Source organism: Plodia interpunctella, chromosome 16, assembly GCF_027563975.2.
Source record: "Plodia interpunctella isolate USDA-ARS_2022_Savannah chromosome 16, ilPloInte3.2, whole genome shotgun sequence".
NCBI classification, from domain to species: domain Eukaryota; kingdom Metazoa; phylum Arthropoda; class Insecta; order Lepidoptera; family Pyralidae; genus Plodia; species Plodia interpunctella.
Window position 1 is genome coordinate 5518933 of NC_071309.1, and position 57168 is coordinate 5576100.

The 57168-nt window shown below is 32.7% G+C and overlaps 1 protein-coding gene across 1 annotated transcript; it reads left to right on the forward strand.

Moving 5' to 3' along the window:
* Positions 1–10550: 10550 nt before the first annotated feature.
* LOC128676667 (uncharacterized) lies at positions 10551–43565 on the forward strand. The gene is made up of 8 exons (XM_053756937.1): positions 10551–10662; positions 14736–14897; positions 33973–34085; positions 35727–35822; positions 36669–36804; positions 36974–37107; positions 38434–38650; positions 38919–43565. The coding sequence occupies exons 2-8, from the start codon at positions 14834–14836 to the stop codon at positions 39053–39055; spliced, it is 897 nt and encodes a 298-aa protein (XP_053612912.1). The 5' UTR covers positions 10551–10662; positions 14736–14833; the 3' UTR covers positions 39056–43565.
* The last annotated feature ends 13603 nt before the right edge of the window (positions 43566–57168 follow it).

The following is a 57168-nucleotide window of genomic DNA, read 5'->3' on the forward strand; positions in this document are numbered from 1 at the left end:
ACTTTGCTCGGGAAGGGAGTGTCTATATGATAAAATGATGCGATGTATGTATGTAGGTATGAGAGAAGCGAGGCTTCCTTCCTGTGTGAGGCGAGTACCCTTTACCTTATCATTTTGAAGAGCTGCAAAAGAACATTTTGAATTTACGTGGCTTAGCTGATGTTTCAGCTGGTTTTACCATAAGATTTTATGTATCAATTTTCAGTAAATTTGTTAATTATAAAAGCATTCTTTAAATTATTAGAAAAAATATTGACACTATTGACATGAGCAAGCGAGGCGTAGAGATCTTTTGTACTTTTTTTACGAGCATTTTCTTCCTCACCTATTGGCATTTTTTACTGTGTCTATAATATTATAATTTTTGCAAGTTCGTTTAATTTTTGTCAATTTTGCATGTGGTAATCCACATGAAACGAAAACACGTCAGAAATCTCAGAATAAAATAAATATTTAAGGTGTGTTAGAGGGTGACGCTGTCTGTCTCCCACCTGGTGAGGTGACTCACCATGAATGGCGTAATAAGATCGTTAAACGTATGCTAATATAAAAATAATCTAAAGTTGTGCTAATTTTAGTAATTACAGTAAACTATAAATTACTCCATGTAACTGCATTATAATACTGTGTTGGGATCAAATTATTTCTTTGATAGGACTTTTTCATGTGAAATTATACGCGATATCATAAAGCGCGGAATTGGAACTCATAGCGATAAGAGAATTTGTTTGAAATTCAAATATGCGCTAGCGAATCGAAAAACTAAAACTAACAGAATAATATCCCAGGCTCACTGGTCATATCCAATACAAATCTTCAACTTCGAATGATAAATCATACCGAAATATCACCGCATTTATTGAAATTTTACAAAGGTTTTGAAGAAGGAATTGAAGTTTTACAAAGGCATACCTTTGTAAAATTACATTTTACTTATTCTTATGCACTATCTCGTCTATTGAGGCAAAAATTCAATTGACACGTTGTTTATTTTTCCCATATCAGAAATACCGTGCAAAGTTGGACACTGATTGGCGTTGAATGTGTTAATTGGCATAGTGATAGTCAGTTTGATTAATGGCTCAAAAGTTTGCTAAATCACGGTGATCCAATATATTCAACGTGGCGGCACAATCATAAATAAAACCCATTTTTACTAAATTCTAGGCTAAACTCTTCTAGGAATAAAAATGCAAGTCTGAATTGAATAAGAAGTAACAGTTGATTAATTAAGCTTATCATAGACGTTACAGGTAATTTTAAGGATTTTTTTTATGGAAAGTCATCGCCAAGACATATCTTATAAAGACATATCGTATACTATCGCAATAAACACTATCGTTCAAAATATAGTTCTTGAATTTTCAAAGTTTTATTTAAAACTTTGTCTGTTTTCAATGCTCCTCATTTTCTCGGATAAAATTCTCTTACTTTTTATGGCTTTATCTGCGTTTTGGCTGGCAAATATCGTAAAGCTTTACTGTTTTGATGACACGACAGAAGATTGTTATTATCAAGATGCAAAGTTGATCATGTCTTGCAACGGTTGGGTTGATAACAGAGATAAAACATACAAACTCGCTTTATTACGATCTCCGTCATAAATATCACAAAGTCATCGTTGTATATATATTGCTCATCATAGCTTTATTGCTAATAAATTCACCAAACGTATAAATTGGCTGAGAATATTGCTGACTGATGTTATCAATTCGCTGATATGAAAGAGGGTGAATGCGTAAGGTGAGCCCGTCTTCAAATCTCCCGGGACCCGAAAATGTGTACGAAGCTTTTCTTTTTATTACTAGGACCGTGTACGCACAAAACTAAGTTTACTGCTTTCGTTGATACTCTATGCTAAAACAAAAGTAATATTTCTTACTTGTTAGTTTTGATACAGCTGTATTCTATCTGCTGCTTCATTATTATTAGTGCTTTTGTCCGCGGCTTCGCCCAAGTTTATTTCGTGCATTTGCTCATAACTTTTTATTGTAGACCATCCGCTATACAACTATGAAAACCGCATCAAATTGTATCCAATAGTTAGTGCTGTTCTGTGATGTGTGAACAAACATACAAACAGACTGAAAAAAAAATGGTAATTTTTTTCTTCAATATCTAACTATAATTATTTTTCTATATCTTATTCATAGAATATATGTAAGATAATAAATTATTTTGTCGGTTTTATGTTTTAGGACTGATTTAACTAATAATAAATTAACGCACACTTAGTTTTTAATATATCATGTTAACGAATGCCACTATTAAATAATCAATATTAAAAAACTACAAACGAAACAAAAATTATAAGTATTGACAAGAAAGAACTTTTTGGATTGAGCGATATGTTTAAAAAAATCTTATTTTAATCCTATAAATAAATAATTCCAGATCACTGTTCATATCATACACTAATAAAAAAAAACTTTAGTTAAACAGTATTTTGACCGATAAAGTTATTTACAAAGTCATATTTCGGCGAACTTAATCATTGGCGTGATAGATTTATCAATCAAACATATATTAAAACTTTAGATTTTTCAAACCTATAAAGAAGTAGTTATGCAACCGATAAATTATTTATAGTTTGTTGTTCCATCCAGCTGCAAACTTTTCGCACTGTAAGCGGAATTTCGACCGCGTCTGGTTCAGAATAAGAATGCGATAACTATAGTCACCTTATGCTTCCAAATGTGCTTATTTCAGCTTAACTACAGTTGTAAAAGTGGATGAACATACGTGGAATGTACGCAGGCTGTTCTCGAAAATCGATCAATATCTGTGGTACTCCAGATAAAATAGCAAACAGGCACTTCTTCAGAGTCCTTTTTAAAAAACTACCCGTTCATATAAATATAATTCCCATGTACTTAACGTCTACCTTTTGAAGATCGTTTGTGCGTCTCTATGAGTTGATATATTTATTCGCACATTCTCACAGCTGTGTTCTTTTATTTTGTTTATTTAAATTTATCCGCGAAAATAATATACAATGATTTACAAAATTCCAGACATTTCTAAATACCATTTTTGCGAAAATCAAACGCGTAAGAACGGCCGTTACGAATTGAAAACAATAATTCATTTTCAATTTTAGATTTTGCTGCAAAGTACTGTAAAATGCAGACTATTCATTAGATAACTTCTCATTTATGTAACCTACCATTCAGTAATGAACAGCAATTCTATTTGTACCTTAGTTAGCGGTATAAATTTAATTAACCGATTCCACATTCTCAGTTCAACGGTGCCTAACCAGAAGACAATTGCATTGACTGGATCCTCCCGGGATATTATACACTCCAGCGGGATTCTGTAGCTAGTACTAATTAAACGAGATTGCATGAGGACGCGAACGCCTTATAAAATAAAGCCTAGAACAGCCTGATAAAATGAAAAGTATTTTTTTTATTGAACTGACTTCCAGATACTGTACAGTAAGGGGATATGTGATTGATTAATTAGGCATTTTATATAAATATAACTTGGCACCGAACTCCATTTAAGAAGTAGGCAGCGCATGCCTGACGTTATTATTTCATGACTTTAAGTGACATGGACAGCAGTAAAATTTAAAAAAAAAAAATTTTTTCACTTAAATTATAAAAAATTTCAATGTTTGTATCTAGTAATACAATAGAGTCACTAATTAACTAATAATAGTTTATTAAGGGATGGCAACAAGTGGCGAGGGATAAAAGTGGTTGAAAACAGAATGGGGAGACTTTCAGGAAGTGTTCTGCAAAATTTCTTTCTAATTCTATATTCTAGGTGTCACAAGTCTCAAGTACAATATTTATACCTATTATAACGAGAATCTTGTTCATGTTAGATAAATATCTATTTGTGGTCAGTTGTAAAAGGAATAAAAATTTAGATATTTTCAGTTACCTTGGAAACAATTTTACAGAGGTCTATCCACACCTTTACTTTTCTATATATCGCAGCTCTCTCTTGTAACTACAGCCTCCGCACGATGTTAAATGTACTTAAGCTGCACTTCTCATTTAATATAGATAATATATATTTATAATCTTAGGTAAAACACACATTGTATTTTAACCGTAAGGCGTTTATAATAATAACAATGGCGAGCAACAGTCATCATACAATTTTTGGTACCTACAATTAATTGCATTTAAAAAAATACATTATGTGAGCACAATAAAAAATGCACAGGCAATATTTAGATAAAGACTATTCACTGATATAGAGGCAACTCACGAACTGTTGAGTCTTAGTGAGATACGAATACAACAAACCAATCACATCACGGAATTTTGACACGACGACAGCCTCAATGATAAGTTTTAATGCGATTCGATAGTGAAAACAAAGCACTATCTCAGAAGGGATCCAGGTATCGGCAAGCTAGTGATCCAGTGAATTATAAAAGAGTCAGCTGGCCACTGGCCTTTGATGTTATGGAAAATGAAAGCCGTGTCACCAAATGAGCTATTTTGAACCTTAGGGCTTTATTGCAAAGATCATTTTCCATCGATATTTAATAGTCAATAGTAAGCATAACACTAAGGAACTGTACCTAAGTAGGCCTCTATTTAGGATATGGGGATAATAATAAACCGTTATGCTTGTAATAGAATTTTACATGGTTAAGAATACCTTACCGAACTGTCAGAATAGAATATTTTGTTACAAGTACAATCAGATATTTTTTTTCTCAAAAACAATATTTTTCTTTAAACTTGCATTATTACCGCTGCGTGCTGGCCAAAAACATTTTATATTCTAAGGTTCACGACTCTAACTGCTGGCAAACCACACGTGTGGAATGAAATACTTGATGTTATAGTGACGTCACCACTTCGGACTTGAAAAGCATAAAACGTTCTGAAAACGTTCAGCATCTAACTATAGCAGCGTCTAATCCAATTTTGGATGTAGGCCTCTTCCAGTCTTCTCCACTCCTGGCGGTCTTTGTCAGTCGACATCCAATTTCGCCCTGAAAACGTTCAGCATATATTAATTAATATATGAGAGACTAAAGACAGTAACCAATAGTTTAATAAAAATGATAATAAAATTGAATTATATCTGTTATCTGTACCTTCGTGTAAACACCTTTATACATTTTATTTTATACAAGTAATATACCCTATTGAGAGCGTGTCGTTACCACGCATCAAATAAGTGTGATTTTGCGTTTATATCAGATATATATACTGTCCTCGGAAGTGTGCCCGCAAGGGTTACCTATTGACTAGTTATATTTAGTGACATCCCCTTATAGCGGTCGATACCATAAAGAGCCCGTGGCGGAAGCTGTTTGAATTTAATATTATCTACGGTACTTGTTCAAAGAGAGATACTAAATGGACATGACAAGTGTCAAATATTGAACATGTAAGGTGGCTGCTTCTTAAACCTGTGACGGCGGTCATGACATTACAAATATTCGAAATTATGTTTGAAGGGTTTGTTAATATACATAGAAGTATATGTATGAGTATCGAACAAGGTACGTTCGTTGCCAAAAATATACAATAATATTGTAGAATGTGTATCAATAAACTAATTTTGCTACTTTCGAACGATCGAACTTTATGGGAGAGTCGATTTTTGCCCATGGCGTCAAGTGAAATAATTAGTATGAGGCGTATAGGTAAGTCAAGAAATCGCCAAAAAAATGCGATTTGTTTTTATTATGGCTTGGGAGATATTTTGAATATTGAAGTATTTTCACTAATGAATCTATATTTGTGAGTTCCATCAAAATTTAGTCCGGTTGCCTATTCGGGGAACCCCCTTATCATTGTGTTATATTACAACATTGAAACCTTAAATTATTTCGAATTACATAACCTGGCAAATGTAACATATTAGTTCCCAGACAACTGAAGCGGAAGACCAGGGGTGAGCGGTGACGTGGAAGTGACTTGCCATCAAATTTGAAGCTCAGGTTGTAAAGACGGTCTCCTGTCACGAGGCTCTAATTCATTATGTTAACGAGACCTGCCCCAGACGGTGATGGATTGCTTACCCTTCGTGTGCAGATTAAAAAATTATTAACATAGACGAAAAACTCTTGGTTTTCGAAAAATAAATGATCTTTATCTTTTGGTTAATCATTGAACATGATCGGTAATGTAAACATTTTATCGGTTTTGGTCTATTTGCCTATGTATGAATATCAAAATATACATGGTAAGTGGAAATGCCTAGTCTCTGTCTACCCACATGGGAAACAGGTGTGGTAATATGCATATGCAACTTCCAGCGAGGTTTGTCTTTCATCCATTGAACTTATTCTTGTTAATCCGACAAAAACACTTAAAAGCTGTTGTTTACCATCATTGTTAGATCAGTGCGCTTGGCCTCTACCCCCTTCTCGACCCCATTCGCAGCACAAATCCTCATCCCAGCTTCAAGGACTATAGAAAACAGCTGCCGAAAAACGAAAACAAGGTCAAGAGTTTTAAGTTCCTCACCGACATAGTTTCAGTAGGTATCATAAATTTCGGTTTCATTCAACCTAATTTTTACGTCTATTTTAATTATGACCTTTCATTTTCCTTTTTTAATATTTCAATAGAAACTTAGAACAAATAAAAAACAAAACTAAATTGTGACGTTATATCCTATCCTACAATACTACGGATTGTTATGAAATTAGATACACAGGTATAATATAACTTAACTTATAAAACATACTTTTTATCCCGAAATTCCCACGGGATCAAAGCACCGAGGCGTAGCTAGTTTTATAATTATCTACACAGTCGTGCTTCCGGATAATTATCCATTATATCACTTATTTCAAATCAATTCAAGATTTAAAATGTTATTAACACTCAAAATAAAAATAGTCAATGTTAACTAGTTAAGACTATACTTGAATAAATTTCCTTTAAAAAATGATGATTATGGAAACGCCCTGAAACCTGTTTTTAGGTACTAATACTATGTTTCTTATTACATAAGAACAATTCAACTGATCTATAAATAGCTAGATTATTTTGTGTTTGTGTAGCCTGCATTGTTTGTGGTTCGGATGAAATTATCCCCAACCATTAATTGCAATGGCCGAGAACGAGAGGAAATCAATACCTTAATCTCTAACATTTATTTGTCTCTAGGGTGCTATGGATGTCAATTAACTCGGGGAAGTACGCGCCATTACTCTCTGGTTTCTATTTTATTTAACACTAGCGACTCACCCCGACTTCCCCCATCTGGTTTAATAGCCTATATTAATAAAGCTGTCAAACGGTAAAAACATTCAAAGGGTAAAGATAAAGACTCATTTTTCACGTTTTTATAAAAGTTTAGACTTAACTTTTCGTGGGAATTTTAGAGTTAAATATCCATCTTTTAAGAAGTCGCGAATCATGGGATCTGCGTTAAAAAAAAACCTTGAAATTTTTAAGATTCTGCTGTGATTTTACAACCGGTCGCCTGCCTGACGTCAACCCTCCTAGGGAATGCTATTGTTACCTATCAGCTACGTAGGCTCTGTGTCCTTTAGTCGCCTCGTACGCCTTTTCTAGGGCAGAAACACACACCACAATAAAAAATTGTTTGTAAAAAGCTTTAATTAATTTTTAATGAATATTTATTTGCCAATAGTTAAGGGGATAAAATTTACAACGTAATTTATGCTGGAGACTAAAGTATCCTGAAACTACCAAACTGCTGAAACTATAAAGATATTAAATATCATCGAGAAGCCAGACTATAATTACCTTCAACGCCAAAAGCGGAAGGGAAGTTGATTAAATTTCTAACTGAAAGCAACTATTTATCTGATAATGCTCCTACCTACCTACACTCATTGTAGATTCAGAAGATTTATGCGAAGACTCTTTGTATTGTTACTTTTTTCTTGGCTTTAGAATTTTGTACCGCGTCTGTCTGTTTACAATAAACTCAAAAACTACTGCACGGATTTTCGTGCGGTTTTCGCCAATAGATAGTGTCATTTATGAGGAAGGTATAGGTGTATAATTCATTATATTTTACCCGAGCGAAGCCGGGAAGGGCCGCTAGTATAAACAAAATAATGGTCGATCTAGGCCTCCGCTCAGCATATGCACTGAAATAACACATCGATACATCATGGCGCTGGCATCTGCAGATACCAGTGAATCATAATTGAGTAATTTTTCATAATCATACACAACAAAACTTTCAAATTTACAATAATTATAAAGAAGGATTTTATCATATTAGAATAATATAACAAGCCCTTCTGGCATAATAGCAACTGTTTAAATGGGTTTCTTTTGGCATTTTTTCTCAGCAGATTATTAAATTTAGAATGTAACGAGAAAAAGTGCCTGTGAAGGTCTAATTTCTTAATAATGTGATTTGAATTTGAATTTTTTCTTCTGTTTATTTAATTTATCATGCCAGACACATAGATCAGATATTTTTTTGTTGAGGACTAGTCGAAGCACAATCATTTTATTTTTTCAGCAATTCTTTTTTCATTATTCAGAAATTTGACCTTGCATCTAGAAATTTGAACTTTTTGTAGCCTTATATACTTAAAATACACTTAAAATTGAAGTGTATTTTAAGTATATAAGGCTACAAGCTACTAGCGTTGTTACTGGCATAGCAACAAACTACAGCCTAGGATAGTAATTTTATCGATTCGTCGCATTGTGTAAATATAGACCAATGGAGTACAAACACTGCCGCCAGTATTCAAATAGAGTCAATATAACGCAAACGACACAAAGCTCACCAGATTGTACTCCTGTATTTATATATTTATTTAGCTGAATAAAACGCTTTTTGTCATTTTTTAGGGTTCCGTACCTCAAAAGGTAAAAACGGAACCCTTATAAGATCACTTCGTTGTCCGTCTGACTGTCCGTCTGTCAAGACCTTTTTCTCAGGAACGCGTAAAGGTATCAAGTTGAAATGTATACACATTTCAAATACCCAGGTCTACGATTACTTTCAGTATCTTAAAAGTCGAATCTTAAAAATTTTGTACAGAACCCTCGGTGCGCGAGTCTAATTCGCACTTGACCGGTTTTTTTGTCATTTGACATACAATAAATTTTAAATTCGGTTGCACCGTAAACTTTGACATTAACTTTAATCTGCGCAGAAAAACGCAAAGTACGCCATTTTGTCTTAACATCGGTAACGCACAGCTTAAAGTCAACGCCAAGTGACTGGTGCTACTCACTCTAACAAACACGTAATCTTAGATTCTGGTTAAAACCCGTATACTATTTTGATATATACGTTATAACCTATTCATTAACTGCAATTTTATAATCGCCATAATTTCGCCTACCTATTTCATAATGACGAACAACAACAATTAATTTGTTATAGATTTATTAATTAAAATATTAAATTTGTAAAAGTAAAATAATAAGCCCAGTAATAATATTCATTATCAATATCATTTTACAGTTAATACATATTATGCCAAGGCCAAGTACTCGCACATTTTAGTAATAATAGAAATATCTAGTATGATGTTTGATTTATTATAGTGTACAGTTTCGAGCAGAGTTCATCTCGTGTAAACTTCATAAAATCGTGAGGGTATTATCCGGTTATGAAATATATGTAAGTTTCAAAGCTAGTCTACACCTAGATTTTGCATATACCCGAACTTAGTTCCGAAACACCGAACACTCATTATAAAAGTTTTGATATGTATCTTTATCCTGAGGGAAACGGCTTCTAGTTTAAAAATATATTGTTATTCCAGCAGAATTAGGCGCTTCGTCGTGGGCAGGTGTCCACAGCCATTTAGCAAAGCACTTATTCTGGAATCGTACGCTGAGGGGCACGATTTTTGTAAAGATAACATTGTCAATAGATTTCAAAAACCTATGTAATACACCAATATTGGAAAGATGGATCAAATTCGATTTGATTATGGATTAAAACCAACGGCCATTAGGATCAATTTTAGAACCGCTACAGTATCGAAATATATTATTAACGTAATTGAATAACATTTTCATAAGAAACGTGAAATGTATAATGAATCACCATACTAAATAGGTAATTATTTTTTATTTTTCCTATTGTATTGAAATAAATTTTGACTTGAAATATCTCCACTCCCACACATATAGGAGAAAAGATCTCTTGACGAATATACAGAAATAAAACGAATCTTGACGGATAAAATGATCTGAATTATAATTTACCTTTTGAATTGTGGAAAGTATTTTAAGTTTTAATTTTCTCAGTATTGGTCTAACTTATCCTTCGAACTTTTTTATTATCTCTCATCAGAGCGTGTTCCCGGTTTCTTCCTAAGCCATTCAGCGTATTTTATTATAAAGTATTTATTTTCTAGCTCTAAGTAAAATATTATCTAAAGTTTAAATAAATAGCTCAATTATTACAGGTGAACTAATATAGCTCTTTATAGATTTCCTCACAACTTTATAAGACAGATGTTGTGTAAATCTCAGTTGAAACAGATACAGAAGACGGAAGTTACTTGAGTACAATTAACTTGTTCATTGTTAGTTGTCTATTGAAGTTAAATTGTCTATGGTACGCGCTTATAGATCGCGGGGTGCGACAGTGAACACCGAAGAGCGGCCTCGCGCGGTCGCCTCTCGTCAGCCCATTTTCTTTCCACGCGAGATGCGAAATACGACATCCATAGCGTGCGAGTGAGACGCAACAAGCAACATACGTCTTCAACAGGTCGTTATTGTAACTTCAACTTAATGTGATCCTGTGCAATAATTCTCACTTTTATTGTTCCTTTATTACATTCCGCGAACGTTTTATAGAATCCACTGGATTTACATAATTATTGTGTATTTTTAATTAAATTTTGCCACGTAATCAGGAAAGTTTCGAAAGTTTATCAGTTTTTGATAACTATTTCGTAGGAAATTAATTACTGGAATAAATATTGCAACTTTCAGCCAGCCCAGCTCAATGTTGTATAAAATATTGATGTTTTTTATGTAATTTATGCAAAATTAATTGGTTTCATCATATCTCTTAAGTGCTACCCATTCATAAAAATGATATATGGGCTATATTGATAGTGCTACTAGATAGTAGTAGGTATAACTGCTTAGTGAATTTTACATTCAAAATATCTTGTGCTAGTCCAACCAGGTAGCGGCGCTTTTTGCTGACCAGAATATATATATTCTTTTGAGGCGTGGCGTGACTTCAATATTGGTTACAGTTTATGATAGCATCTGGTACCCAAGACTATCCGTGTTGGTAGCTATTATAATTTTGACAGGAATTTTGAAAATCTGCGCTTCTACCCGGGTAGTCGTCTTTCCATAGTTTACCTGTTCTGAGACATTCAAAAAAGATTAATTTTATACGGATAAACGTGCTTATTTAAGCAGTCATACCAGACCAGTAAAATCATGATGAAGATCATGATCATCATAGAATGATTGACCAAACAAAGATATACGAGATTAGATGTTGCCCGAGGCTTCGCTCCCGTGGAGATTTTGTGCTAAAATATAGCCTATAAGAATCTTGGATAATGTACCTTTCTAATGGTGAAAGAATTTTTGAAATCGGTTCAGTACTTTCGACGATTACCCGTCTAAAACATACAAACTCACAAACGCTTACCTCTTTATAATAATAGTATAGATTTTACTGAGAGCGAAGTTCTAGTTATCCAGAATTTTTGTCGTCGCGTGTGTGGGGCTAACTTCAATTTTTTTTTCTGGACTACACCACGGTGTACAAATAGAGTAAATAGTATAAAGAGTTTAAAAATTATTTTTGGTTTTTGGTCTTCGGGCGGTACGAGATTTCCTCTGTTGAATACTAGGGCGGGTTCGTTCGACTATTAGCTTAAGTATTAAGCCAAAAAGATCCATACGTTAGGTACAGTATTGTTACTGTTAGATATTTGTTCTCAGACCACATGCACATGCTTATTTGGATTTGTATATTTATGGTGTAAAGATGGATGTGTGACGATAGTTCATGATAAACTCCATTATTGAATTAGGTATACATAGATATGTATTTTTTGTAACGTTTATTATTTTTTACAATATGTCACTAGTTATTTGTTTTAAAACTTGCTTTTTATAACGTTAATTATTTTTTACAATTAATATGTCACTAGTTATTTGTTTTAAAACTTGCTCTGTTCGACTCCAGAGTTTACGTGTTGTAGGTACAACTGCTCATTACCACCACTTAACGTAAGGTTGACTGCATGTACACTAAGTATATTCTATGTGTTAACTTAAGACGTAGAAAAAACGAATTAGGGTGAGTTGTACCAGGCAACGTTGACTCACTACTAATTTCCTTTTCAATTTTCAGTTATTTATTTATGTACACGTAACAATTTTTTTTTAATTTCATAAAAGCAAAAGCTGTTGATATTTAAGAATAGGAAATGGCATTTCTTTATGTGTTACGTAAGAACGTATACTACATACAATAATTTACATAGTTATCTGCTCTTTATTATGTGTTTTAATGATAATATATTTATAATTTTTTTTGTAATTTGACCTGGATTTTGCAAGTTAATTTAAGTATGACATACATAACAGAGACGTTAAACTTATAACTCCCGTCCTACTGTCGTCTGGAGTTAATCAATATAGTTTCTCCTCGGCTTCGCTCGGGTAAAACCATACTAAAAAGTAGCCTATGTCACTCCTGTAGATTTCGCCTATCTCTGTGACATATTTCATCACAATCGGCCTAGTAGTTTTTGAGTTTATTCAAAAACAAAATTATAAATATTGTTTCTCAGTATGGATATTATACTTAAATCTGTGTGATTTGTCCCTACTTAAGTTCCTTCCATGTACTTATTTATCATGTGTGCTTAGGTAGTTGTATGAACGTCTAATAACAGTTCACCAAGGTCGACCCTGACCTACCCTTCTATTTACCTCACTATTTTACCTTCCGAATCCTTTGGATTATATCTAAACTAAGTACATCTATTGGCTGCAACATGTATAGTCGACCACGGACAAGTTAGTTATCTAACGACAATTATGCAACTTCATGCCGCTGTAATAAGAGCGAATTTGTCATGGATTTTTAAGGTTGATGTGCCGTTGACTATACAGGATTTATAAAGACTTTATAGAAGCCGGTATCAATCAAAAGGACTTAACTTTAAGCTGGTAGATTCAACCACCTGATGCGTCCTAATTCTGACGTGACCATCTGAGTTAGAAAGATACTAGAGAATCTTAGTTTCAATATGGTTTTCAAGAGGAATTAAGGGATGAACTGTCCACCCAAAATTACAGAGCATTTTGTGTTTCTAATGTTAATTTAATTTTTTGTTTCACTTATATTATAACAGAGCCCAGGATCCTAATATTTAAAGAACCAATATTCTTTGAATATTAGGATCCTAGTAAGCTAGTACAGTCAACCACATCTCAGAGTGCATCCCATCAGTCAACTTTAACGTACCAAACAACTTTAACCAGCGCAGAAAAACGCAAAGTACGACATTTTGTCTGATGGTTGGGGGCGTGCCGGTTAAAGTCAAAGTGACTAGCGAATGTGCAATAAATTTGTATAGGTTGATGTGCTGTCGACTGTACATTAACAAGAAATCAAACGTCCTAAGTAATTGTCTGTCAGTCTCCGAACGTTTGAAGTCAAGTAAACGTTTTAGATAAGAACTCAATTTAGAATTAATTTTCTTTTGGATGTGCTTTCTTTCATTTTGCAACTTTTCACATTTATTTTAAATGTAAAATATTTTTATAGGAACTTTGAACTGGCCGGAATTTATTATAATAGCCGCTTTCCTTTTACTTAATTGAAATATTTTTACTTATGTAGTTTTAGATTTTCTTTGATTCCTTGTTCGTTATTTTTATTTTTAGTCTTCTTCTAAGGCACGCCAGGCAAATGAGAAGCTCTTTTACACAATTGTGAAAGGATCCCGAATCTCAAAAAAAAGAAATGGTGACATTAAACATAAGTTTACGGAACCTAACTTTTTTTTCCACGTTCTCAAAATAATACCTTATTTTTTAACCTATGGTCGAACTTCAATGGACGAACTTCGGCGATCCTTACCTCCGTCTAATAAAATACAATAAAAAGAACTCTATAGAGAAGGAAAACTATACAAATCTGAAACTTGTCTTGTAAAATCAAATGAGGAGACGTAATAATATAAAATATTCTACAAATGAAAAAGGGTAGCCTTCGGTTAACAGCATAGATTTTATTTTTATTGTGAAATAACCAATCTAATTTTAATAAAATTGTTTATAAGTTAATACAAAATGTATTTCAGGGAATTTCATAATAAACAATAATAACCATAGATTGGTCTTATTATGAATTTTGTTGTCAGCATAATTAAATTCAATTAATAACATAGGTATACATCTATGTTATATTGTTTCATGGAATTTTATACTGAACTTAAAATAATTATTACAGGCTGAAAAGATACAAACATACCTAACCGGCCAGTCATTGCAATATAATACCGTTTTTATTTTTTCTTTATCATCTGTGGTCAATATTTTAGTCTTGAACTGATGTTAAGACATCAGAAATGCCCCTTAATATTTTGTTCAGAGAGTTTTGCGAAGTTACTTAGAATCAATTTTCATCAGTTTGTAGCGTTATGAGGTATTATATATATAATTTAAAATTTGGTGTGAGAAGGTTCCTTTATAGGTCTAGCTTTCACGTCAAATCTATTAAAATGTTTGTAAATATGACAGAAAGAAAAAGTTTTATAAAAATAATAATATTATTTTTTACTTTTGTTACAGGTTTTCCACGAGTAACAAGAGGAAAATGTGTTATTTTAGTATACTTGTGATAATATTTGACAGTTTTATGTGAAGTTATTGTGAGAACTTGGAAAAATATGGGGTGGCGTGGTGTATTGGATTTTCGACTACTACTCTTGTATATGAGTGGAATGATTGAAGGTAAGTACCTAGTATTAACCTTGTCACTGTTTATTCAATGTACTAAATATAATAAGTAGTTAGAACATTGACGCAGGAGCTTTTAATAATTTTGAATCTCTTTCTCTCTTATCTGAGCGTTTTACCGGTTTCTTCCACAGCCATTGAACGTCGAAGCACAGGGTCCACTTTCCTAAATTTTCCTATCCGCACGTTTCTCGGCATCCCTAGTTGTCAGACATTTAGAATTGTTTTGAATCGTTCAATCGCTTATACACTTATATAAACAAGACAATTGTTAACATATAAAATCTAACTACTGCCGTCAAAATGGCTGTAGCCGTACGGTCATTAGCGTAAAACTAGTTATATCTGACTTTATATGACGACCGAGCACAAACCCAAAGATCGAGTATAATGCAAATTTCTGTTCTGGAAACTACAATTTGTATACTCTACCTCCATGGCGTAGTGATTTCCAAGCCCGTCCGCCATCTGAAGGCAATTCGATTTCCGGCACGGGCAAATACATATGTATGAGTTTCTTGGTTTGTTGTGCTCGTTTCTGTGTTTGTAGATACTTAGAACTTAGTATTGGCGAGTGTTTTATCCCAATATATATATATTATTGTTTTTTTGTTTCTTTGTTACCTCTTCACGCTTTGTCTACTCAACAAACCTCTAGAAGATTCTCCGATTTCTCCGGTTTATGCAACGAATATAAATATTTAATAGCAACCTAGCGGTACTTGCGTACCGGCATCGACCACTTTAGAGTCAATTTTGGCTACAACTTGGTTCCCTCGCTCTCTGAAACGCTTAGCTATGAATAATAAGATATGCATAACATAATTGTGACAATACCTCTATATGGAGATTGCATTGTTCTTAGAAAATATGATGGCGAACTTTCGGAGAAGCGTAAATATTTCAAATTATTTCCAAATTAATCTAAATAGAAATAAGTTTAAAATAGTTCAAATATCGTTCAAAAATTCATATTTCCATAACAATATTATGCGAAAGTCTATCTGTTACTGCCGCTGTTTCTTTTTTACAACAATCTCCACCTATTTGCGGTCCTGTGGTGGGAGACAAAAATTAAAATTGACTGGACTGGACTTTTGGAAATTTCAACCCTAAAGAGGTAAAACAGGGGTTCAAGGGGTTCAACTTCAAGATTTTACTTCGATCCTTTTTTGGGAGGCAAATTAACTAGGGAAAAGCAGTGGGCAAAAGCGAATATACTAAAATGATGCTGAAAATAATACAATACAGAGAAACATAATAAAAATGCGGACCCGTTGAAGTGAAACGAGGTGAAAACGAAACATGTTTCAGTAGCTAACATACACGTTCTATTTTTTCCAACTTTTCGCTCGTGTTACAAATAAGAAACATTTTCTTTCGCCAAAAATAGATAATTTCACGTTATTTACCCGATGCTGCGATCTCCGACTGATAAGCTATATATTTATATATATATCTTACCTATTTCTTGTTACCTCTACGGGAAAGAAGGACACTTCTGAATTTATTTAAGCATAGTGGGAACAAACACGGCTATTTTAGGACGTATAGATATTCCTAAAATAGCCGGGTTTTTCCCCCATACCCAGCGCCTAATAACTTGCTCATTGTATTCATTGAAGAAAACTTTTTATTTTATTCGTGTAAAAGAAATCACGTAGAGCATGACTGAATGCTTTCATTTCATCCTTCAATTTGGTTTATGTTCCAATCAAACGATTGTTTGTAACTAAAAAAAATATAACTGGTTAAGACCATGCGTTAGTACTGACTCAAGTCTTGAACTATTTGTCATATGAATTCTTCATTAGGCCTATAATTTTTCGCTCTACTACCAAAATCAAGTGGCGTTTATTCCTGTCATCCCATATCCTCCCTTCCTCCTTCGAGTTTTTCAACCAACAAGGCTGAATCATCCGCGCATCCTATTACCTTGTGCCTTTTACCTAATTACACTCCCGAGTTTAGTAGATTCATTTGCAGTGCATATTCCAAGATCAGATTAAAAATAACAGGAGACAAGTCTCCTTTTTCTAATTCGTTATTTAAGACAACCACACTGAATTTGCCCAGTAAATAGAAGTTTGTGTTTCTTTTTCGGTAAAAAAATGTGTAAAATATTCAGACGAAATTGTATATGTATTCTCTCAAAACCTTTTGCTTTAAAACTAATTGGCCATTTATAGCTCTAATGATACATATAGAGTAATAGGACCAGCAACGTTGTGGCTAATTGACGTACATTGCTAGCTTTAAAGTCACATATGCGTTGATATGAATCAACATTAAGCGATATACGTAGAGTGGCTGCTATTAAGCTAACGGTCACTAGAAACTATATGTGCTTTAAACTTTTATAAACAAATGAAGCTAGCAATTTAAATTACTTTTTGTTCTTTTGCAATCGACATAACTAGTACCTAGCCATCTATGGCTCTTAGCTCCATTTTTCACTACGAAAACTCTACAACTCTGATTAAAAAACTTTATGCGTAAAAGTTTTAAAAAGCAAAGTATTGAAGACGTGTTACTTTGTGTACTTTCTTAAAATGCTACCAAACGCTAAAATATGATACCAAATCAAAAAATAACAATACATAGGTAAATATTTTGTCAATGAAAATTCATTTTAACTATGTAGATAAAGCGACATTTTTTTTATTTCCAGAAGTTATTAATTTAAGTTAAAAGGTAAGTAAACCTTTGCCCAGCAGTGGTACATGTCACCTAAAGGTAAAAAAAAATAAAGTGGGGAAAAAAGAGATGGTAACTAACACACTACAATTGCAAAACGTTACCATCGACTTTTCTCATAACAGGTGCAGTATCAATATACTTACGTAGTATATTTACATACTTTTTAAGACTTTAATCTTTACAGGGTAGACAAAGCCAAGAATCGCGAAAATCTCGCGCCACATATAACAGATTTTAGGTTCAAAAATATGTTTTCTATCAGCAGAAAGCTTTCGCGCGCCTATTCAGTGGAGAATAAACAACCATGGCCTTCATAGTCAGATAGTTATCTCGAGGATTAACAATTTCATACGAACTTCATACCTGGTAAGCCAAAGTACTTCACCATTATTAGAAATGAGTAGAACAAACAGAACAACATTACGAACGTGTGCACGTTTCGTGATCGACGAACTTGTTACTCACGTACGAGACCAACTCGCTCGGAGAGGTTTCTAACAAAATTTATTCGTGCGTTTCCACCATTAGTGACTTTTTGGTTTATGTTTATGTACATCATATAATGTATACTTGGCGACATGTTTGCGGGTAATCCTGGGTTATAAAAATGTTTTTTACTCTTCAAAAGCATTATCTCTAATAGTTGGTTCGGCTCTTAAGATTTCTCACAAGGTACACCAGAAATATGAAAATTCATCAGACATCACTTTCTTTACATGTGCTCAATAGAAGAGGCCCATCACACTGAATAACTTTTGTTATGGCGACATTTCTATTTCTCCCCTAATTTATAGACATTAATTTTTGTACATCACAGAAGCGTTCCACCAAGCTGAACAAATTATGCAAGACAATATGTTCATATAAATATTAGCTTAGCTGGACTCTTTCGGTTTCTCATTGGCATTACCAGATACTCCAGATCTTCGATATTCCTAAATTTTATAATTGTCCCTTTAAGTTCCCTGAAATTTGGTGTAGGATTTAATGGGCATTAAACCAAATTTCAGCTTTCTAGGTCTATGGGAAGTATCAGTTCTATTTTGATGATCGATGAGTGAGTAAATGAATCACTATCGAAATCGAGAAACTTTGCTTTCGCATAACTTCGGAAATATATGACCTACAAGTTTGAAATTTGAAGTTCTGGTGTGTGCTTATAGAACTAGAAGACGATATTTGACGTACTTTGACTTTGTTAGTCCCAAGTTTTAATCTGATCATATATTTTATTGTTTATAACGTACAAGATTTGGGAATGTTGAAAATAGATATAACTTAAATCCTCCTTCCTTCCATCCTTCGTAAATCTAGAGTAGCTTTATGGTAAGACTTAAAACTCAAATTTGTGTGAGTGTTTTATACGAGAAGTGCGGCCGCTCAAACCGTAATCACTATCATTTTTGTAGCTCCTCATCCCCTATAAATATTCATCCACATTATTTATGATAAGTACGGATCTCCCGAGCTTGCGGGAAACCGACGATTGAAGAACAGCTTTATCGTACATAATAAAAAAATACGTACAGTCAGCACCAAAACCTATCCGAAATCATAGAAAATTCGCCGCTATTACCGACGCATATATATGGTGTATGTAGGCAATGTTGACTGTACTTTGGATAAAAAGCCGTCTAATGTTATGACAAAAGATTTTCAAATCAGTATTGTAACATAAGAACACCAAGGCAAAAAACTTATTTGATGACCTCTTATGCGTCGAGAAAGATTTTTGCCCACTATTATTATATTTTTACGTTGTAAATGAAATAGCTATCTAAGTAGATATCTATTTAAAATGATTGATTAATTTTCAAAATTATCATTTATTTATATACATTACCTGTGATTTCAACTCGAATTTTGATAAATTTCACTTAATGAGTCTTTTGAAGTTTCTCTCATTTTATTAATTGTATGTTAATCCTTCCTATTGTTTGGATTGATTTAATGAAGTTATCTATTTGATTACCTAGAAACCCTTACACGTAGTATTGTTAGTTGAATTAATTGTTTGAAAGTTTTCTCCGGAGGTACATTATCGATTTGGTTGGAACGGCAAACTTCGCCGAAAAGGGACCGGTGATAAAATTACGCTCAATTTATTCCCAGAGCTAACCATTCGCAGCATCCGTGCACTGTTCCCAGATAGAATTTCCTGAAATCTTTCATTCTAATGAAATAAATCTCTGGAAGACTCTATCTATTTGATGGAATATTAATGTCTATATTTTTTCGTAGCTACGTATATCTTAGCGCGAAGTGAGACTGTACTAATTTAAACTTATTTTAACACATCGATCGATAGCATAACTCAAAGTCAATATTCCAATGTTCAATGTCCTCTTTGAAAAAAGATATTCAAAACATCTTTTATATGATATATAATTACGTACGTTAATTATTAAATAAATATAATAATCAGTAATAGTTTATAAATAATAGACAGGGGCGCGGGTTCAATTCCCGCTCAATTCCAGTTTTTTTTTTCATCTCATTATAATTAAAAAAAAAAAGTTAAAAACCATGTGTGACACAACAAATCCATTTAAATCTGCAAGAGTGTTGTTAGCAAGAAATCATTTTTCAGGCTTTTCAATTTTTAACTAAGCTTGTAAGCCTGAGGTATACAAAGTAATAAGTAAAATATTCTAAGCGTTGCGTATATCAACAAAACGTGCTATTCATCAATCTCAGATAAGGACATTTTGCACACAAAAAGTGTCAGAGAATGACCTGTCGGATGATGTCACTAACATGATGTATGAGGGAGGTCGTTTTGTATTTTAGAAAGAAACAGGTCTATCCTTACATATGAAAAGATAACATCCTGTTTTCTTTTCGCGTATGCGGTAATAGACTCTGTCAAAATATTTATAAATACACACACGTGGATATACAATGACTCATAAAGTGAACTAGCTTCATTTCATTTTTATGATAAAGTTGATTAAGATTTAATTCTTCGCTACGTCCCAAAGCAGAGCAAAGATACCTAAAGATTTCTGAATAAGTATAGATGATTACAATGGGCAATGACGGCATTAATTTAATTATAACATGATAAGATTCAAACCTCGGACCTTTCGATCTCAGGCGGTCTTAACCACAGAACCACCGCCGCTTCCATTTCGTATCTTAATAGCGAGTAGGCATAGCATCCACATATTTCTTACAAAAGCGATTCGCTTCCAGAAATTTATGTCTTTCATCTCAAAGGCACCGGTTTATTATCAAGTTTGGAGTACTTCAAACTGGGTTTACCATATGATATCACTCTGAGGGGCGTTGAGTGGAGACCCATTTAGAAGATATACGAACATTGTGTATTACCGTCACAGGACTTGAGAATGTCGATCGTCGCACTCTGACGCACTTCTTACGTTTATTAAAATGTAATACGTTACAATTACACGTAATTAATGTTTAGGCCGCAATTTACTTTAAACCATACAATGATAATTTTATTAAATAGTTTGTAATGCAGTTTTGCATGTTTCATTTTTGTTATTATATTTAATTTTATACTAAGTATAGGCTGCCAGATGACGTATAACTATATAATATTATGCCATGTACTCATCGCTATATGCTATTTATCATAATTGTAGTAGTAGACATTCTCCCTTGCCCGCAAAGATACCTGTATCTTTGAAACTTAGCCAGGAGGTAGAATTAGCAATATATAAAAAGGGAAAAATCCGAAAGTTAGTAATTATAGCGATAAAAACATAAGACAATTCATGTCGCCAATTTTGCAATTTCACAGAAAAACTTAAACCCACTGGGTACTTAATTGACCAAGAATGATGGGAATTTTCAAAAAGACAAAACTAACAGTAGATATAAAGGGAAAAATCCAAAATTTGGTAATTTATAGTGCGATCAAAAAATATGACTATGACTATACCGTATACCTAAATTAATGAAATTAGGTAAAAAGTTATAATTAATAATACAAATAAAATAATAAAAACCGAAAACCGTATTTCAATTTTTTTATGGGAATTTACTACTACAAACTTGTTATTACTGCAGTTAGAAAACCTAGTAGGTACTTACATAATGCATTTTTGTTAGACCGGTAATGGGTTTTAGGTATTTATTTAAATAATTCAATAATAAACCTAGCCGTCGTCGTTGTTATATAAAAATTATATCAATATGCGCCCCTCGAAAACACATCCAACCTCCGTCCACATCACAGAGTAATAGCGTACACAGATCTTGGATCTGTCCCTAATCCCTCCTTTAGACAGGATTAAGATGTTGAGCACTGGGAGCAGATATCAGATCACGCTTTACATTACAATTTCATCTCTCATCAGTGCGTATTTACGATTGCATTCACGGATATGAGACCTGTGATCCGCAAGAAATAAAGCTTAACATTTTGAAGATTCGACTGTAGTTTTACTGCTGCTGACTTCAACTGTCTTTGGAAATGCGTTGTTGCGTCGCCTCAGGGGTATAGAATGGTTCTATTCGAAGCAGAATCCAAACACCTGGTTGTTTTCACTAGATAGTATAAAACAAAGTCGCTTCCCGTTGTCTGTGTGTCCATATGTATGATTTGATGCGGGTTTTTTAAATAGATATGGTGATTCAAGAGGAACGTTAATATTTATATAACAAGTATAATATTGCATCCGTGCGAAGCCAGGACTTCAAATAAAACAGAATAACTCTTACGGTTTGAAAAATTGTAATTCCTTCAAATACACTTTCTCGAACTTTCAGTTCGTTCAGTTTTTTATCTTTTCCCCGAGACCTTCCTGTGCCTTTTGTAAAAGGCTTGGTTAACATTAATTAGATTTTCAGAACCACTTTGATTCAGTCTTTGAAGGGTATGTTTGCCTCAGGTAAGGAGTTTCTTTGAACATTGCAACTTGTTTTAAAGTTGACTATAGATCCAAGTTATTAAGAACCTGCGGCTAAAGTATTCAAAATCAATTTAGACAAAAGATGTCCTCAACTCGTGCTATCTCTTTCATATAACATATGTCTGAATAAAGATAGCATGAGATTTGGAAGTATAGTCGTCTGCTGCTGAGAGATCCCAAACAAGACAATGTTTAAATTTTAACATTTTAATCAATATTTGTTAGTTCGAACTTCGAGCCAATTACTGAATGTTACTTGACTAGTTTTAAAGTTGACGATCCTTGTAATGTTTGATTTAGAATACCATCTTTCCCCAGTCGGTGAGCATCAGAAAATAATGCACTGTTTATGTTCATTTCCCTCTCCACCGACTGTAAAAACTAACACGCAATCGATGCAATTTGATAATCTAACTAAAGAAATATGGATAAATACTAATTGTTACTTTGCATAACACCTTAATACATGTTCATTTCCTTACTTCACCTTAGTGCACACACACCACACTAACATACTTTATGGATAATCTCTTAATTAGAAGGAGGAATTACTGCTAAATTTTTCGAGTTGTAAAACCAAAATTAGATACATGGTATCGCGTGTACGCCGGTAGTAACCTCGTAACACGTAAATAACATGGCTACCTAACGTCCCACATCTTATCACCCGCCATGTTGGAGCGTAATGGAAATTTCGCCACAATTAAACTTCAATTTTAATGTAATCAAAGCCTTAGCTGCAGACTATTTTGGGTTATATTCGAATAACTCGCTTACTATGAATAATATAGCGTTAGAAAATTGTAATTAATAGACACAGTTAAATGACATAATAATAAAAAAACTAGTCAAAATTAAGTTAACTTAAAATAAGTATAATTGAAGAAAATTTATAGCGAATTCCTATTAAAGTGTTGCTTCACATTTATTTCGTAGCACACCGTAGCAACTCGTAGCAAGCTACGAAATACTGTAGCACATTTCGTAGCTTGTTAATGATTATAGAAAATCAATAATAAAATAAAATTACAGAATCTTATTATTAGTAAAGGACATGTATTTCTAAAAATAAAACTTCATCGAATAGTTTTTACTAATAAATGGTAGTATTTATTCCTTATAAGTTTCATAACATTAATTTTCAAACCATTTGAAATCATAACAATAAGTAAGAAAATAACCAAGTAATATCCTGGAAGAGAATTCAGATAACAAATTCCAAATAAACAATAAATTAATTTAGATTTCCCCAACTGTAATACGACCAGGATTTTTATAACGCTGTCTCTTTCTTAATACGAGAGTTCGTGTTCAAAAATCCATAAATTAATATTTATGAAGCAAATATTGAACCCGTCTTTTATGTTGATCCCTGGGGCTGAGTCCAAATTATCCTTACGTTGCTTTCCATTTTTTTTGTCTTATCAGAACCTTCACGTTGATTTACAAAAAATTAAATTGTGAGTAAATTTTACGTCTTCCAGAAGTTCAAAAGTATTTTTCTTGAATTACAACTGTTATTTGTACAATATTTTTTGTATTTAATTTTATTGCTCTTAATATTTTTTCACTTTTACTAAGACATGTGTTTCAGTATATTCCGAATATATGTCGTTAAGAACTATTAAAAAATTTGATGATATTCTAAAGTTTGTACATTGCATGAAAACTAAATTTAAGTCGGCTGTTCGGCGATTAAAACTTGACTGTGTTTAAGCCGGATCCGAAGCGAGTATTGTAACCAATCATTGTTTTGTTAAAGAAAAACAAGTTTAGTAAACAGGCCGGCCATCCACTGCTATTTTTAGTATACTTCTAGATCATTGTTTATTTGACGAGAAGTGTTACTGAGAATGTCATGAACCGTATCAACGATTCATGTCAAAGTCAGAAAATGACAAGTTTTTCGTCGCAAAATAACATGATCGGGAAATGTAAACGTCGGAAAATGTCACTTTCCATAGTCGTGTCCTAACATATAAGTTTCGAATCAAGTAACCCACTAAAGTTGTTGAAAATAAACTAACGTGTTTTAGTTTATAGTTGACTGGATGCAGCAAGTTCTATCTTCCTTACAGAAATCAGTGGTGCATTAATTGGCTTTCCTACTCTATTAACGCTTGGATACGTTGATTAGCTACTAATTAATTTCACTTATCAGTTGTCTATCAATCGGCACATATATTTACGCAACTGTTCAAGTGCGAGTTGGACTTACACACCGAAGTTTTTGTAAAATTATTTTTTTTAATCCATTCTTACATATTTACGGTTTTCAGATTTATGCTTCTCGCCATTCATGCTTCCAGGTATATAAAAAGTACATTGTATGTTTTGTTTCCACTGTGATGTGCTTTAACGTTAAACCAAAAATTAATATTTGATAGTAAATATTTTAAGTAGAAATTGGGTAAAATATCCGTATGGCAAATTTAATGGAGGCACATTATTTACATCGCATATATTAAGCTTTAAATTCTGCCAACAGCTTCACCCACGTAAAATGTATAAATATAGCCTAGCATTCTATCTGGTATTTGTGTCTGATCTCGCGTCGATGCCATTCTGATAAAATTAAGTTCTTTGAAAATTTTCTTCACCACGAGCAATAGCTGTTACAATAGGTGTTTCCCGCAGCCCCGCCCATGATATCTTACGTTTGATCTCGAGTTGTACAACTAGATATTCTATCAAAAGATATTTTATAAAATTAGGCCTATTTTAATAATATCTATATCAACGGCTTTGTCGTGTAAATGTGAGAAACAAACAGAAACACATTTCGTATATATTACTATAAGTTGAGGTTTTTAATTTCCTGTCATTGACAGTTCCTAATTTCAATTACAGGCAAGTTATCAACCACATATCATATTTGAAACTAGGAAGGTTCAAATGTGAGATGTGGTGGTTTACATAGACTGCCAACAACTTCGATAAGAATAATGAGAGGAGACCTCATGATGTTTTCCACTGTCACTGTGCAGTAATTAGTAATTTTTCAGACAATTAAACACAGACATATAAATTAACCTCAAGGTCTATGCAATCAACCACTCGATTAAGTTACTAATGAAGTCGTTTGAGGAATACGCCGATTAAGACATATTAATACCTATTAGTATATATTCTACACATCTCAACTTTGTCGTATCTCTTTGTATGCATCAAGAACCTGTACTAGCGGCTAGGCGGCTGTAGCCCGGAGTTTGATAAATGTACAAAGCATAATAACTAGGGCACTATGAGTTATGATAGTAATGTCTTTAATTTATCTAAAATTTAAACGTAAATATATTAAGTTAAGAGTTTATAGACTTTTATGTTGTATTGGTTTAAATCACAAAAAAAAAAAAGATTTCTTTCTTCGTCTTTACTCTATTACTTATTCATATTTTGGTGATTTGGGCAATTAAAATTTTTTAACGATATACCTAATACAATCAATAATATTCCTAAATTATTAAGACAGTACTATATTATATGCAATAAACTGTAACAAAACTTGAAAAATACAAATATACTATAGTATTAGTTGAAAGACTACATATAGACTATTTTCATAAACTTGCTGTCCTGTCGACCACACGAGCCACCCACTGTCATTAGTCTCCGTGCTGGCATACAATGTACGAGTCGGGTATAGCAGATACTTTTATTAAATTCCGAGTGGTTTCACGAGTATTGTACGGTCAAATACACAATTAAGATATCTAAATGCTAACTGACAAGAAGAGAAATAAATCTCTTCAAAATGATTCAAAATTTCAATTATTTTTATTGAGCTTGAAAAAATTACATTTTTTTAAAAGTGTCTAGAACTCTGTTTTATTTCTGTCTCTTCTAAGCGTTTGCCGGTTGTTTCTGGTCTTGGAACCTATAAACCCAAGGTCTTCTTTTGTGCTTCGCACGGATTAAGGATTTCAGCATCTCTGTTTCTCAGGCCATTGACACGTATCCTCCTAGAAGATCAAGGCAGCACTTTTTGGGTGCGATCCGTCTAATGAGAGTAATTGGAAATAGCTTGGTCATATATATTCTAGGCCAGATTCGATACAGTATTTTCAATCAAGTCACAGGAAGTAATTCCAATAAAAGAAAATAAGATTGGAATGATAAAATGCAAAAGGATTGACCTCCTCGAAATGCAATGTCCGCTTCCGTAAGACGATCTATCTACGAGAGTACCTAAACGTCTGAACTCAATTTTTTTGTTGAGTTTGTTCATCTTGGAGAGAAATATGTTACAGATTTTAGACGAATTCGATTTTCAAACTTCTTTTATCTTTTTATATATTTTTAGTAGATTTAATTTCAGCTAATATCCACATTAGATATATGTACGCTATCGTCGATTGCGATGTACATTGCCATTTTCCCTTCGAAGAAAAAACAAAGCTCACATTAAAAATAAGCAATGTATTTAAGCAGATTCGCATTCGCCTGGGGTTACTGATAGTACTTATATATTAAAGACTAAAGTCCAAATGTCTGTCTGTCTCATTTCAAAAATAAATCCTAACTTTTTCTTTATGTTGACACTTACCTACGACTTAGGATTTCGGTTTAATTAACATAATACAGTGAATATTATTGAATAGACACAAATACTAATTCTTCGTAGTCGTTTCCTCATGGTCAGCCATGAGGAATACGACTCGGTCATTACGTGGAATGAAACACATACAACGACTTTCTTGGCACTATTAAATAATCAACCAGAGTACAGGTTTTACCGGAAACAAATGGTAGACGATAAAAACTACTATACATGAGTCAGATTGGTACACAAACTCATGTGGTACGAGTAGGATTCGAACCAGCGACCTTTCGGCTCACAGTCGGGCATCTTAATCGTTACACCACCATATCGCTTCAAATACTAATTAAAACGAGTCAAATATAACAAACTAGCTATTGCTAAAATTGGAAGCAATTCCATAATAATAATAAAAAAATACTTTCAATATTACATTTTCAAGTTGCGTAAGGATTTTAAGTGGCTGTAGGCGAATCCAATTTGTGTTTTACTAGTTATTTTCAATTTGTTTTCGTTGCCTGTATTGGTAAAAGGTTAGAGCCCGTGAATAGTAATTCCATTTTAAAACTGATATATTCATCAACTTTATTGAAATACTGGGAATGTTATTCAGATAGCCGTAGCAAATACTTTTACTACGGCAGAAATAATATTTACATAATTACCTAAAAGTTATTCATGCCCATTTTATTATATTGCAATATTCCATTTTATCAATAGAATCTTATTTGGGTATACATGACTAGCAGAATTTGAACTTGGCACTAACTAGCTCTTCTGGTAACACTTCCATAAAAAATATGTCGATAAGTATTTATTGTGGAAGCTTTAAAAACTACTCTCTCTTTCGCTTTCTAATATGTGAGCGTGCTTCCAGTACTTAATATTAACGGCTATGACGCACCAAAACCTAGAGTCCACTCAAAAAAAAATATTTATTTAAATTTTGTAGATTCAGCAATGCCTGACATCAACCCTTTTCGGGAATACTATCACTAACAATCAACTATTTTTTATCCCTTAGTCACCTCTTACGGTATCCACCGGATTAAAACTAGTAGATAGGTACATTTTAGCGACAAACACATCCTTTTAAAAATATATATTAGTACCTAGTTGTGTACTACTATTATAGACAAAGTTTACCGAAACATCGTGTATCATGAAGAAAAGTAGGTTTATCGAAAAGCAAAATCCTGGTCTTGGCCCCTGTCGCGTGATAAATACAAGACAGGAAGGCCATTGCTTATCGCCTTCATTTATCGTCGATATCCAGGACATGTCCTATATCTATCCCTTCTGTTAAAGAGAGCTGATCGATCGAAGTGATTTCTAAGGGTAGGTTGCTTTAGTAAACTTTGACGATAATTTTAATATGCGCAAGAAAACGAAAACTCTAAGGACGCCATTTTGTCTAAATTGTACCTTATGTCAATTTTATGAATGATTGATTTTGGTAATGATTCCTTGCTATTCCCAACCTTGACGTTGTCAAAATCATCATTTTAGCTAACGTTGGAGCCATAAAACAAGAAAATAGGAAGATTCCTTCCTCAAGAAAATTGATGGATCGTAATAACAGCGCTTCCGCAACTGTTGAAACAAACTAGATACAAATAAAGATCATGTCTACTTTGCTATCTAGCTCGGTCCGGGTTTCTTCACAATTGAATTTTCACCTTCATCGCATTTTTCCTATATCAAAACCTGGTACCTATTGATATAGGTACCAGGTTTTGATATAGGAAAAATAAAATTACCCAATGTCGTAGATTGCTATATACAAGCTCGTCACGATTCTTAACAAATCCTATTTAAAGAATCGGATTCGAACGAGGGACCTTCCGATTCACATACAACGACCATCATGTAAGAAATAAAATCAGCACACGAAAACATGTTTGTTCAAGCTTTCTCTGCTCAACTAATCCTTTTGAAATTTCTTATGTATGGACGGGCAAGTACATAGGCTACTTTTCATTTCTGGAATTGTACCTTACATTTGCCGTGGGAAGATCACGCGGGCGAAAAGCTAGAAACACATTGTTAGAACATTCTTAAAAACACATTTTAAGAATTTATGATTACAGAGTAGGCGGATGATGCTGTCGTAATCTGAGACATCATCTTACGTCGTATACTCTGGATTGAAAGGACTGTTCCTTTTTAATAAAAATCACATAACTTTTTATTCTTGTAATAACTTTCCAGCTGTAACTTATCCACGTAAAATGCTAAACTATATGATGTAATTGCCTTACTAGTAGTATTTTCCACTTCACTGGAGCGGAAATAGTATTAAGAGATTTATGACGATACTTACGAACATATTACTTCATTAACCAAAGTTACAGCCTCCATTTGAACATAACGAGTATTGTATAATACTTAGTAATCTCTCCCAGACTACCGTGTGTGAATAAATATTTCTTGCTTAGCTGTATGATGGTGTTGAATGGTTTCTAATGTCTACTATTTAAAACATACTTTATTATAAATATTTGGTTAAAACTTGAATGTTCTGTATGTGCCAATTGTTGGTGTTCAACGATCAAGGAGGAAACCACACCGCGAGTGCGTCAGCCTTGTGTTTTATCTATCTGCTTCAGTACGCCCGTCTCTGGGAGGGGAAGTGACACTGCAAAGTATCGCGAATTTATTGGATTCTAAACTTGAATCAAAATTGGATGAAAAGTTTGAATTATTTAAGAGATCATTTCAATCTAGTATGAGCCACCTCATAAAAAAAGAAGTAGTTGCTGCTATTGACCAAGTCAGGCTTGAATTTACACAAACTACAGACTTTTTACAAGACGGGCAGAAAGAGCTCAAATCGGACATCGAGTCGACTGATGCAAAGGTTAAGTCACTTGAGAAACAAAATACTGATCTGAAAAAAGATTTGAATGCTTTGCAAAGACGTCTGGAATCGATAGAAAAAGTATCGCGTAGCCTTAATGTTGAAATTCAGGGAGTGCCCGAAAAGAGAAACGAGAATGTTATGACGCTCGTAAAGAATCTGTATAATGCAGTGAGCTTACCTACTACAGATACTGAAATTAGTACTTGTCGCCGAGTTGCGAAGTTACCTACAACTGCATCGAGCCGCCCACGTAACATTTTGCTATCACTGCCCTCTATGCGCCACCGTGATACTCTCCTGTCAGCTGTCAAGCGTTACAACAAATCAAACCCCGGTAACACATTAAGTTCTGTGCACTTAGGGATACAGGGCGACAAATGTCCTGTCTACGTTTCTGAACACCTATCACCAGAGTGCAAGGAGCTTTTCGCCTTGTCCAGAGTAGCAGCCCGAGGAAAATACAGATACGTATGGGTTAAATATGGAAACATTTATGTTAGGAAAGATGAGAACTCTCCGGCGATCCACATTAAAAACAAGGATTGTCTATCGAAAATCAAATAGTTTTATATTTATAGTGATTATTTAATTATATTTATTTCTCATATTATTATATATTTTTTTTTTTTTTTTTTTCTATATAACTTTGTAATTGAATTATTTGATTATGCTTATGTACTATCAAAATGTAAATCGTATGCGTTCTAAAACACATCAGCTATACTTAAACATACTTAACAGTGATTACGATGTAATTTGCTTGACTGAGACAAATTTGGATGTAGGTATTTTTAATGAGGAGATGTTTGATGAGCGTTACAATGTATTCAGGCGAGATAGAAATGAAAGTTCTTATAACGGGAGGAAGGACGAGGGAGGAGGGGTAATCGTGGCTATTAAAAAATGTTATACTGTTATTCGTAGATCGTCCTGGGACAGTAACTTTGAGGATGTCTGGATTTCTATACTGCCCAAGTCCTCAAACCATTCTCCATTAAATATATGCTTATGTTATCTTCCACCTTATCTCCTTTCCGATGATGTCAGTAAATTTATGACGCACTGTCAAAATATCATTCTTAATAACAACTCTTCAGGACATTTTATACTGGTAGGCGACTTTAACTTCCCTGAAATATACTGGAATAAATCTGATTTGGATTCGCGACTTACCCCTGGCTCTGCTGTTTCCTCCAAGGACCGCTTTCTTTTTGACACAATGGCGTTATGTGATCTCAAACAGTACAATAGCTTTAGAAATTGTAACGATCGCCTCTTAGACCTAGTATTATCTACTATAAATGACCTAGAAGTAAATGAAATTGACCCACTATTAAATCTTGACCGCCATCATCCGGCTTTACTGATAAATCTTGACTATTGTAATGGCAAACCTAATCTTATGAAGCCGAATCCTAATGTTTTAAAACCTAACTTTTATAAATGCAACTTCGATAATGTTAGAGATTATTTAGGTAAAATTAACTGGTATGATCTATTTGATGGTTTGGATATCGATAGCGCCGTAGAAGCTTTGTACGAGGAAATTAATTCTGCTATTCTATTGTACACACCGCTGAAAAAATGTAACCCTCATCTATATCCGTACTGGTTTAGTTATCCCCTTATTCAATGTCTTCGTGAAAAGGAAAAATATCATAAATTATTTAAAAAGTTTGCCAACCCAAGGGATTACGACACGTATAAAATGTTGAGAAGTCGCAGCAAACATCTAATGGACGCATGTTACAAATCTATGCAGAGGGAGGTTGAAAATAACTTAGATAAGGAGGTTAGACAATTCTTTAAATTTGTTAATAATAAAAAGTCAGGTGCAACTAGGGGTGTTCCTGAATCTATGAGTCATGGTGATAAATTTGCTACAGACCCTCAAGGCATTTGTGAACTGTTTTCTACATACTTTTCTTCGGTCTATGAAATTTCTGACAATAATGATTCTACATTTGCACTACCTGACAGACTTAATCTAACACTAAATAATGTTTTCATAACCAGAGAAGATATAGTCAAAAAAATCCAATCATTGGACTCCCATAAGGGGCCTGGGCCAGATGGTATACCATCATTGTTTGTCAAGGAATGCTGTGATGAGCTAAGCGAACCATTGTTCATTGTTTTCAATAAATCACTCAATAGTGGTATATTTCCTAATGTTTGGAAGAATGCCTACGTTGTGCCGATACATAAATCAGGGGATAGAACTAAATGTGAAAATTATAGACCAATTAGCATCTTATCCTGTATAGCAAAAATCTTTGAGTCTCTTGTTTATGAACACGTCTACAGCCATGTTAAGCAAGCCATCTCTAATTTTCAACATGGTTTTGTTTCTGGGAGGTCAACTGTTAGCAATTTATTAGTATATAAAAATTACATATGTCAGGCATTTGCATCAAACAAGCAAGTTGATTCTATATATACTGATTTCTCTAAAGCCTTTGATAAAGTTGACCACAGAATACTCTCGGCTAAATTGGCTGCATATGGGATACATGGCAATTTGTTAAGATGGTTGATTTCATATCTTTCCAACCGCAGTCAGATCGTTGCAGTTAAAGGATTTTTATCAAAACCGGTCGAATTAACATCTGGAGTTCCACAAGGCTCCCATCTAGGTCCATTGTTATTTATAATATTCATTAATGACTTAGTTGAACATATTTCAAGTGAGGTTTTGTTGTATGCGGACGATCTTAAGTTGTTTCGAGTAGTTAATGGTGTTAATGACTGCCTGATGCTCCAACGTGATCTTGACAATATTCAAAATTGGTGTTTTCGCAATAAAATGTATTTAAACGTGGACAAGTGTTTTTACATAACTTTCACCACAAAAAAAAGTCAGATACAATATGAATATCATATAGGGAATCAATTATTAGCCCAAAAGTCTGTGGCAAAGGATTTGGGTGTCTACTTTGATTCTAAATTGAATTTTAAGGAACATTTCGAGTATATCTCTAATCGTGGTTATCAGTTGGTTGGTTTTATTATAAGGATTATGAAAGATTTTAAGAAGCCGTCTACTTTGATTTATCTGTTTAATGTATTAGTTCGTTCTGTTCTTGAATATGCTTCGGTAGTGTGGTCGCCATTTTATAATGTCCATTCTGCAAAAATTGAGGGCGTTCAAAGGCGCTTTTTACGATCTATATGTTTTAAATACGGTTTAATCCGCACACTCGCAACATACGATGATAGGGCAAAATATTTTAATGTGACTAGATTGGACAGACGAAGACAACTATGTGAGTTGGTGTACCTCCACAAGATTGTCCACTCCTCCATTGATTGTCCTGAACTTGTTAACTTAATTAATTTCAATGGCCGGTCTCGGTTGCGAGATCCGCGCATTTTCCGCCTGATTGCTTATAAAAACAATACATCGTTCTTTAACCCAATAGTTCGAATGTGTCGCGATTTCGACGAACTTAGGCGTCGTAACGCTGATCTAGACATTTTCAATCCTAACCTGTCTCATTATAAACGCATTGTTAAATCTATCTTGGATGAACATTGTTAAATCTACCTTGGATGAACTAAATTCTTTAAACATACTTGTATAACCTTAATTTTAATTCTATGTATAATTGTTTAGCTTTGCACTAGTATTTATTTTGCAAATCTGTGTACACTCCAGTGGATTTCAGATTGGTTTTTAATTACTGTTATTTATATTAAGTGTTTTTTTATCTGTAATCTGTTTGTGTACCTTATCAATAAAAATAAATAAAATAAAATATCTGATAATCAAAATGGTTAGGTCTTATTCAAGACATCTAAAAGCATTTGACAACGTAAGTCAGCAGCCATTAGTCGTATGCGCCAAACTGATTTGTGAGCCAGGCAGTGCGGAGGTTTCCTCTCAATATTTTCTTTCAGCGGAAGCAAGTATAGGCCTGCAATACAAACTACAATATAAGAAGCACTATCATCTTAGGAAAATAGATCAGATCTTCTTGGTCCGAATGGTAGAAATTTTAGGTTTTACCTTTCTTAATTTTTTTCTTAAATTTCTGAAATAATAAATTCATAAAGTATACTTATTATAATTATTGTTTGCAGTTCAAAGCATGTCGGATGTTTGGGTGGAGCTGAGAGGTCCTCGCTACGTGGTTCATCACAACAGTGCCACCTTGCGCTGCAATCACAACGTGGATCCAGAGGCCTTGTACAAGGTTTGTTTATTTATCACAGCGGCCCGTTACGTCTTCGCTCGGGTAAAAACGTAATAAATCATGCACCTAAATCTTCCAAGGAATCACACTATTTATTGGTGAAAACCGCATGAAAATCCGTGCAGTAGTTTTTGAGTTTACCTCGAACTGGCAGACAGACGGGGTAGAGGACCTTGTTTTATTGTAATATATGTAATGATAAGGATATCAAAGCTAACCACAGCCTATTGAAATAGCACACATGAGTAGAATAAAACAAGGCTTAATTGCGAATCCCAAAGGAACCTATAGTCTGGATTGCCGCTAGTATTTACATAAATGTCAATTAATTGTAATATTAAATGTAAGGTTTCTGTGTGGTTTTTGTATAACATCGGAGACCACCTACGTGGTGTATTCAACAATCTCAGTTCTGATGTTTCAGAAAATATTAGAAATGCTTTGCCAGTGGCTCTTTTATGTTTATTTAGGTATCAGTATTTGTTTACATTGAATGAAATGCTTAGTTAATTCATTATATTTCGGATTCGTGGCTTTGAATATAATTAATGCTTTTAAGTCTTAGTAAGCCCGTTGAGAGCATTATTAAATATTGAGTCCAAGTAGAGATTAATCAAACATTTTGAAGAAATACCTACATATAAATATACATTATTATCGCATAATATACATTAATTTGTCGCATGAATACCTATGGGAATATTATTACAAAATATTCAAAGCTATATATATTCATTATATATATATATATATATATATATATATATATATATATATATATATATGGTGGAAATTGATGAAACATACCTATGTTGACATTTTTATGGTCAATTATTGGGCATAACATTGAATGATTAAGTGAAATATTTTTACTAACATATATAAATAATAGACAATTAAAACATAAGACTTTACAAGCACAAAAAAAATTACTTTTATCGGCTCGAATGCACAGAAATGTTGAATGAATGTTTTAAACTTCGTCTAGTAAATGTTAGTATAACCGCCAATTTAATTCAAGTAAAGGTTTACTGCGAGATCCCTTTTAAACATTGTTGAAGCGTGGCAGCTGCTCGGCCTTTTCGGATTAGAGCTGCCAAGCCATGCGTGTTAATATTAAGTGCCATTAAATAGTGCAAAGTGGAGCAGTAATCTAACCCTAAAGTTGATAGTAAAAGTCACATGAGGCAATTCAGTGATATTAGTATTACGAAAGTGATGTTTTGTTGGGTGATTTATTAGGTATTCCATTATTATAAAAGGAAAGTTTGAGGGTGTGTGAATGAGGATGATACTCAATAATTTAAAGCCTTAAGGACGGCGACAGAATACAAACTGATCGTTATCCGAAATTATCTAGATTAGATTTATTTACCGAAAATAATAATTTTTTTTCTACCAGATCACTTACCATGCACCATTATTCTATAAATTTTTAAGTGGTCAAAATTTATTTTGTTTATAAAATTCCTACCGTATTGTTTACATCTAAACTGTTTGTCCCTCTAAAAATACAGTCAAATTTCATTGACAGCGGATTCCTAAGTAGATATAGTGAACAATGAAAATGTTTAACAAAATAAAATAGTATTTTTTTATAACAATTCACCTCTTCAATGTACAAAGCGCCCTTTCCCACAGGTGGTGTTCTACCAAAACGGACAGAGAATCATGAAGTTTGTCCGAGGCCGAGACCCGCCTTATGAACTTTACAACGTCACTGGTGCGAATATGATTGTAAGTATTTTTAGAATTTCTACTTAAGGCCGTATATAAAACACTGGCGGCACTATGCATCACATTTTTATAAATCCATTATAATTAATACCGGAAACCAAAAATATATCACAGGACATTAATAATAACAATTAATCAATCACAAAAAGTAGTAGCAGTTTAATTAAAGTTGGAAAAACTCAATGGGAAAAGCCACCATAATTATGGCGGAAAGTACTTTATAAAATATTACTTAATATAATATTAGAAGCAACTTGTATCTAAGTATGTGATTTTTTAATTAAGCTAACATGAAAAAGCTAATACATACATATTTTAATAATTAAAATCAACATCGCATTAGCGCTGTACTGGTAAGCTTCCTATATTGAAACTACAAAATTAAATATAAAGCAAACATTTTGCATTTTCGATAATGAAAACATAAATGCTTTTATTGGTATTAGTGTTTTAATAAAATTCTTTTAAGCTTTAATAGAACAGAATAGTTCAAAAATTTGATTACCGATGTTTTGCATTCTGTTATTTTGAGAATTTATGTTTATTATGACAGCGCCGCTTAAATAACAGTACTCCTTTTAAAGCTATGAAGCTGCAGCTGTGAAGTCGTAGTTCTCGTCTAGATCAAAAATAATTATTTGTGTGACATAGATATCTAAACGCATTCCTGATTTTTCCTCAGAAATAAATCGTCCTGAAGCATAGTATCCCACTTTCCTACTTATTTTTCTCCACTACACACTGTCTTTGGCAATCTAATTTGTCAAACCATTGTAACGAATATGTTATGGAATGTTCACGATTATTTTATTCAGTAAAACGTCTTACCGAAAAGTTTTATTCTAGCTAAGCAAACTGCAGCCGACCACGATCACTTTAGATAAGATGGACTTCACGGCATCCGGTCAATACGCATGCGAGATAGCTTTGGAGACTCCTTTGTATTCTAAAATTTCTAACTATCACGAAATACAAGTTTTTGGTGAGTAAAATTTATCTTGCATTTTAATCGCCTTGAATTTTGAGAAAAGTTCATAAAATTCCATAGGAATGTTATTTCTTAATTAACACACATATTCCATTTATTCACATTTCAAATTGTAATCGAATAAAAGTATCCAGTGTGTTTTTCTATATATCTTTTTTTTTAGTACGACAAAAACACCGTCCGAAAATAAAGCTAAAACATAAAATACACTTTTCAAGTGAAAATTTGGAAGCAAAGTGCCAGAGTGGACCCGCGTACCCCGCACCTCACCTCACCTGGTTCATAAATAACATTAAGGTACGTACCTAAGTGGCACATGACAACATACTTTGTACTTAAAACTCATAGACACTTTCCGAAAGGAAAGACATGTCGATGATAACCACACTCGCTTTTACACACAAAAAATATGTTTTCCAGAAAAAACTTAATTTATAAAATAATTTGTTTTTCATAACACTATATAAACTAATGATGACAATGTATTTGAATAAAAATCGCAATTGATTTTCATATGCCATTACATAATGGCATATGAAAATCAATTGCAAATAATGTACATACATTAATAATGTTGAACCACTTGGACAATATAACTCTTTTGATGTCACTGTTCCTGTAAGTATTTCATCTAAAATAATATAGGTAATTTAGTTTTGTTCAAGTATTACAAAATTCCCAAATGTCCGACGCAGAAAGCAACCCGAAACATTAATCGGTTATTACGGATAAAAGAAACAGTATCGTCAGTAAAAACCTCAGCATGTTTTTATGACACAGTTTATGGACACATTTCATCGATTTCAATGAAACATCACATAATGCTCGGTTATTGCTTTGTAAGCATATCAATTTTCGGTTGGATGAAAATATCAAAGCACTTAATGTACCTACAATGTACAGTTTTTATTTACTTTAATGTCTAGAAACATTATATTTTTCTTTGTTCGAATAACGTTACCAACAAAATTGAACTTTTCCCTTATTAATTTCTAATACGACTCTGAATTTATTTTTGTATGAGCAAAACTTCAATTACTTAAGTTAGATAAAAAATCTGTATTCTGAAGAAAACAAATATATAACGATGTCCGTCATGGTCGCCATGGTCCACAAATCTTTGTCATATAGTGCGCGGCGTCATAGCTCTCCGAACGCCATCGTGGACATGTGGAGATGAGAGAGGGAGAGAGTACATTATAAAGAACATAAAAACAGTTATTTGTACAGTCGACATCATATCAACCTGCCAATTTCATTGCCCATTCGTCGCTATAGCCGCGATATAGAGAATCTTTCCCGGATAACTTAACAGGCGATTGACTGTGTAACCTGTTTAATTCTAATTACACTGACATCAATTTAATAGCGGCACATAATATCCTTATCTATCCAGAGAAGGGTCGAGTGTTTGTGTTGTACCTGCATCATTAAGCCATAGAATATTAAACGATACATACCATCTAATATTAACGTTGTGTGGATCACTGCATATTCTTCCGTGGAAGTCGTACGAGGTGAATGGGACACATAGTTCATTCGCGAATCGAATTGAAATTGAAGAGGGTTGAAGTCAGGCAGCCGGCCGATTGTAAAATAACATACAAATCTTTTTTTTAACAGGTAGACGAACGGCTGACGATTCCACACGGGACGGTGAAGGCGTCCCGGCACCACCACGGCATGCCTCTCTCCGCCACCATCTCCGACCTGAACTTCCCCCTGGACTCACTGCAGCTGTACCCAGACCAGACTGTCGAGATCACCTGCCTCAGCACTATACCCAGTTACGCCACTGAGTTTGACGGATTTGCGGATGTGCTCAACACCACTGTTACTGGTAAGACATGATCCATTACAGATGTGAAATATTCTAATATAAACTCTTTTCTTGGAAGATACATTTTTAATAGTTCAGTAAAGATATAGAACGGTTGTATGTAAATGCCGTGAATAGGGAAGAAAAAAATATTGTATCATTAAGCTTGCCCTGTTTATTTGTTTGGGTCAAATGTAGTACTTAACTGTGAAAGACTGATCTGACTGTGGTCAAGATCGTTATATCTGATTTACTATTTTGACTATAGTATATCTGTTATATTTTACAGCTAAAACTTCCCGACGCGAACCCGCGCCCACACAGCTACCGGTAAAAATAATTAGCCCTGAAATAAATGTATCAAATCGATGTACTCTTAATTTGGCCATTATAGTAATCTTGTTGGTGTGCCCTTATGGCTTTTAATCTTATTTGTATAGGGTACGTATAATCGATCAATCGGAAATGCTATTGAAGCATAAATATAAGGGTTGTGGATAAACCATGGATTTCATATTAAAACGTCAATTGTATATTTATAAAAAAACATAACTAAATTGGATTTTGATTTGTATTGTTATTGTTCTAATTTATTTTTACTTTCACTTCTCATTTAAAGGAAATAGTCATGAATTAATTGACATATTTTAATATCAATCTTTATGAATAACAAAAAGGCTTATTTCAAAATTCATCTAGTTCTGGAATTTTAATTACTAATTGATCTTCATAAAAATCATCTCAAGTCAAAGCTGAAAAGAGTCGCCCTCTACACCACATACATTTACGCATTAACAAAAAATAGATAAAGACAAATTAGTAACAATATTTTTTAAAATTATATATTTTTAAATGTCTTTACCGGTTGACCGTTCGAAGTTCGAATTCGGTGGACGTTTTTTTTTTATACTATTAATCAAGTTAACAGGTTCGCTGACTATATGGACTATATATAACTTAAACACAATTATAATACATACTATACCTGAATGTGGTCTACAGAGCAATTCTTTTTAAATGAGATATTTCATTGTTACGCATTCGATGTCACATGGCATGTTTTTTCTCACTAAATTCTATTATTATAAACATATAAATTGTAAAAATGCTATATTTTTTCTTCTCTTTACAATGCGTACAATGAATTTTTTATCATTTTTAAATTCTCTTCTAATGAGCTTAATAAGGCTTTTTTTACTACTTCATAAGATAAATCTTTTTACTTGTGTATGCGCAATTATGAGACTGAATTAGAATGTTAGGGTTTATAAAATACCTGATATTGACACCCTTATCCCTACACACACAGTGCAATTTTCACTGGCTATATCTTCTATATAAATAAGTACTATTATTACTTGTATTATTTTTAGATATTGAAAAGAAGATAGATTAATATACAAATAAATAATGTATATAATTATCACAATGAATATTCTATTAAGATAAGAGATCTTTATATAATTTGATAATTCAAAATATAATACGTGTTGTTACAAAAGGTAAAAAAAAATATTTCAAACATTTTGTGAAATTAAATTAAGTTTATTTGTTTGTTGATGTAGTTGGCTTATCGTATAAATTAATATTAGAAAACATTTTAAAAAATATTCAATTACTTTACCATATAAACAAAAAAATACTATTTATAAACCAACGGATTTCTTTTTACACGATAAGTCACCTTCATAGTCAGTTATGGATACTTCAATATAATATTATAATTCAATATAGGTAACGATAAATAATATCGAGTTACCATGTTTCATAAATATTTGTTAGTATACGGATACGGGGTATTCAGATTACACAAGACAGTTCAACGAAGATATCGGCCAATGAGTTTTCAATTTCAATTAATATAGCCAGTGAAAAAAGTCTAAGAGAATATAAATGGCACAATGTTTTTACTTTGGACCTTTAGTAAAAAATCAGTATAATATACAACTGGTGGAGCCAACGACGCTCCAAATAAGTCTTTTAGAGGTTTTATTTAATTTTTTTTTAATATTCTTGAAGACTTGTTTTAAATATTTGTATTTTACAGTAATATTCTCATTTGTTGTGGAATTAAATTATTTATGTCCAGGTTTTCACGTTATAATTTTTTATTTATTTATCGATATATGTCCTACCCAACACAAGTTGATTTTTTCGAAAAAACAAAGTAAACATGTGTTTTAGATACTCGTTTATTATTGTGTCATCTACACTCTCTTTTTATAGTTGTGTGTAAGAATGTACCCAAATGCTAGAATACCTATCCAATATAGGATGATAGTGGCCAAAGGCGATTTGATTATTAGGAATTGGAGAATGAAATTAGTTCTTAAATTGAGACCTTTAAATTATTCCGATTTAATTTTATTCAACCCGTTATGTTTTGGTATTACCTTATTGGCACGTGTAACAAATGCTTAACTGAAAACGTATTTTTGAAAAAATCGCTTTTTTATAATCTGTGTCGACATCACATGATGGGAAACGGTTAGGAACTTAATAATGTAATCATTATTAACTCACATCAGCCTATATAAGACGTATACTATGTTATTACTACTATTACGAGATTTAGATTTTATACCTCTAAATTTCGCAGTATAGCTGCGTTTACACTAGATATGTTTTATGGATGATTTACATGTCATTCACTGTCTAAATTTTCATGCCTCAAATTATTATTTATTTTTATTTGTGCCATAACCGTAACACCTGCACTCAGGATAACGATAATATCAACCACCAATTAAAATGGCCAAATAAAAAAATTAAAACTTTAGAACAAATGGAAAAGTATTGTAATATTATTATCAGTTAGAACAAATGAAAAAGAATTGTAATCTTACTATCAAATTAACATTAGTAAAGGCATTAACATAATGTAGATTTTTATTCGGTATTTTTGTTAAAGTGAGGTGCTAACTCACATTGTGAGTTGTGCCCCATTCATCCGATGTGGTCTCTTCAGATTTCTTCATTCATCCGAAACCAGAGAAAAGTATAAGAAAATAAATTGTGGAGGAAGAAAAACCAATCGAGTGAGACGACATCGCGAATGCTATCTCATTGCTTTTTTTATTAAGTGAAAACGTAATTATTCTTCTAGGATTATATTTTATTTTTACCGTCTATTTAAATATATAGCATTTCCTGGAATTAAACATTTTTAAAAATAAAAGATTTTTATCATACATTTATATCTTAGGTTTATCTTTTATATCCGATTTCTTAGATTACCTACACTTTTTTTTAATTCGAGGTTTTATCGTTTTGAAATTGCATTACGTCACAAGAAATGACTTAAGTAGTATGTGTGCGTGTAATCATAACATAAATCAATTAGTGAACAAGACATATCATCTAAGTGAGTATTTATAAATGTTTTATAGGTGTTGTATTCAAACGCTTGAATGGTCATAAGAAAGTCATAAATGTATAATACATAATTATTGTTATGTGTTGCATATAAAGAGTTGATTTAAGGCAATTTTGATTTATAAAAAAAAGTATATAACAAATGTTAAAATGTTGTTACTGTTAGCATAATTATGTCTTGATTATATAATTGTTTTTGTTTATTTATCTCCATTTCATATTATCAAATTATTTAAAATTTAGTAATATCTAATGAATATTATAAAATATACACAAAATTGATATTATTTATAATCCATTTATTGCAAGTAAAATGAAAAATAGTCCGAACTGATTTATATTTATTTTATAATAAAAAAAAATAATTACAAACAAAAAATTATTTACGTTTTCAAAATTCTAAATTTAAGATTTGTTAAAAATTGTACAAAACATAAAACAGTAGTATGTATGATATAATCGATTGTATCGATGTCTAGTTTTCTGTTATATAAAAATATTATATAAAGAATAACATATTACCTTAGTTTTAATATATTATTACAACCTGGTTTTGTAAAAAAAAAATAAAAAATAAGTAGAAGTAGTGGAGTGCCCACTGTACGAAAAAATATGTAAACACTCTTCTCGAAGAAATTCATGCAGGCTATCGATGTCTTCCTTATTGCTATACACTCTTTATATTAACCTAAGTCTTATTGTATGTAAGTTAGATTTTATATTTGTCATAAGTAGTTGATTGTACTTGCAATGTAAAGATATTGCATTTTTTTTCTCCTATCCCAAAGCATTCTAAATAATAGAAGTCCTGTTTGTTATATTTGTTTTTGGTGATTATCAGAAGGAAATTATTATACATCCAGTTAAGTGGTAATATTACGTTTATAGTGAATTATTTATTACATATAATTTTTTAGACTCAACGTCCAATTTACGTAATATGCTATAGTCAATACTATAATTTCGAAACAAATACATATTGTATTTTGAACCAGAGCTTACTTACTGGATATGTGCTTTGAAAACAAGAAAGTATATTGTTCTTGGAAATTCGTTTACGATTTGTATCAAACTACGATTTTCACTTGCGTATTTGAAAAGCTCTTTATGTGCCCGTGAAGTTATATGATGTATATTTTTAGTGATTTAAAATATAATCAGAGATATTCCAAAACTATAGAGTTCCATGTAGATAATTATATACAAAAATACCTTATGAATATGAGAAGTTGGAACCTTTCATCTACAAAACTTCAATATTCGCCATGCATTACAATGATTTTTATTAATAATATATTTTTTTGTGATTTTTTATTGTTACAGAAAGTCCTACGTAACGCATGTGTTATTATTTTAGCTTGAATCATAGAAACTAATATAATTATGTGTATGACTTCCTGCGTGTATACAACCATTTATTTTATCAATGTTTATAATTATACTCGTATATTTCTAATATACGAGGCTGCAAATCGTGCTGATGTATGAAAATGTCATAATGTATTTACAAAACGTGGAATTTTTATCTCTTTATGATATCAGTGTATTACACGTTCCATTTACTTAATTGTTGTTTTATTACAAAATTATGGCAAAACATTGGCATGTTGATTGTGTGGGTTTGTATAAACTAATGTCAAAATAAAGACTAGGTATATAGATAGTGGATCCCACCGAGAGAATTACAATGCTTTGACCGCAGTCAGTACTTTTTCTATCAAGAATGGTGACGTCAGCCTTATAAGCCTACTTGACTTTCCGTTATGCCATAGGTGCCATACCGAATGTTATGAAAAATAAATAAAAATGTGGGCCCAATTTCGCGCCGTATCATAATTACGCTTTATAAAATTATTCCAGGATGATCGATCGAATAGGTCAAGTTGGGTTCGCCTCCGAATTTTTATGCTAAAATAAAATTGTAAAAAATTAAATAAACATTTTCGTAAATATCGAACATCATATGTCTTCTGTAACAAAATAGCGATAACAGTGCCATCGCTACAAGTAGAAGATTTTTTTTCTAGATAGAGAACAGATAGTGACCTTTGTTTCGGGATTCGCTCCAGAGGATCACGCGTAGATCACTCCGAGGGATTGCCAAAATTGAGCCTTTTGTTTTTATTCCTCGCCCTTTTGCTAAATCTTGTTATGTTAAGGCCACCATTCCAGTACATCACGTGCTAAAGCCATTTTGCGACACTGGATTATAGTGTTGCTGACGGACAAAAGAACGCTGTGACAAAACAAAATGGGAAATTTATTTCTTTTGTACTATTTATACACAGAGCTTAACTTAGAATACAAAAAAATACTACACTGTTGTGCAACTGCTTCACTTATTAAAAAGACTATTCATATTTCTTAGCTAAGATCAAATGTTTTTATCCACTGTAAACTGGAGTTATGTTAGTAATTCTTCATTTTTCGATGCTATAATATTTTATTCTACCGATGTAGGATAGCTTTAACACAAGGCAAATTCTCATAATAATAAACAACAACTTAAAACAACAATTTTATGTGAAATATGAAAATGAAAACAAATTTCCATACTGTAAGTCCACCCAGCTGGTCGGTTAATTTTTATTTTTTTATTAGGGATGTATTTACTTAATAAAATGAAATATATTAATTTAATCCGCTTAAAATGCCTCTTCAAATTTTATCTAAATAATATTATTTAATTAGCTGTTTAATTGTAAACATGTAAGAACAAAAACTACAGATCTGCTCTATAATATTAATTCTCATCATCTTAATTTACAACTAAAATTTGGTTTGTGTTTCACATGCCGCTTATTTATTAATAGTATTTTCAGTTGCAGCAACGTTATTAGCAGACTCGTTGGGGTAAGGTTTTGTAAGATTTCCGTCTCTTTCTCAAGTTTCAACGTTGTCACTTTATCTTGCCTACTTCATAACAATTTGTCTGAATTAAATGAATGCCTGCCAAAAAATATACAAAAATAGTACTTGACTAGTGGAGCTCATGGATTCCAACCGATGGATCCAGGAAAAGAGGAAGGACTGGTACGAAATGGTCGGATGACTTTGAAAGGTTCGAGGACATCAAGAAATGCGTGGAGCGGTAGGATTTAAATCGCTAGAAAAAAAAGATTAATTAATGCGTTAAGATCCTGTCCCACACAACAAATTATTAAGGCTAATGTTTAGAATAGATACCTATTCGTCGCCCACGCTAACTAAATTCAACGGACGGACCACCGAGGCAGTCAATTGTTTCCAATTACCAACACCCAATTTTCCACTTCTTGCGTCCAGTCCATAACAATAAATTAATGTGTACATTATTCTAATTCTATAATGTATTCTTTTTACTTTATATATTGTGAGACAATACATGATCATCTGGTTCATTGAAAATTAGCCTTCATTTAAAAATATGTATATTAATCGAATCGTATATGTATCGGAGTTGTTGTTGTTTACGGTTAAATAATTTGCGCAATAATTAAAAGTCACTTTAATTGATTAATTTCATTAATTTCGAGATTACTATTTTTAATTCTGATTGTGATTTTTTATTTCTGATTCTGTGTGTTTTTGACTCTAAAATTAGGACGTCACAGCATATCACTCTCATACAGATTCCATGCAAATATTTGTTTTTAATATTTGAATAAAGTAACTAAATAATTTGAGTACCGAATTCTTCATAAAACCTAATAACAATGGGCTATTTCCTTTTCAAATGTGTAAGTAACTTGATATTCATCATATTTAATGAAAAATATATTGGTATATATATAATATATTTACTTACTATTTACTGGTTTTAAAGATACATCGGTAGGTAAGCTGTATTTGCTTAAACCCTGCTATTACTGATCCAGTAACTAATTAAACCAGATTATCTTACCATGAACCTCTCCTCGAAGGATTAAAATGTTAATCACTTCAGCTCCTTTTAATCCGTGTACAAAGTTAAGACGAGGCGAGGAAACAGACCCAATGCGTATTTTAGAATCAAGTTCTTTCTTGGAGTATTAAATCGATTAAAGTAGTCACTTTTATATATTACGCGTTCTGCTCTGAGACTGACGATATATCGATTATAATTATAAATCGGTTTTAGAACAATCATGATTCTGATTATGGAAGTAGTTTTAAAACTAGTGGTTTGCATTCTTAATGATTACTCATGTAGGTAGCGGTGGTTGTGTAATGGTTAATAAATTGTAATTTCTTGCCAGTCATCGATCTCTTTCACTTTCTCGTTTTTGTGTGTTCCCGTTTAGTAAGTCGGGTCCGATTTTATGACCGGCGGCCGTCTGCCAGATTGACGTTAACTCTTTGGTTTTATATTCCTTAGTTACTTCATACCACATCCACAGGAAAATGGTCTTACCTAACCACGCTATGACCGACATTTATAAGTAAAGTTACTAAATGCTATAATTAGTATAATTTAAAGCGAGGTTCAGTGAAATAATTAAGGATAAGATACAAAAAGGAATATTCAAAAATCCTCATCTTCTTTATATGAGCTTTTACAGTTTTAACGAGGGCACTTCCGGTTCCGGGGCGTCTCGCTAATGGCTTACAAGCATAAAGAGCTGCACAATGATGAGCGCCATCGTTAATTTACGGATACTAGCCGGGTGTTTTGAAGGAACGTCGCAAATTTTTTTACGCGACTTCGTCCGCGTATTCCTACCTCCACGTATCTACCTCGCGAACTGTGTTTATATACCTTTGTACCCAATGTATTTACTATTTTTAGGCATTTAGAGCATCAGAACCCACGTCGGGTGCGATGCCCGCTCATTAAATATTTTCAAATCTTTTACTTCTTTTTTATTCTATATCAACTATTGTATTCAAGCCTGCATTTCACTTTAAAATGTAGTTTTTCATCTGCCTTACGCAATATACTTTGGGAACAATGTCGTTGCCTCTCAGCTGATAAGACCCACGACATTTTTTGTATTCACATGAATACTTAATTTGAATAATATTTTACCCAAATTTAAATATAGGCTTTGACTTTAAATATAAGTTTCAGTAGTGTTCACAAAACATACCTACTTTAACAACAGATTTGTTTCATGATTTATGATCTATATACAGTACAGCACAAACGTGAAACTATATAAATTACATACTTAGAACACGCTTATTACAGTTATTATCCTACACAAAATAATGGCGTCAGTAAAATAACTCCTCGGCCAGTCGCCCTTCAGAACTCATAATTGCTTACATAAAACTTAACTTGTAACTAATAACAAACTTAGCCACTTAATCAATGGACATGCTCTGCTGCGTTTTCGTCGACAGCCCGAACTCACTTTGTGTGATGATTAGGTTACGAAGTTTAGTATCTAGGTGTATACTACTTAGGAATATTATACAAGAGTCTAAAAAGCCTCTTTCACACGACCGTTTTTAACTATTTTTAATGATAGGAGACAACACTGGACTGTTCTGACTCAAATTATTTGAATGTACCAACTGATGAAATATTTGTTAAACATTATGATTGCCTGTTAATATTAAATTTAATTAATTTTTGTTATGTCTTGACTCTTCTATTTATGAAGTCATTTTGTTTAATTTCTTTTATTAGCACTCCTTTTGTAAAACTAAATCTAATTCTGCAGTCAAACCAAAATATGGTTTTGCTTTACTTAATTCTATAGTTTGTAATGATATAAATAAATAAATATATTGCGATTTAAAATACTAAACTATAATTTGATACAATGTTATGTAATTCTAACTTGTTCACATGGAAATAAATTCTGAAAATAATGATTGATATACATTATTATTGATTATTGTTTCCTTACTACTATCAACACGCGTTAAAATAGCCTTAAATTGGATTCTTCTTGTAACTGTTCATTAGTCCTTATAAAACAACATTTATATAACAAATTGTAAAACGCTGAGCGTTCGTCTGGGCGGTAGAGTGAATATAAAATGTACTGTCAAAAGCCTTTTCAAAGCGGCAATTTCTTTTCGACGCTCGTGCGAAACTAAAATAATAATACGTATTATTGTACTCTAGTTACTTTTTTTACTTCGAATCCTTCATTTTCAGTCCAGTTACAGAAATAAGAATCTACATTGAAAAAAGGAAAGTGGGTGTAAGTAAAAAAGAACAAAAAATTAAACGACAACGACAAAACGGAAAAATAGGTAGTTAAATTTTCATGATGTAATATAAAAAAGTTTGTACAGAGAATCTACGTAATTTTTTTTAATATGTTGAAAGATTACTGGCAAGTAAAGACTGAATTAAACGAAAGCAAACACCGTGTACTATAGATTGTTGTCATTACGATAAGAGTTACCGACGGGAACATTATATGGGTTTTTGATGACAGAAAGAGTGATATCTAGGTAATTTGGACACATTATTATTTTTTCCTTAGTGTTGTACAGGGTGTTACAGAGAGAATACCTATATAGTTACGTACAAAATGGTATGATATGGTACCTTGGGTAGATCTTTTATGCGAAGTATCAACCTTAAGGAAATTTTCGTATTAGTTGGACCTGTCTGAAAACAATGAGTTTGTTTTCTGACAGAATTCAGTTTTATTTTTTGTTACAATTATACAAGTAACTTCATTTGATGCAATGGAAATCGGATCAAGATTGGAAATTTATCGAGAACTATTGATGGTAAAGCTTAGTTGGGCTGAAAACTCACGCAATTGAGTTGCGGAGCATGTCAATAAAATATGAAATGTACAACTGCACATGCATTTATTTACTTTTTATTTTTATTACCTCGTCTACTTACCTATTCTATCCTTATCCTTATCCTTTTTAATTATGCAGTAAAGTTTTAGCTGATACAGGCCATATAGGATTTGAAATTTGATGGGAAAAGAAGTCGGGGAAGATGTGGTAGGGCAGGATATGGCTGAAAAGGAGACAAATCGGTAGCATTAAATATAATGGATGAAAATGCGTGACATCTATAACAAATTCATTTATATACGCATTTATATAGACTTTCACTATAAAAAGGGAAAAAGGGTTATTTGAAACCATGTTTAGGGCACCAATTAGAATAGCACCTATGTACGGATCTCTAAAAACCGAACCGCCATTTAGAGCACCGGTATTTCATTAGGATTCCGTACTCCAAAAGAAAAAGCTGTTATAAAATCACTCGTGCGACTGTCCGATATTCAGAGCAAGTTTTCATATGCTATTCAATTGAATACAAAATTAAATATATTGATTAAAATGAGAACTATTTATTTATCAAAATAACAACTTCGCTCGAAGATTTTTTTGACTCCTCAATTGGCACCTATAAAAGCTAGGAGCTATTCGAATTGGTGCTCTAAACGGCAAAGGTTCAATTATCAAAGTTAATGGGTACATTGCTTGTCTATCCACATGCTCTTCTTAGTAACAATAATTTGAATACATTACTGACTGAACGAACTTACAGCACCACTAACAGCTAAAGTGGTTCTATTTCCACAATTCACTTTATTAAGTACTACCTACCTTAGCCGTAACATAATGTTATGGGTACTCGGATGCTACACTAGAGATCCCGGGTTCGATCCTCGGTCAGGTCAAGATGGAAAATGATATATTTCACATTAACCTGTGTCTTTCTAGAACCTAGAAATCAACATTATCCGCCTACTCTTATGCATATCAGTCTCCTCTACTTGTCTCTGAATAGGATAAATATAAGAATACGAGTAGAATAATAATATAAAGTGGAGATTATAATCTCCACTAAATCAACTGAAAGAGCCAGGAAACACGAGGAAAGACTAATCAATTATATAATTACTCCAAGAGCGAAATATAATAGGCATTCCATGGGATTAAACAAGAGAAGACGAGGGTAATTAATTAGAAAATAATTTTCATAATTGATGTATGTTCTCACGGTGTCTATGGATTATGTCAGAAGTACATCAACACTTTATCGTGGAGATGTTTGTTTTTGAGCTATTATTATATAAAAAAATAATTAAATTCAAGGCATCTTCACTTCATTCCTACCCCAGCACTTTTGCTAAACGATAGTATGAAATTGTAATGCATGCGTTTATGTTACGTGAGTTAAAATTCCACCTAATTTTGCTGTTACACGTACTGAATATATGCGTTCGATGCCCTTAAAATGATTAAAAGTTAGTTTGGATTTTCTTGATTATCTATCTTTCTCACATCGTATTCAAACTTGGACCCCACATATATTTTAAAAATGAGATAAAAGTACCGAAGTCTTAAAAAAATCCTAGTATTACGAGTAAAATGGGATCTTGTCATTTCCGAGATAAATAATGCGGGTTCGGGACAATTTTCATATAGTGATGGCGTTAGGTGAAACTCTCAAACGGGCTTACCTACATACCCTGTTATTCGTTTAAAAAATTAAACATACTTTAAGCCAAAAGCCACTAAGTATCGCACTCTATAAATTTGGAATTGACAGAAAGAGATAAAACATATTTTAGCATGTATAAGTTTTTTTATTGGGCGCTCCAGACTCAGGCGAGAATCTCGCTTGACGTCTCGGCAAGAATCTCAGCGAGAAACTCGGCGAGAACTTCTTTGGATACACACTCTCACGCTCGATGACGATGGATGCAGAATAAACTGTTGCGACAAGCTTGTTGCTATGCGCATTTGCAATTTTATAATTACGCTTATATATTTTTTGTTTTTCAATTCGTCAATGGGTATGTCCATCAAGGTACTTATGCGTTTCCACGCATCATGGTTTTTAAGTTTTTTTTTTTGAAATCTAAAAGATTAATTGAATTACACAATATAGGTTCTGCTTGAAAAAATTCTAGGAATGCCAATTCTAATTCGTTCGTCCAAATCATACTGATACTTAGTAAATAACATACACATATTGAATCGGTCGGCGGGTCGCTCGCTACCGAGGAACACGCGAGTGTAGATTCAATAGAAAAGGCGTTAAATAAGTCAGAGTCACCTTCTGATAAACCTTTTTATCGCTCCCCTTACAAAAATATATGCAGTTCTAGACTTCAGAATATTTTTAGCTAGCCAGTATAACTAAAGTAACTAAAGTACCTATGATTTTTTATTTTATTAACTTGTAGATGTTCTCCCACAGCTGAGCAAAGTCCTTCCCTTTACATTTCGCACTGAGCAGAAAAGAAGCAAAGATCTAGGATTTCCCGAAATTTCTACGGGAACGCGAAAGAACAGTATTTAAATAGTACATTGTTAGCAAAGGTTTGAAAGGAATTCAACCCTTATTCGAACGTACTGACAGCGGCTATATCTGAGTTGGAATTGATTAACTTGAACCAAGAAAAACTACTTTTAATTTTTAAGGATAGTAAAAAGTATTTTTTTATAAAACATATATTGAAAAATAAAAAGGAAATTTCAAAATTCTGTTTTCTGCTTTATAACGTATAATTATTCGAAGCCAACCACTTAATCAATTCATTCTATTTTTAAAATTCACTCTCACCGTTCGGGAAGTAATAAATAATGAGCTTTTTCCGACTGCGGGTTTGATCTCACCAGATATTCCAATCAAATATAATGTTTGATCCGAATATGAGATGGGACTTTCCAAGTGTTAGAAATGAAGATATTAATTTAAAATCTTTAATCTATAGAAGTAGCAAAATATTAGGTGTTAATTTAAAACACTATACGTCATATTTATACCTATGTTACTCCTTCTCTTATGAAGGTTTCATCCATCTATGTGCCAAATTTTATCAAAATCGACGCAATAGTTTTTTAGTTTATCCATTACAAACAAAAAATACGAATCTTTTATCTTTATAACATTAGTATGGACGTTTTGTATTAAAGTATAACTATCTCCACACATTTCTCTCTTCGTCAGTGAGCGGTGAAAGTACATGTGAATGTGACATATTTAGGTGGCTGTTGGCGTCTTTGAGCCGTGTTTGTAGGTCGGAACTGAGGGTATGTCTTTCCGTCCCGTCACCCTCTTCATTTCCTACGAAGCTGCTAGTATCACCGAGCGTATAGAAGACAAACTTTGCTTGATTAAATATATACTTATATTTATGTTGCTTGTAGTACTAGATTTTATTAAACATTTCATATTATATTTTACTACTCTGTATTTTTAAACTAATTTATTTAAAAAACGGAAATGAAAATATTCAAAAATCATTTTTATCTAATGTATTTCGTATACGTATATTATGTCAATAATTTCCAGGGAATAATTACTTATTAACGAACCCAACGACTGACCCATCACATTTTCCACATCTAAGAACACTCTCGATTAAATTAGATCAAAATCGGTTACAAAACCGTTTGGTTAGGTACTACGATTTTCACGGACAGACATACAGATACACAAACACATAAAACTTGTAACTTTTTAGTCATAGGGGGCCTGTCAAAAGGAGGGATCTTTAGTCGTCGAGAGTTATAACAATAGAAATATAGTAACTTTGACTATTCACATTCTCAATATTGTTTTGCTATAGTACAGTTGCCATATGGGGCAAAATGTCAGTTTCAAATTTGTTACCCCGATATTGGTCCAATAAAGGTCTACCCACGCCGAAAAACGCTTTAATTGAATGCGGAAACTCATGAAAAAAAGAAGTGTTTGATACACACTCCTACTTGTTTATGCAAAACTCGTGCACCGCGCATTTTAAAATTCTGTTCGTTATAACGGGTTTGTTATGTGGAACTTTAATTTGGAAAATAGTGTATTCCTGATTTTATAGTAACGACGATCTAGTCTAACACTGCAATGTTCTTAACGACGACGTTTCGAGAAAAGAACACATACAAGTACCTACCTATGTAGAATTCTATTTATCGTTCAAATCAGCACGACTGAAGAATTATTTATTAAAAATTTGATTGTTCATATTTCCCCATGTAGGTCTCCAATTTGAAATTTGTAAATGTCAAACAGCAGGATATCATATATAATTGTTCAGATTTCACCACAAATCAGAAAAATCAAAAATTTCTGTCAAACGTCATCCCCGTGGAAATGGAAATGAAACAACCAAATTATTGTTCTCCTGTTCCGCATGAGTTACAAATTTGTGTAGGTAATATTTTTCCGGCGAACTGCTTGCAGGAATACAAAAAAGACGTATTCCATTTTGGATACCGAAAAAAAATGGCACCTGTGAGAATGGCAGGGAATAAAATACCTTAATATGTATCTACAAAAATAGTTTTTTCTCCTTTATCGCTAAATATCTAGTGATATCGGTAAATATAAATGGTTCGTCCTTTAGGTGATTTTACGAGTAATAAAAATAGCACACTAACTAACAATAAGAGTCTAACGTCCTATGTGATTCATTCTATTACTTTGTGAAAAACTAGAGTACAAAATACATAACGTAGCAAAGTTTCCAAAAGTTTTCCAGATTATGTGTTTTATCCGAAAGAAAGAGAAAAAACAATAATTGAAATACACACAAAATAGAGTTGTTGGTTCGTCCTCTCGAGAATTATAATAATGATCGATGCCGATAGTTGTGTCAAAGGATGGAGTTGCGTTTCCTTCAATGTGATAATGGGAAAAGGTTTATATCACAAGTAAATGCTACTCTAGTTGTATTTGTAAACCTAGTGATAAATATGAAGATACTGTAGCTTTATTATGCGAAACAATTATTTTTTAGAAGTATTGTAGTTTTAGAAATTTGTGAAATCTCAGGAAAAATGTTAATTCATGAACTAGCTGATGCCTGCGACTTCATTCGCGTGGCCGAACAATTTTTGGTAAGGAGTAAAAACTATTAGAGAAATTTAATTGTACAGACAAATGTAAGAATGATTTTGATGATTTTTTTAAATTATTTTTTACGAATTAATGGCTTAAAACGAGAATAGACCCAAATCGTCACCTCAAATCTAGACATACTCGTATCATGAAACGAAACTTACGAAACGCACATCATTCGACATAAATTATTTATCCAACAAAACAACCTAGGAAACTTTTGTTATCTTTGTTCAACCTCAAAAATGAGTAGGTCAAAGGATGAAATAAATATGATAATGCGTGGGTGGACCAAGAAGAACCCAATTTGCAAACCCACTACCCGCAGTTAAAATAACGCTGGCGTTTGAGTGCCCACACTTACGTATTTTTTATGTTTTTTTTTGTATAAATTAAGAATAAAATAAAAAAAGAATAGGTAGTTGTTTGTTTCAAACCTAAATATCATACTAAGGTATAATAAACCTTTTAACGATTGATTATACGATGGAATAATATTGTACCTTGTAGTTAAGAAATATATAATACCAACTACAAAATCCTTTTCGTTGGTAAACAGTTTGGTAAACTTGTTGTTGGTGATTTCTCACGGGCTATTAAAATAAAGTTCTATATGAAATAATTACGCAAATTATATTAGTAGTGATTTAAGGAAGCGATGAGATAAAGACATCTCTTTAATATTTCTCTTATTATGACCAATTCACTTGACAAGATTACATAAGCCTACACATTAACACAAACCAGACACTCAAAATTAATTGGACATTATATACACGGGTATAAATACGAGCAGTGAAGGGAAAGGGTGAGTTTCCTGGATTGTAATATAATGGAACAGCCGGTGAAATTGAGTTGTAGATATAGGTACTCCAAATACGTATACATAGTACTTTAACTGTACTAGATGTGACATATAGTCACATGAACACTCGCTGAACACTCTAATCATACATAACTAAATACTAGTGACCCGGCCGCGACCGCGTGGGGTCTAGTAATTAATTAAACAATTTTACATGTGCAATAAATTGTCTAACTAATAGTGAAAACTTCCTTCTGTGAAAATGCCTTCATAAATAATTGTAAGTTACTACAATCGAAGCCTTATGAAGTTTGTTTAGTTTTACCTGTCTCAATTTATTGGTTTGTCTGCAAAAAAATCTTGCAAGTTACATTTCACCCACTTCTGCTTGTCCTACCGATTTGTCACGTCCCTTCAGTTTCATTATGAGAAGTATAAAAGTACGTACACCCAAATTCGGCTCCCAATGATGGAACTCCTCAACAGCTTACTGCACGAACATTATTTTAATAAGGTCAATAGAAGATTGCGGTAAACATTATATTTATTGAAAAAAATGACGTATATTTATTTCCAATTTCACAAATAAATTTAAAAGTTAGTATTCTTACATCCCAAATGAAGATGCTTCTAGGCTTCTTAGTGTCGTGTATTCGGCACACTCGTAAAACACGTTTACTACCACTGAACTGTACAAAATTATTTAGTTGTTCAAAGATAAGGTTTAACGAGTGGGTACTGACTCCTGTTTGCTCTCAATGAGATATTCTGCAACTTTGAAAATATAAAACTATAGCTAATTAACAAATTTAACGCGGAAATTGTTTGACGTATCAACCAGCGAACGTAAAAGTTCCTTAAATTGCTATTAAATTTCATACCGTATACAATATTTCAATTTAGTCGAGTTATCAAACATGACTGATATTTATACAGCTAATGCAAATAACGCCATCGTGCGAAACAATTGAATGATTGAGTCAGTCATATGGACTATGGTAATTGTCTGTTATATTCCTGTCTTGGGACCTAGATTTAACAATGATGTTAAAATCTTTGTTAATTTTAATGGTAAATTTTTTTAGCATATTATTGTGAATGATATTATGAATATTATATAAAATACTTATTTACAAATTATCTACTACAACGGCATATTCCGATTATTATACAAAAGTATTTAATTCCACTGAATTTAATTTAATTTAGCCACAATAATCAACAAGTGTGTTTTATTATATAAGAAATATGCATGGACAGAACATCCTCAAATTTTCAAGCACACAAAAAATAGGGGTACAACATAAAATAAAACTAGACTGTAGTAGGTAAATTAGTTACAATAACATAACAATAACTTATTTTCTATAACCTTTGACAATAAAAAACCTTTCAAAGCAAAAGAGAAATTAGCCCTCATGCCATAATTTTATTTTGTGTGCTTCATTTAAAATTTAAAAGCTGGAAAGACGTCATCAATATCGTCTAATGGGCCCGGCGGCTATTGTGCTGTCGTTCACGAACGAAATTTTCGTTTGCATTGACGGAACTCACAATTGGAAGACTCCACAATGACATTCCGCATATTGAAGTTCATTCTGCCAGCTCACCATTTCATCTGTCTGATGTGTTAACGACAAAATGGTAAATTAAATAAAGCAGAAACACAAGGGCAGATTTTTTTGTCGCATAGTAACTAGGCAAACGAGCAGACTGTTACAATATTCCGTAAACGCATCAAAGAGTTTACTTTATTGCGGCAAATTGAGGGCAATACATTGAATTATTTATATATATTCCATAGCTTCCATGTAATTTATCTTTATTCCTTTTTTTACATTTTTTCCTAAGTCAGTATATGTTTAATCCTATTGTTTGCTGTTGTTTGTTTCTGTTTCCGTACATATTAACTTGTTTATTTTGCCACCTTACCTACTTTGGTACTTGGTTCCAGCTGAAAATCAGCGCCTTGGCTCGATAACATGGCACCATGCTGAGCTGGTCGCCATTTCGGCTTACATATTGTATTCGATCTATATTCGTTACTCTTTTGTATGTTTGGATTTTATGTGTTTGCCGAGTAAATGATTTCTTTCTTTCTTTCTTTCTTTCTTTCTTCTTTCTTTCTTTCTTTCTTTCTTTCTTTCTTTCTTCTTTCTTTCTTTCTTTCTTTCTTTCTTTCTTTCTTTCTTTCTTTCTTTCTTTCTTTCTTTCTTTCTTTCTTTCTTTCTTTCTTTCTTTCTTTCTTTCTTTCTTTCTTTCTTTCTTTCTTTCTTTCTTTCTTTCTTTCTTTCTTTCTTTCTTTCTTTCTTTCTTTCTTTCTTTCTTTCTTTCTTTCTTTCTTTCTTTCTTTCTTTCTTTCTTTCTTTCTTTCTTTCTTTCTTTCTTTCTTTCTTTCTTTCTTTCTTTCTTTCTTTCTTTCTTTCTTTCTTTCTTTCTTTCTTTCTTTCTTTCTTTCTTTCTTTCTTTCTTTCTTTCTTTCTTTCTTCTTTCTTTCTTTCTTTCTTTCTTTCTTTCTTTCTTCTTTCTTTCTTTCTTTCTTTCTTTCTTTCTTTCTTTCTTTCTTTCTTTCTTTCTTTTCTTTCTCTTTCTTTCCTCTCCCGAGATGTG

Excerpts from the sequence above, each read along its gene's own strand:
- LOC128676667 (XM_053756937.1), top strand. The coding sequence starts at position 14,834 with ATGGGGTGGCGTGGTGTATTGGATTTTCGACTACTACTCTTGTATATG. Across the intron at positions 37,108-38,433 it reads GGTTCATAAATAACATTAAG|GTAGACGAACGGCTGACGAT; the intron begins GTACGTACCTAA and ends TTTTTTTAACAG. Across the intron at positions 38,651-38,918 it reads GCTCAACACCACTGTTACTG|CTAAAACTTCCCGACGCGAA; the intron begins GTAAGACATGAT and ends TATATTTTACAG.